At 42.4% G+C, this 52903-nt stretch overlaps 1 protein-coding gene and 1 pseudogene across 1 annotated transcript; both read right to left on the bottom strand.

Moving 5' to 3' along the window:
- Positions 1–9304: 9304 nt before the first annotated feature.
- Positions 9305–9959, bottom strand: LOC119801647 (annotated as a pseudogene).
- Positions 9960–21763: 11804 nt separating this feature from the next.
- Positions 21764–48631, bottom strand: LOC119801645 (carboxylesterase 1F-like). The gene is made up of 14 exons (XM_038312245.1): positions 48517–48631; positions 44269–44473; positions 43799–43943; positions 41542–41675; positions 39246–39399; positions 37206–37310; positions 36464–36568; positions 31778–31816; positions 28953–29093; positions 28402–28482; positions 28068–28215; positions 23402–23533; positions 22364–22436; positions 21764–22127 (listed from the first exon to the last, which is right to left on the bottom strand). Exons 1-14 carry the CDS (start codon positions 48566–48568, stop codon positions 21956–21958), a joined length of 1686 nt encoding a protein of 561 aa, XP_038168173.1. The 5' UTR covers positions 48569–48631; the 3' UTR covers positions 21764–21955.
- Between the last annotated feature and the right edge of the window lie 4272 nt (positions 48632–52903).

Here is a 52903-nt window from a genome sequence, read left to right as displayed (position 1 = left end):
GTGTCCAACTATTTAGCAGTGCACACATACACTCACTAACGATGCCGCCTTGCCAATGCTGGCTGGCCTTTAAAACCTGGCAAATATCCTTGGCATCCAGGTTAGGAAATGCTATCTCAAGTTTGTTAAGGAAACAAAAATCATAGGAATGGATTATGTTCGATACACGTTAAATTTTAGCCTCATTTGAGATTCAAGCAAAGAGAAGAAGCCACATCTAAAACTTGCCTGCTACTGGCCACAGCTTCTGATGTAGTTCTTTCTTTCTTTGTTTCTTTGTTTGTTTGTTTCTTTCTTTTTCAAGTAAAACAAACTTTATTCAATGGATTGTCACTGGGTATATCAAACACACTACAGAATGGGCCCTATACCCAGGATGAGTTGACCAGCAGAAAACAGAGTCCATGTGATTGTGTGTACTTTTTAGAAAGAGTTTGTTTTATATATTTTTCTTTTCTTTTTTCATTACTTTTATTGAGCTCTACATTTTTCTCTACTCCCCTCCATACCTCTCCCCTCCCTTTCAACCCTCTCCCAAGGTCCCCATGCTCCCAATTTACTCAGGAGATCTTGTCTTTTTCTACTTCCCATGTAGATTAGATCTATGTATCTCTCCCCTAGGGTCCTCATTGTTGTCTAGGTTCTCTGGGATTGTGATTTGTGGGCTGGTTTTCTTTGCTTTATGTTTAAAAAACACTTATGAGTGAGTACATGTGATAATTGTTTTTCTGGGTCTGGGTTACCTCACTCAAAATGATATTTTCTAGCTCCATTCATTTGCCTGGAAAATTCAAGATATCATTATTTTTTCTGTTGTGTAGTACTCCACTGTGTAAATGTACCACATTTTTCTTTATCAGCTCTTCGGTCGAAGGGCATTAAGGTTGTTTCCAGGTTCTAGCTATGACAAACAATGCAGCTATGATCATAGTTGAGCACATGTCTTTGGGGTATGATTGAGCATCCTTTGGATATATACCCAAAAGTGGTATTACTGGGACTTGAGGAAGGTTGTTTCCTAATTTTCTGAGAAATTGCCACATTGATATCCAAAGAGGATGTACCAGTTTATACTCCCACCAGCAGTGCAAGAGTGTTCCCTTTACCCCACAACCTCTCCAGCATAAGTTGTCATCAGTGTTTTTGATCTTGGCCATTCTTACAGGTGTAAGATGGAATCTCAGAGTTGTTTTGATTTGCATTTCTCTGATGACTAAGGATGTTGAACATTTTCTTAACTGTCTTTCAGCTATTTTAGATTCCTCTGTTGAGAGCTCTCTGTTTAGGTCTGTACTCCATTTTTTTATTGGATTATTTGTTCTTTTGATGACCAATTTCTTGAGTTCTTTGTATATTTTGGAGACCAGCCCTCTGTCTGATATGGGGTTAGTGAAGATTTTTTCATTTTGTAGGCTGTCGTTTTGTCTTGTTGACCGTGTCCTTTGATTGACATAAGCTTTTCAGTTTCAGGAGGTACCATTTATCAATCAGTGTCTGTGCTGTTGGGGTTATATTTAGTAAGTGGTCTTTTGTGCCATTGCGTTCAAGTATACTTCTGTGTGGCCTCCTACAAATGGAGTTGAGTTTTGTGCATGGTGATAGACATGGGTGTATTTTCATTTGTCTAAATGTTGATATCCAGTTATGCCAGCACCACTTGTTAAATATGCTTTCTTTTTCCCATTTGATATTTTTTTTTGTTTTTGGGGGTTATTTTTTGTCAAAAATCAGGTGTTCGAAGGTGTGTGGATTAATATCCAAGTCTTCAGTTCGGTTCCATTGATCCTCTTGTCTGTTTTTATGCCAATACCAGGCTGTTTTTAGTACTGTAGCTCTGTAGTAGAGTTTGAAGTCAGGGATTGTTATGCCTCCAGAAGTCCTTTTATTGTACAGGATTGTTTTGGCTATCCTGTGGTTTTTGCTTTTCCATATTAAGTTGAGTACTGTTCTTTCAAGGTCAGTGAAGAATTTTGCTGAGATTTTGATAAGCATTGCATTGAATCTGTAGATTGCTTTTTGGTAAGATTGCCATTTTTACTATGTTAAGTCTACCTACCCAAAAGAATGGGAGATCTTTCTACTTCCTGGTGTCTTCTTCAATTTCTTTCCTCAAAGATTTAAAGTTCTTGTCATACAAGTCTTCCACTTGTTTGGTTAGAGTTACTCCGAGATATTTTATTCTGTTTGTGGCTATTGTGAAGGGTGATAGTTCTCTGATTTTCTCAGCCCTTTTATCATCAGAGTACAGGAGGGCTACTGATTTTTTTTGAGTTAATCTTGTACCTGCTACATTACTGAAAGTGTTTATGAGTTGTAGAAGTTTCTTGTTAGAATTTTTGGGGTTGCTTATGTAAACTATCATTTATCAGCAGATAGTGAGAGTTTGGCTTCTTCCTTTCCGATTTGTATCCCCTTGATCTGATCTCCTTTTGGTGTCTTATTGCTCTAGCTAAGAACTCAAGAACTATATTGAATAGATATGGAGAGAGTGGGCAACCTTGTCTTATTCCTGATTTCAGTAGGATTGCTGGGAGTTTCTCTCCATTTAGTTTGATGTTGGCTGTTGGTTTGCTGTATATTGCTTTTAATATGTTTAAGTATGTTCCTAGTATCCCTGGTCTCTCCAATACCTTTATGATGAAGAGATGTTATGTTTTGTCAAAAGCTTTTGTGGAATCTAATGAGATCATATAGTTTTTATTTTTGTTTGTTTATATGGTGGATTATGTTGACAGATTTTTGTATGTTGAACCATCCTTGAATCTCTGGGATGAAGCCAACTTAGTCATGGTGGATGATGGTTCTAATGTGTTCTTGGATTCGCTTTGTCAGTATTTTTTTGAGTATTTTTTGCATCAATGTTCATGAGTGAGATTGGTCTGTAATTCTCTTTCTTAGTAATGTATTTCTGTGGTTTGGATATCAGGGTAATTGTAGCCTCATAAAAAGAGTTTGGTATGTTCCTTCTTTTTCTCTTGTGTGGAATAATTTGAGGAGTATTAGAATTAGTTCTTCTTTGAAAATCTTGTAGAATTCTGAGCTGAAACCCTATGGTCCTGGGCTTTTTTTTTTTTTTTTTTTTGGTTGGGAGACTTTTGGTGACTGTTTCTATTTCTTCAGCAGTTATAGGTCTGTTTAATTTGCTCATCTTGTCTTGGTTTAATTTTGGTAGGTTATATTTATCCAGAAAGTTGTTCATTTCCTTTAAGTTTTCCAGTTTTGTGGAGTACAGGTTGTCAAAATATGACCTGATGATTCTCTGTATTTCCTCCATGTCTGTTGTTATGTCTCACTTTTCATTTCTGATTTTGTTAATTTGGGTATTTTCTCACTGCCTTTTGGTTAGTTTGGATAAAGGTATGTCTATTTTGTTGATTTTCTCAAAGAACCAACTCTTTGTCTCATTGATTCTTTGTATTGTTTTCTTTGTTTCTATTTTTGTTGATTTCAGCTCTCAATTTGATTATTTCCTGCTGTCTAGCTCTCTTAGGTGAGTTTGCTTCTTTTGTTCTAAAGTTTTCAAACATTCTGTTAATTCACTATTGAGGGATTTTTCCGTCTTCTTTATGTAGGCATTTAGTGCTATTAACTTTCCTCTTAAGACTGCTTTCATTTTGTCCTATAAATCTGGGTATATTGTGTGGTCATTTTCATTGAATTTTAGGAAGTCTTTAATTTTTCCCTTTATTTCTTCCTTGACCCATTGATGCTTCAGATGAGCATTATTTAATTTCCATGTGTTCGTGGGCTTTCTGGAATTAGTTTGGCTTTGAATTCCAATTTTAAGCCATGGTAATCTGATAAGATACATGGGGTTATTCCAATTTTTTGTATATGTTCAGGTTTGTTTTGTTACTGAGTATGTGGTCAATTTTTGAGAGATTTCCTAAGGTGCTAAGAAGAAGATATATTCTTTTATGTTTGGATGGAATGTTCTATAGATGTCTGTTAATTCCATTTGAGTTATAACAACTGTTAGTTCCCTTATTTCTCTGTTAATTTTTTGTTTGACTGACCTGTCCCATGATAAGAGTGTAATGAAGTCTCCCACTATTAGTGTGTGGGACTTAATGTATGATTTAAGCTTTAGAAGTGTTTCTTTTACCTATGAAGGTCCACTTGTATTTGGGGCATAGATGTTCAGTATTGAGAATTTCTCTTGATGGATTTTTTTCTGTGACTAATATGAAATGTCCTTCTTTGTCTCTTTTGATTGATTTTAGTTTGAAGTCTTCTTTGTTAGATATTAGGATAGCTACACTTGCTTTTTTCTTAGGTCCATTTGATTGGAATATTTTCCCAACCCTTTACTCTGAGATGATATCTGTCTTTGAATTTGAGGTGTGTTTCTTGTATGCAGAAGAAGGATGGATTCTGTTTTCATATGCAATCTGTTAGCTTGTGTCTTTTTATAGCTGAGTTGAATCCATTTATATTAAGGGATATTTATGACCAGTTATTGCTATCTCCTGTTAATTTAGTTTTCATTGTTGGTGATGTTAATTTGTGCATTCTTTCCTTCTTTGGGATTTGCTGCTATGAGATCATCAATTGTCTGTGTCTTTGTTAGTGTAGCCAACTTCCTTGGGTTGGAGTTTTTCTTCTAGTACTTTGTATAGGGCTGGGTTTGTGGCTAGGTATTGGTTAAATCTGGTTTTGTCATGAAATATCTTGTTTTGTCATTCTACGATTATTGAAAGTTACTGGGTATAGTAGTCTGGGCTGGCATCCATTGTCTCTTAATGTCTGCATAACGCTTGACCATGACCTTCTGGCTTTCATTATCTCCTAAGAAAAGTCAGGTGTAATTCTGATAGGTCTACCTTTATGTTACTTGGCCTTTTTCCTTTGCAGCTCTTAATATTCTTTCTTTATTCTGTATATTTAGTGTTTTGATTATTATGTGGCAATGGAACTTTTTTTGGATCCAGTCTATTTGGTGTTCTGTAAGCTTCTTGTATCTTCATAGGCATGTCTTTCTTTAGGTTAGGAAAGTTTTCTTCTATGGTTTTGTTAAATATGTTTTCTGTGCTTTTGAGTTGAACTTCTTCTCCTTCTTCTATACCTATTATTCTTAGATTTGGCCTTTTCATGGTCTCCCATATTTCCAGGATATTTAAGATTAAGCTATTGTTAGATTTAATGTTTTCTTTGACTGATGAGTCTGTTCCCTCTATTTTATCTTCAGCACTTGAGATTCTCTCTTCCATTTCTTATATTCTGCTGTTCATGCTTGCTTTTGTGGTTCCTGATTGTTTTCTCATGATTTTGTTTCTATAATTCCCTTGGCTTGTGTTTTCTTTATTGTCTCTATTTCAGTTTTAAAGTCTTGAATAGTTTCTTTCATATGTTTGATTTCTTTTTCTTGGTTTTTTAAAAGAGATTTGCTGATGTCTTCCTTTTTTGTTTTTTCCTCCATTTCTTTGACGGAATTTCTCATTTCCTCTTTAAGGGTCTCAAACATTCTCCTGAAGTTATCTTTTCCTCTAATAGGTGTGTTTAGGGCTGTTGGTTATTCTGTTGATTAATCTTTTAGGGGTCAGTGAATCCAAGGCTCAGATGGTTGTTCCTCATGGTACAATCAGTGCCACAATTCTAGTTACCCCTTTGGTCAATCTGTGTTCTTGGAGGTTGCTCAGTACTCCTGGGCTTTGCTCCACTCCCTTGGAGTTTGCTTTCTCAGGCCTGCTCTTGCTAGGTTTTGACCTGTTTCTGTAAATCCTGGTCTGGATCTGCTCCTGCCGAGGTCCCTGGCTTGGAGTTGGTCCTGCAAAGGTCTCTGGCTCTGGTGTGCTCCCTCGGAGTTCCCAGGCTCCGGTGCACCCAGGCCATCTTAGGATCTGGCTTAGGCTTACTCCCTCAGAGGTCCCAGATTCAGGCTCAGCCCCACAGAGGTTTCTGGTTCCTGCCTATTACCTTTATGTACCAGACCAATGCCCAGACCCAGAGAGGTCCTGGCTCAAGCTTACTCCCTCTGAGGTCCCAGACTCATGCCTGGACCTGCAGAGATATCTGGTTCCTGCCTACTCCCTTGGTGGTCCCAGATTCATGCCCAGACCTCCAGGGGACTTGGCTTGGGCCTAATTCCTCAGAAGTCCTAGGCTCATGCCCAGATCCACAGGGGTCCTGGCTTAGGTCTGCTTCCTTGAAGGTCCCAGATTTATGTCCAGACTCTCAGAGGTCTCTGTCTCTGGTTCACTCGCTCAGCAATTGCTCCCTTGAACCTGTTCCTGTGGAATTCCCTGTCTTGGGTCTGCTCTGGCCCAGGTTGCTGGCTCAGTCCTGGTTTGCCAATGACCCTGAAGTGGATCTGCTCCTGCTCTGTGGAGTTTGCTTCCTCAGGCCCACTCTGGCTTGGGTAGCTGGTTTAGTCCCACTCCTGTGGAATTTGTTGCCTCAGGTCTGCTCCAGCCCCCATTCTTGATTTCTCTTGACTTTGTAGAAGTGGTCAGTGAATCTCAATCTACAAAACCATGCACCAGACCTTAGAGCTGCCCAAATAATGCCAGCATGTCTGGAAGGACTCATCTCTTTTGGTTTATGAGTCAGCAGTCACTTAAGATTATTCCCCTTAAATTTTTCTATGTGGAAAGCAAAATTCTAAGAGGTGACCTGAAGTTCTAAGAAGCTGACAGGACATGGCAGCATAGATGTCTCTAGAGGCTTCAAACAACCCCCACAGCCAGTCCATTCCCATTAATTTCAATGATTGTAGGAACTGGGCATGTTAAACCAGGGTTTATACAAAAGCAAGCCAAAACCACTGACCTATTCCCCAGCATTTGTTGGTCTGTGACTACTTAGGGGTGGGCTGTGGTGGAGAACCCTGCATTGGCTTTGCCTCCACCACTTATTTTTGTTAATCATTTTTAGGAAGGGGTTAAACCAAGGGTGGTTCCAGATGAGGAACTAGTTCATACACCTCGCTGTATGGCTCACCACGCACAGATAAGGCAGCTTCCAATGTACTCTGGACACACACTGAAGTTTTTAAACCATATGTGTGTTTATTTTAATGTCATCCAGGCTCTATTCTGTGAGAGTTGTCAGAATCTGAATGAGATCCCTGTGTGAAGCCTTAGCCACACTCAATAATAAAAAGCTTGTAGATAAAGTAAAGAATATTGTTGTATCTCTCAGGCTACCAGGCCAGCAACTGACTACTCCACCTTGGACCAGAGCTCCCCTAGCCATTGACTTTGGAACTCTATTATGGATGCTTACAGTCAAGAATTTAATAGTCTTATTTTGGCTGCCTTTAAGCTTCTGTGTTCCAGCAACCAACAGCAATATGTGCCTTCTAGCATAGCTTTGCTCCTTGGTTAATTTTATCTTTTTACCCCCCCCATGTAAATATTAATGCTTTTTCTTTTCCTCTCAGGCGATCCCCATTTCTAAATACCACTTACATTGCTAGTTTTGTTTAAATGCATTAAATGTTTTTACTTTAAGAAATTTATTCAAAAGGAGGCTTTTATACACATTCATAAGTGGAGACATCTTAATATATGCAATAAATTCAAGATAAGCATCCATAATGCTTCACTGTATTTTATGAGGGCAAAATAATAGCAAAATAAAGAGATACTGTGATATATGATACACCATCTGGTTTATAATAGTGTATAATGAAAACTAAGTCACTCAGTGTGTAAACTGATGAATGAGCATTACCCAGTAACCACAGACAGTATCTTCTTTGATCTCCAATCTTCATCCTCGGAACTTCAGAAGGTTTCCATGCCGACTTTGACCTCCTGGCGTCAATATATACTTTTTTTTTTTTTTTTTTGGCTAGGAAAACAGAAGGACACATTTGCTATCCACCTAGCAGTTGAAAAGTCAAATTGAAGGCACAGTGGTAAAAAAGGAAACAACTTTATATTCCTCAGTGTCTAACACAAATGGGAAAAGGGAAGACACATGGGGGAGGGGTAAGGGCTTGGATGCTTCAGGAACCAAGTCCCGAACACAACCCTGCAAGGGGAGTTCAAAGATCACCCAAAGGGGCGATTCCGACTTAGTTCTGATTGTTCTCTAAAATTCGGATCCGAATTGCCACGCCTTGGTTTCCAATAGCCAGAAATCTTAATTTATATGTGTGCTACGCCCACGGCTGTCACGCCTGTGTAGCAGAAAAATGCCGCTAAGGTGGAATGACGCTGAAGGGTTGGGGTCTGCGCTCCCAGGAGCTGAGTCCCAGGCGGTTCCCTGGCAATCAGCCACAGTCGTGATTCCGGATCAGCAAACTCGCCCTCGCTAGCCCTGGCGCCCTATTGAGCTTTCTGTTCTTTGTTTCTGTATTCTGTGTAGTTCTTTTATCTTGCCAGCAGATCAAGATGTTCCAGGACATTACCCATAATAACCAAACTACTGAGGTATATTGGACTCTGGCTCGCTCTCTGGGGGAACTTATGGATACCCTAGAACAAAAAGAGCTCATGATGGGAGAGGCTAGCCAGAATGAGAAACCCCCAGGTTCATCTTAGATAAGAAAAAAAGGCAGGCTTTTCTTGACATTAAGAAACCAATTATTCACTATCGGAGCAAGCCTTGGGAGTAAAACCCTAAAGAATGGTGTTTTGGGTTACTATGAGAACAGATATGATTTAGGGCTATGAGAAAGCAGTTGGTTAGTGGTGTGAGACGGATTTCAAAGAAGAGCTCTGCCCACCTGGCCCTAACCACAAGACATACTGGAAACAATCAATTGTCCGTAATCATTTTTCTCATGTAAGGCTTTTGATTATTGCCTGTAATCAATTTTTCTCATGTAAAGCTTTTGATTATTGCCTGTAATCATTCTTCTCATGTTAAGCTTTTTGTTTGCCAACTTCCTTCTGTAATCCTATAAAACTGATGCTTGGATTTTAGTAAATTTGCAGCAGCATATTCAACCTTATTGAGTGTGTCTGTCATTTCCTCGCCGATTCCTGATTTCTCCTAGCCTTCACCCCTGTTCTCCAGCAGTCGGTGGTCTCCACGAGAGGCGGTCCGTGGCAAATGTGAAGCCTCTTGATTCTTAGAGGGCAGCTGGGTTTTCTTGGAAACATTAAATGAACTAAATCTAGCAGTTTTCATGCAGCCTTTCGTGCTCTGCTGGAGAGGTCCAAGCCATCTCCCCTGATATTACACTACCACTTTTCCTGCTACAGTTTGCCATTGCAGCAGAGGCTTCCAGGATGAGGCACTTAGCTTTACTCTACACCCAGGACTGGATGCCAGAGCTCCAGAGAACAACTCAACCTACAGGAAGTGGAAGGCTCAGCTGAGCTACGCAGGGGCAGGAACTGGAGCGTGCAGGTTAAATGGTTGACTGCTCCGGCAGGAAGCCCGCGGGGTTTGGAAGGTATTTTTATCTGACTCAGAAGTCAGGGCTGCCTCTCAGAGAAATTCCAGATGCTCCCCAGCAGCAGACAGTGATTTGTTGATCCAGTCCAGAACCCCTGTTAGGTGGCAGGCATTCTTGGTAGCTAGCACCAAGTGACTGACTATAGGAACAGGGCAGTTACCTATGCATCCAGGAGCTTGGGGTCCAGAGGAGGTTACAGACTTCACAACATGGTCTACTTGGGCTCATCTGCTTAGCCATCACAATAATATCGCTCACACTGAAGTCTTCATCTTGGCCCCAGAACCCACTGTCATGGCAACAAGTATTTCTTTCAGAGTGTAACAAATCTTAATGCAGTGGGATATGAGATCCAAGGCATCTTCAATCCAGTCTTCATTCTCCACAATGGCCTCGATGTGGGTGTTGGCGCTGACAACACCATCCAGCTAACTCTGAGGGCTTAGACTGGGTCTACCAATAGGTCCCAACTGGCCTTGAAATCATAGCACTGTAGCAGGTATTGAGGACAGCACTAGCACTGCATGCAACCTACCACCAAGGCAGTAAACAAAGCCTGGAAGATGGTGGCCAGCACACTTATGGTGACAATCACCACAGTCTCCATACTTCCAGGGGCTCCAAAATTCAGTCCGGTCACATCCTCTGAGCAGGTGGAAGCTCAACTGGGGCTCCAGAGTGCCCCCAAGGTGAAGTCCAAGTGCTGTCCCATTGACCAGCAGCAGGGCATGCTGGGAGCTCGGGCTCACATATGTTTTTTGTAAGGAAATCATTGGAGCTGAAAAGAGGAGGGCTTCACAGCAGCCTCTCTTTAGGATGTAGCTACCACATGAACAGGATCCATCTTTAAAAGATCAGGATAATGATTAAGTAGATTAAGAAGAGAGCTGTCCTATAGCTGTGTTAAAACACCATGATGAAAAGCAACTTGGGGAAGAAAGGGTTTATTTCATCGAACACTTTGTGGTCCATCATGAAGAAAAGTAAGGGCAAGAGCTCAAGGCAGGATCCTGGAGGCAGGACTTGAAGCAGAGACCATGGAATAAAGCTGTTTGTTGGCGCTGGGTGGTGGTGGCGCATACCTTTAATCCTAGCACTCGGGAGGCAGAGGCAGGCGGATCTCTGAGTTCGAGGCCAGCCTGGTCTACAAGAGCTAGTTCCAGGACAGGCTCTAGAAACTACAGGGAAACCCTGTCTCGAGAAAACAAAAACAAACAAACAAACAAAAGCTGTTTGTTGGCTTGCCTTCTATGGCTTGCTCAGCCTGCTTTCTCAGTGGGCTGGCCTTTCTACATCAATCATTAATCAAGACTGATTACAGGTTAATTTGACAGAGAAAATTTTTCAGTTGAGAATTCCTCTTCCCAGATGTGTTGGGGTTTGTGTCAAGTTGATAAAACCTCATCAGCACAGGAGGCAAAAGCAATTTTGTTAAGGACACCATCCAGGGTGTCTTAGCAGACAATGTCTAGTGGCATCTACACCAATACTCCTGTTGATGCTTGAGGTTAAGAGATTTTGCAGGGCCATCCTACCTCAGAGAGGAAAGAAAGATGGCTCTTTCTTGGGAGGATTGACAGGGTAGTTCTTCAGCAGAACAAAAAAAAATATTAATGGTCTTGCAGTCCAGCACAGACAAAATTTCCACCTGCTGTTTGCCTCCTCCCTCCCTTTGAAATATGTGTGTATGCACATATGTGTATGCGTGTGCATACATATGTGTGTATGCTTTTGTGTGTGTGTATGTGTGTGCATGCATAGGTGTGTATGATGCATGTATGTGTGTTTTACTGGGAATACATTCCAGGGTCACATGCATTTTAGTCAAGTGCTTGACCCCTACCAGTCTCATAAAGACAATTTAGAGCCAATTCTTATCACTCTATCTAGAAGACTTCAGATTGGGGTACCTGCCATGTACATAATGCTAGCTCAGTGTTGAAGGTACAGCACAGAACATGATCACTCAGTGTCTGTCTGTTCCTAACCTGTTCTGGACCTTCTTTGGGTCTTCAACTACAGGGATTCTCTGAGGCCATAGACACAGGCTAGCAGGTCTGGCAGTAGAGAGATGTTCTTGTCTTGCAGAGAAATGCAGATGTCATCTGAGATTCCTACAAAGAAGACAAAGCTACACTTACACACAGACTCCTTCCAAGAGATAGGTCAGCTGTCATCTAAGCATTCTAATTCCTCTTAGGAAAAGAGAACAGAGAACTTAAGCTGTGTGACTCTCTTTTCATCTCTGTGTTTGCTTCTATAAAATCTGTTGTCATTCAAAAATGTATTAGAGACAAATATAATACCCTGAAGTGTCAGGAGCATTCATAATGAGCTTATTATGTGGGCCACGATGCAATTACAGTATATAGCAATTGATAATTCAGATGTCAACCCACCAGAGAAATTATTCTCAGATGGAGGAATCCTTACTGACAAAGCCTGTAGGGCCACTGACTCTGAGAACCGTTGCTCTCCTCTATAAGACAACTGGAACAGGAACATTTTAGGAGACAATTAATGGGAATTGGGAACTCTGGATTTTTTTAAAGATACACCTGAAACCTGTTAATACTGGACTATAAAGTCTGTAAAAGAGGCACACCTGTCTGTAATTTTAGTAGGAAACTTAATAAATGAGGTAATGAGCTACTAGTACATTACGTCATCAAATGCCATTAGACAAATTTAAGAGGGATAAATGAGCAGAAATGAGACAGGGTTTTTTGTTTGTTTTTGTTTTTTGTTTTTTGTTTTGCTATGCAGGCAATTCCAAGTCTCTCCTTAGTCCTTGGAGAACAGCAGCCTTAGAAGCAGTGCTTGCCATTAGCTGTTGAGTACTAGAGGCTCAAAGATTTTCCTGTGGGGGGAAGATTTAGTCTACCTGTCTTGGCAGGATGAGAAGATCCACCCTAGTGTAGCATCCACGAAGCTGAAGAGGTAAGGCAGCTTCTTGCTGTGTGGTTGGCTTTGCTGTACCCGAAGGCAAGGCTTGAGGCAGAAGGTCTTTTGTAACCATGCATCTTCTTAGAGGAACTATAGGATGCTGCAGGAGCTGGAATGTCTCTGTGTTGGAAGCTCTTTTGTTAAATGCCATATTCTCAGATCTGTAAAGGCACTTGAGAATTGGGTACCATTACTTGTTAGTTATATTTAAACTAGATATATAAGTTAAATTTAGACATGTACTTTACTCAATTAGTTACAGCTTACCAATGCTAGTAAATGTAAGAAGATGAAAAGAAATACTTTAATAAGTCAAAGAATATTAGCACATGTGGGTACTCTTACCCAAGATGGTGGTGAGGTCAAAATGAAGGTTACCCACATGTTTGTATTTTTCCACAGTGGTTGTAATCTGGAGTTATAAGTTTTACAGATCTTAAAACATGCACACATACACACAGAAAAATAAGACAAGCATACTGTGGAAATAAACACTCATACTCACACAGACATAAGACAAGCATACTGTGGCCACATTATTTCAACAGACAGACAAGTAAAACGTTTTAGGAACCTGTGTCAGTTGACCATCTTAAAAATCCCAGTGTATTTGATTTGCATCTCTCTGATGACTAAGGATGTTGAACAGTTTTTTTAAGTGTCTTTCAGCCATTTTATATTTTTCTGTTGAGAATTCTTTGTTTAGGTCTGTACTCCATTTTTTATTGAATTATTTGTTCTTTTGATAACCAAGTTTTTGAGTTCTTTGTATATTTTGGAGATCAGACCTCTGTCTGATGTGGGGTTGGTGAATATCTTTTCCCATTTTGTAGGCTGTCGTTTTGTCTTGTTGACCATGTCCTTTACACCTGTAAGACTGGCCAAGATCAAAAACACTGATGACAACTTATGCTGGAGAGGTTGTGGGGGAAAGGGAACACTCCTGCATTGCTGGTGGGAATGCAAGATGATATATCCCCTTTGGATGTCCGTATGGCGATTTCTCAGAAAATTAGGAAACAACCTTCCTCAAGACCCAGTAATACCACTTTTGGGTATAGACCCAAAGGATGCTCAATTATGCCACAACGACATGTGCTCAGCTGTGTTCATAGAAGCTTTGTTTGTCATAGCCAGAACCTGGAAACAACCTAAATGCTCCTCCACCAAAGAATGGATAAGGAAAATGTGAAACATTTACACAATGGAGTAAAAAATAACAACAGCTTGAATTTTGCAGGCAAATGGATGGAGCTAGAAAACATCATTTTGAGTGAGGTAACACAGATACAAAAGACAATTATCACATGTACTCACTCATAAGTGGTTTTTAAACATAAAGCAAAGAAAACCAGCCTATAAATCACAATCCCAGAGAACCTAGACAACAATGAGGACCCTAAGAGAGACATACATAGATCTAATCTACATGGGAAGTAGAAAAAGACAAGATCTCCTGAGTAAATTGGGAACATGGGGACCATGGGAGAGGGCTGGAGTCGAGGGGAGAGGTAGGGAAGGGAGCAGAGAAAAATGTAGAACTCAGTAAAAATAAAAAATAATAAACAATCCCAGTGTAGGTAGGAGGCAGAAGCCAGGGAAGCACACAGGTTGATTCCATTAAGGACAGGATCAACAGAAGCAGAGGACAGAAAACCTACAGGGCTTTAGAGTGAAAGGAAGGGCAAGACTGTAGAGAGCAGTGAGAGATGCACAGCTAGCGAAGTAGGGAGGGGAGTGAGGGGAGGAGCACTGCAGCTTTTGGAGTTTTGTTTGTTTTTAAGTTAGGTGTTAGCCCCAATTTAAAAGGATTTTTGTAAAAGGTACCCCAAGCGTGTTAGGAGATCAGGCGTTGAATTGCAAGAGCCCATTTTTTTTTTTTTACAAGTGTATGCCAAATGTAGGCACTCAAGCTTCTCATGTTTGTGGACAGAGAGAACTGATGATGCTTTAAATGTTAGACTCTACAAAACAGTATGCAGTATGTACAGATCCAGGGCAAGCCCCAAATAAATCCCAGCGACAATATTCACACATCTGCAAAATGTGCTTCTAAAAATCATAAGGAAGCAGGACACTGAATAGACTGGGAAGCTTTAAAGAGAGAGAGAGTAATGCTAGAGGAACAAGGAACTCAGGTTTTTAACACACACTGCATAACCTTTGTAACAAAACCAGCATGGTCCTGGCATGAAAACAAATATCCAAACCAGCAGAATGTAATGGAGAACCCAGAAACAAATCCATGCGTCTACAACTGATTGGCTAATTTATAGAAAAGACACCATTTTCAATAGGTGGGGCTAAGGGAACTTGAAGATGATTTGAAGATTAATACTAGACACCAACCTCTTCCCTGCATGAAAATCAACTTAAAATTACAGCGGGGAGTGGAATGCCTGAAATTTTTAATCACAGGAAGGAAACAGGATAAACAATTCAAGACTTGGTACAAAGACTTCTTGATTGGCACTCCAATAACTGGGTAAATAGCAGCAAGAATCAGAGCATAGGATTATTTCCAAGGGCTCTGTCCAGCAAAGGAGAGAACTAACACAGCAACGAGGTCACTAAGAATACTGGAAAATTGTTGCCAGACATTTACCTGACAAAGGACAAAGAATCTGAATTGTGATGGTTAATGCTGATTGTCAAACTAATTGGTTGGACTGAATAAACCCCAGGAGATGAATAGAACATATCTTGCTGAGCCTGTGCCACGGGACCCCCCAAACAAGACCACCACAGAGCAGGTATCCAATGCAAACACACTGGGATTTATTGTTTATAAGTTAGCTAACTGGGACCATAATCCAACACACCTACACAGTCAGGGAAAACGGCCAAGGGCTTCAGAGTAACGGGCTTTTAAAGGAAAAAAAAAACTGCAAGCAGGGTGGCACAAGCCTTGGTGTTTGGGGATTGGGCAAAAGTATTCAACTTTTGAATTCTTTGGTTGGGGTATACGGGAATTTTAAAACTGTCAAAACAGTAGTTAATCAGGTACCTACAAGGGCATTTGAAGCAAGCAGATGTTGTTTGGACACCCTAGTGGGCTTCCAAGGCAGACACAGCTTCTTGGGAATGTTTATGACTTTGCTGGGCTGCATTCACCACCACCCCCGACCCCAGTTAGGTCCTGTCTAAAACAAAGTTCTTTCTCAAAATGGAGTTTGTTCTGCTCCTTCAGTCTCTGGGTGTTTCTCTGAAAGAACTTTCAAAGAGGACTATGAGGGACTCACACTTCCTAAGTGTAGGTGTCAGTATCCCACAGGCTGGGACCCCAGGTGAAATACATCAAGAAGAATGAGCTAAGTATCAGGGGTCCTGTCTGTGATCCTGACCACCAGGGTGTGTGCTGCTCTCCTGGACCCTCCCATCTATACAATAACGGACTGAGATGCAGAAGCCATTAACAAAAATAAGTGTTCTTTCTCCTAAGCTACTTTGATGAATGTATTTTTCAGCTGTATGAGTTACCTCTGTTTCAAAGAGCAAAGTACCCACAACTGTAATCACCACAGTGCCCCCTGCCTGCCATACCTTCTCATAACAACCTGCATAAGTCTACATAAGCCCTAGCTACCTATGTAAGTCTGCGTAAGGGTAACTACCTGCATAAATCTACATAAGGATAGCTGCATGGATAAGTCTATATAAGCCATAGATACCTACATAAGTCTGCATAAGAACAGCCACCTACAGATGCCTCCAATTCCCGTCATTGGTTCTCAATCTTCCTAATTCTGTGACCCTTAGACATAGTTCCTCATGTTGTGGTGACTTCTAACCATAAATTTATTTTATTGCTACTTCATAACTGCATTTTTCTACTGTTAATGAAGCCTAGCATTTGTGAATCTTATATGCAGAATATCTGATATGTGATCCCCAAGGGGGTGCGACCCACAGGTTGAGAACTGCTGCCCTGGAAGCTCAGGCCTTTGCGGATGATAGCCTTTATCTTACTTTGTTTCTCGCTTTCCAAAGAAATCTTTTCCCGGCGACTTGTCCTGCTGTTACTGGGATTTTTGAATTCCATAAAATGTGGAATGTTTTTTTTTTCCATAGTGTTTGTGAAGTAGAATAAGCAGAAGACTAGGACTGAACCCAACATCTAAGCACTTTTTCAGCTACTATGTTAGTTTGTGTTTAAGGGGACACATTCACATCTTCATTTCTCAACCAATTCCTATGATTCCTCAAACTCTTACAAGAATGGAGTAGGCCTGCCACAGGAAGGGGAAGCAGCCATCTTCCGATTCATTTGCTCCCCACACCCCCGCAAGAACAGCGAAACTATTAACTGTTAAAAAGTAGTTAACATGCCCTGCCCATTACCATTAGGACCGGGCAGGTGATGAACACCCAAAAGCCTGCCTGGGGCCACCTGCCCTGGGTGAGCAGAAGAAACCACAGGAGCCATCACCGTGAGCAAACATGTGCTGGGTATGGGAGAGAGGGGTAGAGCGGTTCATGTGCTGTGGAGAGAGAAGACAGGGAGGAACAAGTGCTGTAGGAATCTGGCAGAGCCACTGTATCTAGGTGAAACACCGGAGGGAGTAGCTGGTTTCTAGACGTACTTTGAAGAGTCATTGTGGAAAACAGTGACTGTTTTCTGTGATTTGTAGAATTGTTTTTCTGAGCGAGCGTTACAACCTTTGCATGACTTTGGTCCCAAGATGACTGTGGTCACACCTGAAGCTCTTGGATTATTGTGCACTGCAAACGGTTGACAATAAGGACTGAAGAAGCAGGGGCGTGTAATGCTTTCCTTTTAGAGAGACATATGAATTAGAATAGAGACTTTGGTATACTTTACCTGGAAAGCAACTTTTGTGATAATCAAAAAATATGGCTGTTCTAGGTTCCGTTCATCAGAGGCCTGCTTGTCACCGGCGACCATGGTGTTGTCCAGGACCGAGCTACAGGTCCATGGCCCTGCGGTAGCTGCAGTCTGTGTTGATGTCTGTGTTACCCTCAAAGGCCGTGAAGATGTCAGGGGTCTGGGCCACCAGATGTGACCACATGGTGAATAAGGTCCATGCCACCACAGAGACCATGCCAATATGAGTGGCCTGTGTTGATACCAGAGGCCATGGTTTTGTCTGTGTCTGATCTGCTGCAGAGGGCCATGTTTGGGTCTGTGGCCCCACTATAGCTAGGGTCTGTGTTGATGTCCACGGTTCCTGTTACCACTCAAGGCTGTGCAGATGCCCAGGGTCTGGGCTGGCAGCTGAGGCCATGTTGGTGCCTGAGGGTCATACTGCCACCAGGACCATACAGATTGGCGTGGCCTGTGCTGTGGACATCCAAGTTCAAGCTGTGGCCAGGGGAATGTCTGGATCCATGGTCCTACATAGCCAGGGTCTGAGGAGAGTTGTCCCCTCCACCAGAGAGCTGACCTCGCCACTCACAGGCCCTGGGATAGTGACCCTGATAACCCCAGCATGGGAGGGCTGAATCTCCATGACTTGACTTGATATGCAGGATATTCAAGAGGAGTCTCAGTGAGGATCCAGTATAGATGGTATATCAGAAGCCAGAGAGAGGCCTTGAACCTGGCCAACAACAGATTACACAGTGAACATTCGCAAGTAAAGCTGCTTGGACAAACGTGTCTACTGCATGACACACAGCTGCTCCCAGTGCCACTAAGATGAAGGAAGAGACAATGGAGAGGCGGGAAAGACAGAGGCATGAAGTGGGTTTTTTTTTTTTTTAGCTGTTTTTTGTTTGTTTTTAAGTTGTATTTTTATTTCTTATTGCTATTTTATTTTTTATGATCTCTTTTTAAGTTTTCCTTTGGAAGGTCACTACAAAGGTGAAGAGCCACTGAAAGGCTTGGTCATCCCTGAGTACTACACCACAACTACAGTCTGCAGTGACATTTTCCTTCCCTCTCATCCGTGAGACTGTCTTCTATGTTCTCTCTTTTCCCCTTTATGCCTCTTAGAAAACCTGCAGCCTCTACACCTGGCACCTGACCTGAAGGGTCCTAAATTTATTTACTCTTGTAATCAAATTTGGCTTCAATCTCCCTTAGGTAATCAATCCAAAGGGCTACCTACTAGCACCTTATATCCTAATATTTTGGGACCTTTACAAATACTGTGAGTGATCTGCGAAAATGGAAATTCCCCATTTCTCATTTCTCTTTTCTCAGCTCCACTGTTTATTTTTGTCTAGTCTTCCCCACCACACACCGTGTAAATGTCCTGTCTTTCAATTTACCAAGGACGGATCTGTAAGTTTGTTGCAAACTGGGTCGCGTAGCCAGACACAGCAGGAGCTGGAGGAAGCAAAGGAGCGGCCAGTTGTATCAGACACACATCCTACCCTCGCTGCTCTTCACAGCCTGGAGCATCTCTCAGCTCGCTCCCCAAGCTATGGTGCTGAAAAACTGAACATAAAAATTTACCAAAGACATTAAAGAAAACCTTTAAGCAGGACCATAAATTTCAAGAATCCTGGGATGTGATGAAGAACTGAACCTATCAATCTATTGAACAGAGGAGCCTGAGATTAAACTGAAGGCATAGAAAATCTATCAGATGAAATTATAGCAAAGAAGTCCCCAAACCTTGGTGGTGGTTTGAAGGAGTTAGTGCTGGAGGCATTGAGAGTCAGCTTACAGATGTGAGCAGAGATACGTACCTCCACAACACACGATAACTGCATTGCTGCTGACTACTACCGAAGAACACTAAGTCACAAGAGAAAGATGCCAGTGTTCTCACAAGCCCTGCAGGTAACTTCAGACCTCTCAAGCGACCATTTAAGCCAGAAAGATGTGTGCAATTGCCACTGTTTTCATTGCCAACATCAAATAATCACCTGACAGAAGCGGATCAAGGTTGGAATGGTTTCTTTCCGTTCACTGTCTGCAGGTGTAACATCCCAGAACATAAATCATTGCGTTTATGACCGCAACAGCTACGCCCTGCTCAGAAAACAGTGTTTCACGTCCCTCCTTCCCATTATCTGTCCTTGTAGTCTCTCTGCCTCTTGTTTGCTGATGTCCCTTGAGACTCTGAAGAAGCCCCGTTTAGGAAAAACCATTTAGCCGGGCAGGGTGGCACACACCCTTAATCCCAACACTCAGGAGGCAGAGGGACGTGGATCTCTGTGAGTGTGAGGCCAACCTGGCCTACAAGAGCTGGTTCCCGGACAGCCAGGGCTGTTACACAGAGAAAACCTGTCTTGAAAAAAAAAAGCAAACCAAAACAAAACAGAACAAAAAAAGAGAGAGAGAACAGTCAATTATTCTCAGAATCTTGAAGAGCCACAAAAAAAAAAATCTACATTTAACAAAATAAGGTCTTTTGATCAGGGCTGAAAATAACATTTCTCCAAGGGTATAAACATTGATATTAAGAAGGCAGTTCGATTCCACCTCCATTTAGCACAACAAGAGTAAGTTCCCCTGCCAGGGCCAGTGACTTCCCAGCCATAGGCTTTAATCAGGTACACAGTACCAGGTATGAAATCTCTCCTACGGAGCAGGCCTCAAACTGAAACAGGGAGAGGGTGTTTACTTCTGCTTCACCTTTGTGCTAGTGGGCACATCTTTCCTGGAAGATCAGTATTGCAGCACACAATGGCCACCCATAGATGTTTCCATTCGTGGTTGCTTTCCCCCAAGATACCCGCAATAGCACTGTTTTTGGCGATATGAAAGTTAACCAGTACGGAAGAAGCTTCCAGTCGAGTTTGTTTCGTTTATCTAGGCCCTACAGCCAAGGTGTGTGGGATCTTCACACATAGGTTCACTAGCTCATTCTAGTAGGCAGCCCAAAGAAATCTCAGCAGCGTCCAATGATTTGGAGGCCTCTAGAGCTGCACTAAGAATCAAACCAAGGAGAAATTACCCCTTACCTGTAACTGAGATTTTTATCATGGGTTCTAGGATTCACATTATCCATCCACGCAAGGTGTTTCTATTTAAGTTCTGTTTTTAAATTATACCATTTAAGTTTAGATTAGTAGATTTCTAAGTGACTTCTGCCTATGTCCTTAGGCATGGTAACCCTTATTTACAACCTCTCTTTTCTTATTGTCTTCTTCAACCTTTGGCTTTAGATATGCCCTGTGCAGCTGCCCTTCAAGATCACTCCTACTTGAAGTATTGTACCTAGGAGTGCTTTCTTTCTTTCTTTCTTTCTTTCTTTCTTTCTTTCTTTCTTTCTTTCTTTCTTTCTCTTTTGGTGTTACTTTTTTAATTTTATTTTTTTAAAAAAGAAAGTAAATTATCTTTTTTCAATTTACATACAAATCCCAGTTCCTACTCCCTCCCCTCCTCCCATTTCCTCCACCTTCTCCTCCCCCAACCCCTAACCACTTTGCAGAGAGGGTACGGGGCATTGCTTTGGGGAAGGTTCTAGGCTGAGCATGTATCCATGCACAGAGAATGGGTTCCCAAAAAATCAGTACAAGCAGTAGGGTAAATCCTGGTGTCGGTGCCAGTGGACCTGGAGTCTGCCCCAGTCATACAACTGTCACCCACATTCAGAGAGTCCAATTTGGTCCTATGCTGGCTCCTTCCCTGTCCGGCTGGAGTTGGTGAGCTCCCATTAGCACTGGTAAACTGTTTCAGTGGGTGTCCCCATCATGGTTTTGACCTCTTAGCTCATATTCTCACTCCTCCTACTCTTCAACTGGACTTTGGGAGCTCAGCCCAGTGCTCTGCTGCAGGGCTCTGCCTCTGTTTCCATCCGTTGCTGGATGAAGGTTCTAAGGTGACATTTGAGATAGTCATCAATGTGACTACAGGGAAAGGCCAGTTAGGTCACCCTCTCTAGGGGTGTTTTCTACTGTCCTGTTTCAGCCTTACGTTCAGGAAGGCACTGTGTCCCTGATTATTGTACCTGGAGATTCCGTAGTGATTGGTCCATCACTAGCAGAAATGGTTCTTAAGCTACAGTAGGGCCGTTACCAGGGCCCCGGAGGAAATAATGCTTGATGAGTTTTCTCCAGGAGTTCAGGGATTTCATTCATCAAGAGAACATGTCTGAGCAAGGCTGCAAGCCACACAACTGGAGATGAACTTCTAAGGCCTTAAACGTGCATCTGATTCCCCCCCCCCACCCCATGAGGCGCTGGCAGTGTACATAGAGAAGTTTGCAGTTAGTATAAATTCCTTCTTCAATATGAAGCTCCTGTGTCTTCCAGCCTCTGATATTAGTTCCCAATTCACCTTTGGAACTCTAGTAAGATTTAGCATCTTTTTTTTTTCATGTTGGATGACATCTCCCAGCTGGAGGTGAAAAGCAAGCCCAAATCCACAGCCTCTTTTGCCTGCAACAGCATGTTTCTTTTCTTTTTGCTTTCAAGGTAACTATTTTTGTGGTTCCTCTTGTGGGATATCTTTTCAAGTTTTCATAAGTTCTCTCTCTTTTTCTCCCCCTCCCTCTGCCTGCTGTGTGGTACATACTTTCATCTTAAACCCCAAAACACATATACTTATTTGATCTTAAAAAGAACATTTATTCTCCAAGTTGAGGCCAAAAGTATAAAACATCTCCCATCCCTGGCTTCTGTCTATCCCTATGACAAAATTCTTCAGGATCCTTCGAGATCCATCTTTGATTAACAAACACTTTTACTAGAGGAACTATATCTTGACTTTTCTGATACAAGGCTGGCAGAGCCTTGCACTCACAGCTCACTGTGGTCTGGTTGGGGTTTTTTCTTGGTCAGGCTCTCAGTCCAGAAAGCCACTTCCTCCCCTTTCAGTCTCTGGGCTTGCTGAGTAGTAGCACCAATCTTCAGGTAGCCTTCCTTGTGATCATACGCTGGCCAGTGGGGCAGCCCTTCGCCATTAGGGTTCCTAGGAACAGAACCAAATAGAATTCCTCAAAGCTACTCTGTGATTCCCTGCATTTTTTATGGGATAGATAGTGATTCCTGGATTACCCGTTCCCAACCATCACGAGAGATGAAGAGAACCAATGCAAGAGCGATGGTTTGGAGTGACTGGATTTGAGTTTGCCACTAAACTTTAGAAACTGTCCTTCTTCCCACTGAGTCCCACCACCCCAGTCCCATTTTCACCACCAGCCTCACCCATTCCGAGCAAAGTTAGCCCAGAATTTCATCACCATCCTGCTGAGACGAATCTCCTCCTCAGAGGCACCACCTGTGAGGAATAAAAACAGAGAGAGGGGTTTAAAAGCCTGTCACGACTAAAAGAATAGCTCTTGAGCCCACCAGCAGCAGAACTCAGGGTTTCGAAAGGCAGAACTGTGGATCTTAGTCCATACCTAAAGTCTACAAAATCCTGGTTCACCGATGTAGGCCTTCAGACTGAGGAGGATGACTGGTCTAGGATTTTTCAGTGAAATGCAGCCCATCCATATGAGCTGTCTTTATTTTCCATGTTCATCTGTTCTCCCTCACTCAGGGTAGAAAGATCACACCCTGGTTTCCTCTACCCCGTAATATTGTTGGCTCATAGGTCTTTTCTTAGTCTTGTAAACTTGTGAGGGTTGAGAAATATGCAAATGTCCTAAGGACTCTCTTAACTGGGAGATTTCCAGAGATGCCCATATGTTATGAGGTAGGTTAGGGGCCACATGCAATTTTTGAAAGAAGGTTTAAGAAGATTTTTCTCAAATATTAACTGTGTCATAGCTTGATATTGTATTATTAACTATAGTTTTAATAAAAATACACGTGTTGCAAGTATCTGCAGAGATTGGTGGGCATACCAATACACGTGAATTTGATACACAGTTAGCACCAAGTCTGACCTCACCTCCAGTCAGTCATGTTTTGATATGTTATTTTGAGTATAAAATCAAGAAGTGGCCTTCTTGTTATCAAGTGGCCTACTATGTATGATACACAACATCTTTTTATATTGTCAATCATCAGGAGTGTGAGAACAGCTATGCTGGGGGCACATTAAATATATCCTCCTTAATGTATGTTAGACTAGGAGAAATACTGCCGACATTCATGTATATCTCACCTCCCTCCCTCCCCCAGTATACTGAATTAAGAAATTAGGATCAAGACTGGAGAAACTTGTTTAAGGCTGACAAACCAAGACTGGAGTCCAGACCTCTTGATTCTACCCTCATACTGGCTATGAGCCGTTACCTCTTAAAATGGGGGCACCCAATACAGAGTAGACTTCATCTCCATGATCTCCGACTACGTTCTTGGGTCTCGCGTGTGATGAGAAGCTTGGATGGTACTGAAACTCATACATGTAGGTTGGAGCTCCAGTATCTGTGAAGAAATGGAGTCATAACAGCTCATGTTATATGACATACTCCCGGATGGAATCAAGGCTCCTCATACCTTTGAAGGAAATACCTAGTCATAAGCATATCAGAAAAACAACTTTGGGAAATCAACTTGATTTGCTTACATTTGCAAGTTAATAGAAATAAAAATGGTGTTTGAGTCTCATGTTAATGCAATTAAAATGAATGTATACAATGAACCTGGTAAATACACTATGTAAGTGTTAACGATAACAGGCTAGCTTGGTGTTTTGTGGGAGTTCTAATAGCAGGAGCAGGTGTGTCTTTGACTCTTCAGCTGCTCTTTGTACCTTTTCCTCCCATTGGTTTGCCTTGTCCTGCCTCATCATGAGGGCTTCTCTCCTGTCTTATTGTATCTTGTTTTGTCCTGTTTGGTTGCTATCTCTTGGAGGCCCTGCTCTTTTCTGAAGGGAAATGGAGGGGGAGTGGATCTTGGGGAGATGGAAGATGTGGGGGGATCTGAGAGGTCTAGAGGGAGGGGAACTGTGGTCAGGATGCAATATATGAGAGAAGAATCTATTTTCAATAAAGAAGAAGCAGCAAATAAAAGCAGAAAGGACAGAAAGACTTCCACCATGGAGACCCATCAAGCCGCAAGGGAGGGCGGTCAGATAGGGAGAAACAAATCAAGGAGTTGTGTAACAGCAGCAGCAAATCGTAAGGAGAAAGCAATATTGTCTTTCCATATTTATACTTTTATCCAATATAAATAGATTATACACTTCTAAGAAAGGCATAGAGTTTTCTCACTTTTAAAGTCTTATATGTTTTGAAAGTGTAGGATCAGGAGGAGATACTATATACACATAAAAACTAACAGAGAAAAGAAGTAGCTATGGTTATATGAAATGATAAAGTTCAAGCCAAAACTGTGAAAGTAGAGAAATAAAGTCATTGTATGTTGAATTAATTGGTCAATTCATCAAGAGGGAATGACACTTGTAAATATATATATATATATATATACATATATATATATATATATATCCAACATCAGAACGTCTAAATATATAGAACATAGATCAAATGATCTTAGGGCAATAAAGATTGCATACAAGAACAGAATGAGACTTCCCCATTATCTGTTCTTGTAGTCTCTCTGCCTCTTGTTTGCCGATGTCCCTTTAGACTCTGAAGAAGCCCCGTCACCTAGCTTCTCTGGGGTTGTGAATTGTAGTCTTGTTATCCTTTGCTTTACATTTAATACACACTTATGAGTAAGTACACACTCTGTCTTTCTGAGTCTGGGTTACCTCACTCAAGTTCCATCCATTTGCCTGCAAATTTCATGTGGTCATTGATTTTTGCTGCTGAGTAGTACTCCATTGTGTAAATGTACATTTTCTTTATCCATTCTTCAATTGAAGCGCATCTAGGTTATTTCCAAGTTCTGGCTATTATGAATTATGCTAGCAGAAAATTCCAAAAGCTATAATATGGGCCTTCCAGGCAAGATGTGCTCGATGGTGCAATAGTGCTTGTAGGGCTGTTTAGCTGTCTGATTGGACTGGAGGCTTGTTCCACAAGAGAGGGAATTCATTTCTGCCACTATTAATCTGGTCAAAACAACACAGATGAGGAAATCAGGGAACTTTAGGGAGAACTTATTACTGGTTTTTATCCTCATTTTTTTTCTAAGTAGGATTGTTGTCAAGTTGTCTTCCAGATGCTTATATTCATCGAGTAGTGCTAGTGTGGTCCATATCCACACTATTCCCCCCCATACCCCTACAATCCCAAGGCTCCGGAAACACAAGTAAAGGCGGGTAGGAAGGCAGTAAGTACTGGTGGCTGAGGAAGCATACTATGAAATGTTGTCTTCTGGACATGACTTGCTTTGCATCACGACTCATTGAGACTATGGTTGCTTCCACCAGACCTGCTAAAATAACCAGTCAGCTAAGGAAAGTTAAGATCAGGAGAAATAGTCTCCCCCAGAAAAGAGACACCCCCAGCTGGTTCTCCAATACCACATGGTCAGCCTTGAAATCATGTCTGTAAAGTGATACTATATGTTACTTATAATTAATTTTAGTAATATGTTTTTAAACAATTAAAGAAAAAAAACATGAATTTGAGAATCACAACAAACATTTAAAAAAAAGAATTAGAATGCTAGTTGGTGATGGTGCATGCCTTTAATCCTAGCACTTGGGACGTAGAGGCAGGTGGATTTCAGTGAGCTTGAGGTCAGCCTGGTCTACAGAGTGAGTTTCAGGACAGCCAGGACTGTTTCAAAGAGAACCTTTGTCTCAAAAAACAAGCAAACAGAAAATTGGATAAATAAATAAAATAAAATAAAAAGGATTTAGAAACTATTTATCTCAAATTCTTACCGAATTTCTTCAAAAGTCAGAGAATATATGGCCCCACATCCATGAGGACAGAATCACAAAAGATGTAAAAATCAAACAAGAATATTACAAGAAAATAGAGCTGCACCAATGTTATTTATAAACACAGACAGAAAACTAATCAACAGAATACCAACAAACCAAATCCAACTGTTAGACTTGTGGTTTAAATAGGGAAAAGGGGCATAGTAAGGCATTCCTGGAGAGAATGACCCTACAAATAAAAGCACTGAGATTACCGAGGAATTGAGATATAATAAATAAATAGAATCATATTACAAAATAAAAATAATAAAAAAATCAGTAGCATTAATATGCCCCCAAAGGAAGCTCTAAAACATAAACCAGGAGGACAGTTTCATTTGTACTAGCTTCAAAAACCATAATTTCCATAGAAAGAAATTAAAATAGTTTCACTTTTCCTATGCAAAAAATCTATAAGAAATAAATGAAATAAATTCGTTAGAATTAAATGAAAATAATTCATGTTCGTGGCTTAGAAGAATTATAACTGTCAAAATGCCTGCATTGCCCGAAGCCCCCTACCAGTTCACTTTAGTACCCAATGAAATAACTCCAATATAATTTCTCATGTAGCTAGAAAAAAAAATAGAACCATTTCAAATTATTTGGAACCAAACAACACACAGAGAGGCACAGACACAGACACACAAACACACACGCCCATACACACATACACCTGCATCAAGAAAGAAAGTTATTGGTCAAACAAAACAAAACACCAATCCACTACCTGACTTCAAATTAAAAGCTCCACAGGAGTTCTCCAGCTGATAGTGCTATTTTGAAATGTGAGGACTTTCAAGGGGGGGGTCACCCTGCAGACTAGGCTGCTGGGGGTGGATCCTTGGGATTCTCTTTCCTGCCTACTTCCTGCATCTCTCTTCCTCTTTGCTCCTTATGTGCCATGAGGTGATCTAGTTTGCTCCCCAGAATGATGCTCAGCCTCACACCAGGGATACAGCAGTGGAGTCGGCTCACAGTGCAATTAAACAATACAAGTAAGTCTGCCCTCTCTGGCAACGGTTCACATCAGGAATTTTGTCACAATGATAACAACCCGAGTAAGAACTCCCATGCTGTGCCGCGCACCATGCCCCCGTGTCTGCGTTCGGTGTGCTGGTACCCAGTTCCCAAGATTCAGGCAAAGGGCAGGAGGTTAAAATACACAAACACACACAGACAGACAGACAGACAGCGACACAGGTCATCCTTGAATTCCCCAAGAATGCCCCCTTTATTGTGTTCAGGGGCAGATTATATAGAGATAGCCATGCCCCAGCCAAACCCACCAGAAACCACTCTCCTGCTATCAGGAACTCCTGAAGGTCTCGTGCTCAGAGCAGCTGTAGGCAATCAGATCAGAGATTACAAGAAATTCAGGATCTGGGGGTCTCACTGCTCCCAACAATGCTGCATACCTTCTACCAAATTCCTCCTGCCCTCTCTGCCCTGAGCAAACCTCCTCACTTAACTAATACGGTCTCATGCCTCTATTGTGTAGTTATGTAGTTTAGAAACAACTTGAGAATGTGACATTTGTCTCTATTCCGTGAATCAGCAGTTGCGCTTGAGTCTTGCTGGTACCCCTGTCAGGGCAGGGAAGCCTGAGTTCTACCTCCAGCACTGCTTACTCTTCGCTCCAAAGCTTACTCTGGTCACTATAAACTACTCTACCCATGTGTGTGACAGGTCAAAGCACAAACCCTTCTACTAACAAGTGAATATTGGTGGGTAAATACCCTCCCTTCCTGTTCTGCAGGGATAATCCTGAGTCCTGACATATGATTCTTCCCAAAAATCCCACAGCTCCAGCTGCCCACAGTGGGCCCGTGCTGACAGTGCTTCATTGATTGCCCTTCATCTCTCTCCTGCGACAGCCCTCACCCCCCTCGTGCTGTTTCCTGGTATCAACTACCAAATTAACTACTTGCATTTACGCCTCTTCCTCAGAGCCTGTCATCTGGAAAGCAAAACTGAACAGAAGCTTCACTGAATAAGACTTTGCACACTGACCACGAGAAGTTCCCACGTCTGTCTGCCCTAGGAAGTAGTGTACAGGTTAGGGACCAAAGCAGGAGAATCTTCATCTCTCTCTCCTCTCCAACTTCTGTGACTCACCTCTGTGACCACGGGACACAGTCACTGATGGGACACCAAATGTCACATCTCCAATGAACTCCAAGATTCCGTCTCTAATTTTGTCTGGCTCATTGCTACCTCTTACATACCTCTCAAAGGCAACTGGAACTGCGTCCTCATGTATTCCCTGGAATGGATGACAAAGGCGATCAGCAGCCTGTCCAACTAATTGAGGCTACATTGAGTCTGACCTTCCTATGACCTGTGCAAATCCTTCCTGGGGTGATGCCACACGAGACATTGAACTGCTCCTAAATTTGAGCCAATCCCTCAAAACTCCTTAGCCAACGGCCACAAATCTCTATGTGCTTACCAGATGGGGGGAGAATTTCTGCAGGATTGCTATGGCCATCTTCTTGTCCCATTTTACATCAGTTTGTGGAAATCCCATCATCTGTTACGAAAAGAAGAAAAGGTTAAGCCGTTGTGAGTCCTGAACCAGGAAAACCATCCACTGCGAGTGGTTGTGGAGATCTAGAGCACCTGAGGGTAAAAGCACAGGATGGAGGCATCTGTGCCACACGCTGATTCTCCTGGATTCCCAGCTCCTCCTCCACTTTCCGCTGGACCTTGGTTAATCAGGTTATGCAACGCTTATGCCGACAGACTCCCACCCAGCCCAAGAATTTTGGAATTCATTGAGAAAAGACAAGAAATAATTGATATTGAGTTCTCAAGCCTGGGCATCTTAGTTAAGACACGACAGAGACTGTTTGCTTGGATAGATATACTATAGCAATGGAAACAGCTGCCCAGATACAAGGCAAAGCTTAAATACAAAATTCCTAGGAAGTACAGAGTGGAGGCATGATAGCGGGTGGGTGGAGGAACATCTGTCTAAGGGGTCTGTTTAAGCTCACTCACTGTTGGCATAAGCCAGCCAAACTCTTGCTTGTTGATTCCCACAATATAGGGCACAGTGTTGAAATGCTTCTCGGCCAGGATCTCTTCTGGTGCCTTTGGCAGCACCACTCCATCAATCACAGTTGGTATAAAAGGGTTGCTCTGGGGAAGAGAGGAGCATAGTGTGAAAGATCACCCACATCTCCCCCTGCTCTGCCTGTCTAAGGGGGCAGCTGGAACATAGACCCCATGACTGCGAGCAGTGGCCACAGAAATCAGTGTCCTTAAAAGGTCTGTGAGCCACAAAGACCAAAGTTCGGCATTTGTGAGTGACGAGGTTAATGGAAACAGCAAAGTGAAGGGGGAGCATTTTCATTAAATATGCATTGTATATGAAATACTTCATACAGTCCTAAGTATACACACACACACACACACACACACACACACACACACACACACACACACTTCAATCATGCATATTCTCTAGAATTTATTTTCACTATTCCTAGTAGTTAGGTCTATAACGTTTCCCTGAATGCTGATTTAGTGAATCCTGGGGCTTTGTTGCAGTGGAATTCTAGATTGGAAACTACTGGTCACAATATTGTCATCATCCTTATATATGGGTTCCAGCTTAAAGACACATTATCTAACATTGCTTTCTCAAAGATAATTAGTATATCTAAGATTTATTTATAATATAATAAAACACCATCTGAGCAGGCTTACTACTTTCTCAACCCCGGGTAATGAGACACTAACTTTTTTCAGCTGCAGTTTCATAGCTGTGCTGCAGCTTATTGTTATCATGTGGATGCTGACTATGTGGGAGCCACAAGTTTAGATGCTTTGCTATCTTTTCCACAATTTTATCATGTACTTAGGTATCACATGACCATTTCCCCAAATGGCCGAACTAGAAACAGGCAGATCTCTTCTCCATTGTTTAGGTGTACTGTGTTGTTGATCCAACACTGACTTCATGGGCAAGAACATCATATCCCAATGGAAAATGCCATGAACCAAGAAGAGAAATGTTGCCATTTGGGGCTAAATTCGGGACTGTCCAATTTCTAGCTTGAAGGAATGAATGTCCTGAAGCAAGGTTAGAGAGAAGGGCAGTCACAGAGTGACACACCTACACATCCTATTTCCAGTAAATTTTTTTTTTGGTTTTTTGAGACAGGGTTTCTCTGCAGCTTTTTTAGAGTCTGTCCTGGAACTAGCTCTTGTAGACCAGGCTGGCCTCGAACTCACAGAGATCCGCCTGCCTCTGCCTCCCGAGTGCTGGGATTAAAGGCGTGCGCCACCACCGCCCAGCAATAATTCAGTGGAGGTGCTGTACTTTAGGTCTTACCTGTCCCTAAAGACCAATGTGTTATAGGCTTGGTCTCCAGCCTGTACTACCAGTGAGAGGTGGTGGATCCTTTAGGAAGTGGAGTCAAGTAGGGGTTCAGGTAAGGAGAGTGTCCTCTTAAAGTAGATTGTAATGTCCCTCCCAGTCTCTTTCCTATGTACCTCTTCCTTTCCTCTAACTCTGTCCCATTTTCCACTTTCTTCTTTACCTTAACTCTGATTGCAACTAGACATACGATAGTTTGCTAATTTATTTTGTCACACCTTGCCCTAAGAGGATGGAATTCTTTGAGAAGGACAGACATTTTTCTGCTTCACTGCTGTGTCCATCCCCCAATCCATAACCTGACATATAGTTGCCACAAGTTATTATGGGCCATGATGCAAATACATCTTATAGAAACTAATAAATCAGATGTTAACCAGATGAAGCATTCTCCAAAGAAGGAGAATCCCGTTCAGGTAATGTTAACAGGACCACTGACTCTGGAAATTGTTGCTCTTGTTTGTAATTTCACATGATCATAAATACCTGTAGTATATCCCCAATACTGGCACTAATTTCATGTATATGTAATCTCATGATTGCATCTCAATCGTACGGGTTCATTTATTTATAGATGATCAAGAAGATCACTTCTCATTAAGCTATATAATTTTAATACATAGAAAATACATTAGGATATGCTTTATAGCTAAGTCTATTATCCCACCAGACTGTAAGACATTTAAAAGTTTGCTTTGTTCCTTGAATTTAAACCAAAATAAAAAGCAACGATTTCTCCCTAGTTTAAGGGGTACCATAGGATCTGATGGAAGGACTGGAGAACTTGGCTGTAATTCAGCACAGCTAATGTCATTAGACCCTGGCTGCTGATGGGAACTGAGAAGATGGGGAGAACTAGAGTTTTCTGGCTAGAAGAAAGAGGGTGTGGCATCTTGACCTGACATAGCTTGTGATTCTTCTCAGAGCTTGTACTCTTCACCAATGGCTTCCATGACCTTTAGTTAGGCAACTTAGCCATCTGGCCATGCAGGCTCTTTTTTTTTCTTTTTTCTTTTTTTGGTTTTTCGAGACAGGGTTTCTCTGCAGCTTTTTTAGAGCCTGTCCTGGAACTAGCTCTTGTAGACCAGGCTGGCCTCGAACTCACAGAGATCTGCCTGCCTCTGCCTTCCGAGTGCTGGGATTAAAGGCGTGCGCCACCACCGCCCGGCCGTGCAGGCTCTTTTAATAGGTCATTTTAGAATGTGAATTGTAATTGAGAAGATACATGGTTTCTGATTGGGAGCACTAAACCAGCAGTCAGAGGAATAGTGCCAACCCTGTCTTTGGTCCTCTTGGCCTTGTTAACCCAATTTTTTTTTTGTTGTTGTTGCTCTAGGTCTCAACAATACATACACATAAGAGAGAGCTGTGATTTCACAAACAAAAACTCTTTCAATCACAACCTAACACTGTTAGACTTCAAACCTTAAAAAGACCTTACCTCTTTGGTGTCTCCCTGTAAATCGAGTTTAAACAGACTCTGTGGGAATAAAAAAGAGTTTGTGGTTAGAAGTCTTCCTGGAGTAAAGCTCATCTTCCACCTTGTGCTCCCCAGTCTCTTCTCAAGTAGGGTAATGGGAGCCTGCATGGCATCCTCTCGGTACAGGCACGCGGTGGAGCAGGATGAGGGAGGGCAGCGGTAGTACCCACAGTCAGAGTTGCTGAAGCTCTGAGACGATGCCTCCATCTGTACCGGTACCCTCCTTCAGCCCTCCCCCATCTCTCTCTCTGGTACAACAATGGACAATACAGATTTTCTGTTGAGAAAATGTGGGGACAAGGTGACTTCAGTGGCAGGGTGTTTTGACCTTGATGGGAACCTAGGCTGGAGGGATGATGGATAGACAGGATGAGTCCTCTACTCCTTTCCCTTTTGCTATTCTTACTTCATGAGTTCAGTAGGTGAGCTGGATCACCATTCCTCAGAACACAGGGGATAACTCAAAGATGGGTACCTGACATTAAATCTAAACCGACTTTAAATCTAAACCAGGGTTATCCCGGAGGAGTTTCTATGCATATAGGGTGTAAGTGTCAATTTTTTTTTATTGATTTTTACTGAACTCTACATTTTTCTGTGCTCTCCTCCGTGCCTCCCCCCTCTCCTTCAACCCTCTCCCGAGACCCCCATGCTCCCAATTTACTCAGGAGATCTTGTCTTTTTCTATTTCCCATGTACATTAGATCTATGTAAGTCTCTCTTATGGTCCTCATTGTTGTCTAGGTTCTCTGGGACTGTGATTTGTGGGCTGGTTTTCTTTGCTTTATAGCTAAAAACCAATTATGAGTGAATACATATGATAATTATCTTTCTGAGCAGGAATAAAATAACATACCTAAACATAATAAAGGCAATATAGAGCAAACCAACAGCCAACATCAAACTAAATGGAGAGGAATCTCCCAGCGATCCCACTGAAATTAGGAAGAAGACAAGGTTGTCCACTCTCTCATTATCTATTCAATATGGTTCTTGAGGTCCTAACTAGAGCAATAAGACACCAAAAGGAGATCAAGGAGATACAAATCAGAAAAGAAGTCACACTATCACTATTTGTTGATGATATGATAGTTTACATAAGTGACCCCAAAAATTCTACTAAGGAACTTCTACAACTCATAAACACTTTCAGTAATGTAGCAGGATACAAGATTAACTCAAAAAAATCAGTAGCCCTCCTGTAAACAGATAATAAAAGGGCTCAGAAAGAAATCAGAGAAACATCATCCTTCACAATAGCCACAAATAGCATAAAATATCTTGGAATAACTCTAACCAAACAAGTGGAAGACCTGTATGATAAGAACTTTAAATCTCTGAAGAAAGAAATTGAACACACCAGAAAGTGGAAAGATCTCTCATGATCTTGGGTAGGTAGAATTAACATATTAAAAATGGCAACCTTACCAAAAGCAATCTACAGATTCAATGCAATGCCCAACAAAATTCTTCACAGACTGCAAAAGAATGGTACTCTATTTCATATGGAAGAGAAAAAAAACCAGGATAGCCAAAACAATCCTGTACAATAAAAGAACTTCTGGAGGCATTACAATTCCTGACTTCAAACTGTACTACAAAGCTACAGTAATGAAAACAGCCTGCTACTGGCATAAAAACAGACAGGAGGACCAATGGAACCAAATCAAAGACCCAGATATTAATCCACACACCTTTAAGCACCTGATTTTTGACAAAGAAGCAAAAAAATAAAATAAAATGGGAAAAAGAAAGCATATTTAACAAATGGTACTGGCATAACTGGATATCAACGTGTAGAAGAATGAAAATAGACCCATATCTATCACCATGCAGAAAATTCAAGTCTTGTCTTTTTTGCTTCCCATATAGATTAGATCCATATATGTCTCTCTTAGGGTCCTCTTTGTTTTTAGGTTCTCTGGGGTCATGAATTGTAGGCTGCTTTTTAGTTTGCTTTATGTCTAAAAACCACTTATGAGTGAGTACATATGATATTTCAATATGTCATTTTTTCTCTGATGTAGTACTCCATTGTGTAAATGTACCAAATCTTCTTTATCCATTTTTTGGTCAAGGGGCATTTAGGTTGTTTCCAGGTTCTGACTATGACATATAATGCTTCTATGAACATAGTTGAGCACATGTCCTTGTGGTATGATTGAGCATCTTTTGGGAATATACCCAAAAGTGTTATTGCTAGTTCTTAAGGTAGGTTGTTTCCTAATTTTCTGAGAAATCACCATACTGATTTCCAAAGTGGCTGTACCAGTTCTCACTCAAATGAGCAATGCAGGAGTGTTCCCTTTACCCTACATCCTCTCCAGCATAAGCTGTCATCAATGTTTTTGATCTTGGCCATTCTTACATGTGTAAGATGGAATCTCAAAGTCATTTTGATTTGCATTTATCTGATGACTAAGGATTCTGAGCATTTCTTAAGTGTCTTTCAGACATTTTAGGTTCATCTGTTTAGAGTTCTGTTTATGTCTGTACTTAACTTTTTATTGGATTATTTGTTCTTTTGATGACCAATTTCTTGAGTTCTTTGTATATTTTGAAGATCAGCCCTCTGTCTTATTGACTGGGTCCTTTGCTTAACAGAAGCATCTCAGTTTCAGGAGATCCCATTTATTGTTTCTTTCAGTGTCTGTGATACTAGGGTTATATTTAGGAAGCGGTCTCCTGTGCCAATGTGTTCAAATGTACTTTCTACTTTCTCTTCTGTGAGGTTCAGTGTGATTGATTTTATGTTGAGATCTTTGATCAATTTAAACTTGAGTTTTGTGTTCAGTATTGTAGCTCTGTAGTAAAGTTTGAAGTCAGGGATTGTGATGCCTCCAGAAGTTCTTTTATTGTGCAGGATTATTTGACTATCCTGGGTTCTTTGCTTTTCCATATGAAGTTGAGTATTGATCTTTGAAGTCTGTGTAGAATTTTGCTGGTATTTTGATGGGCATTGCATTGAATCTGTAGATTGCTTTTGGTAAGATTGCCCTTTTACCACATTAATTCTACCTATCCAAGAGCATGCTTTCCATTTTCTGGTGTCTTCTTCAATTTCTTTCTTCAAAGACGTAAAGTTCTTGTCATACAGGTCTTCCATTTGTTTGGTTATACATTTTATGTTATTTGTGGCTGTTGAGAGGGTGATGTTTCTCTGATTTCTTTCTCATCTTCTTTATCATTATTGTATAGAAGTGCTACTGATTTTTGGGTTAATATTGTATACTGCCAATTTACTGAAAATGTTTATGAGTTGTAGAATTTCCTTGGAAGAGTTTTTTGGGGTCACTCATGTAAGCTATGATATCATAAGTAAATAGTGAGAGTTTGACTTCTTCTTTTTCTGATTTGTATCACCCTTGATCTCCTTTTCTTGTCTTATTGTTGTAGCTAGAAGCTTAAGTACTATATTGAACAGATAAGGAGAGAGTGTCATGTTCTTTTTTTTTTTTTTTTTTTTTTGGTTTTTCGAGACAGGGTTTCCCTGTAGTTTCTAGAGCCTGTCCTGGAGCTAGCTCTTGTAGACCAGGCTGGCCTTGAACTCACAGAGATCCACCTGCCTCTGCCTCCCGAGTGCTGGGATTAAAGGCATGCGCCACCACCGCCCGGCAAGTGTCATGTTCTTAATTTCAGTGGGATCGCTTTGAATTTCTCTCTATTTAGTTTGATGCTGGCTGTTGGCTTGCTCTATATTGCCTTTATTATGTTTAGGCATGTTTCTTGTATCCCTTATCTCTCTAAGACTTTTATCATGAAGGGATGTTGTATTTTGTTGAAAGCTTTTTCAGTATCTAATGAGAAGATCATATGTTTTTTTTTCAGTTTGTTTATATGATAGATTACATTGACAGATTTTCATATGTTGAATTATCCATCCCTGCATCTTTGGAATGAAGCCTCCTTGGCCATGATAGATAATTTTTGATGTGTTCTTGGGGTGAGTTTGACAATATTTTATTAAGTATTTTTGCACCAATGTTCATAAGGGAGATTGGTCTGTAATTATCTTTCTTAGTAATGTCTTTGTATGGTTTGGGTATCAGGGTAATTGTAGCCTTGTAAAAAGAGTTTGGCAATGTTCTTTCTGTTTTTATTGTGTGAAAAAAATTGAGGAGTATTGGTATTAGTTCTTCTTTGATATCTTGAAGAATTCTGTGCTGAAACCATCTAGTTTGAGGCTTTCTTTGGTTGGGAGACTTTTGATAACTGTTTCTATTTCTTTATCAGTTATAGGTCTATTTAATTTACTTATCTGGTCTTAATCTTCCAAGATAAACTGTGATATTTTTTGAAAACTTTTGCTTAATAACCCCATTCTCAAAATTCAAGATACTAATAAATTTTGGAAATATGGAATGCTTAATTTCTGAAAACACAACTGAAAGCAATGGCAAAATATTAAATTTAGAAAGAACTGAGATAATATTTTGAAAAATTTCACCTGATTGTTACTGGATTTTTTTATATAAAATCTTCTGATAATAAAAAAAAAGTACTTTAAATTGCTACTTGTGATCAGGTGGTTGACACTGCTCTCCAGACATGAAAAACTATGCCAAGTGGTTTGGGGCTAAAGAACAGCGGAATGAATGAATCCTAGAACCAAGCACCTGGAATTCAGACCATTGGAAACACACCCACCATTTTCTGCATGACCTCCAAGAGCTCATCCTCTGTCTTCTGGCGCAGGCAGTGAACAAGGACAGCAGATGTGGTGGTTTTGCACCCAGCCATGACAGCAATTTTCTGTAAGAGATATCAGGCAACCGAAGAGGTCAAGAGCAACATCAGTATCCAGCATTGGGGTAGACAGTGGGTTCTATCCTAAGCCCCACTTCTAAAGGCAGACAAGTGATCATGAAAAACTCTAGAGCAGCAGACTTGAGGTCTAAAGCCAAAAATTTGTTGCTTCTGTTGTTATTTTTAATGGTTGGCATGAATGCATCTGAGTCTGTTATCTTGACTTTTAAAATAGTCACAGTGTTGGAGAAGAGTATTTATCTTAGGGGAAGTCAGGTGCATTGGACAGAGGGCAAGGAATCTATGATTCCACTGCTTGTTTCCCATCCACTTCCTCCATTTGCTGGCCATTTGGCCCCTAGTTTCCAGTGCCTGTTACATAAGGAGAGCTTGTGTATGTGGCATGTTGCAGAGGGCACCGTGTCTTCCCATACAACACAAATAGACTTGCAGGACATCTAAATAACACGACCCAGCAGAAGAAACTTCAGAACCTGCAGAGTGTGGCTTAGATAGAGGCCTAGAAGTGATCTCTGTCCAACCATTCTTATTTCAGAAATCGCTTGAGCACATAGCTGAATCCTATAGCCAGAAAGACCCCTGAGGACTTCAGGAAAGAGTGTGGCGATTTTCTGGGACCTACCTCAGTGACTGTCCTGACATCTGTGGCAAACAAACCAGGAACAATAATCACACCACTCTCAGAAATGGCCCTGTGGAAGAGGTTCTTGGCCAAGGGAGACAACACCTGCCATGGAGAGAGGAAGAGGAGAGTTTAGGCTCATAGGAGGGCTCCACTAACTCATTTGCCCTCTGAATGCTCCCCTGCCCTGGTCAGTCTGTAGACGTGCCAGCCACCAATCTGCCTATTCTATCTCTGAGACTTTTCTCTGGCCTGAGAGTCCAGAGAAACTGAGTGGCGTAGAACCAGGATGCGGAGTAAGGACCAGCAGAGGAAGTGTGTGGCAAGTGCCTACGGCAATACAAGAACTACCTGAAAGGCACTGCAGCAGTTCCTAGGCACAGTTCTGTCTGAGAAATTCTTTCATTCTGAATTAATCCAGAAAAGAACCATGTAAGGATAAAAAGAGCTGAGGGTGTAGGTCAGCAGGAGAATTACCTATGGGCCCAGCTAACATGAACGACGGAAGGAAGAGAGGGAAGTACACACATGCTTACTGAATAGTCTCTTGTTTATATTGGGAACAAAAGTAAACACTTCAAGGCCCTAACATTTGTCAATTCATGACTTAACCATGGAACTTTGTGCAGTTATGAATGATAATGCTATATGTGTGTTTAGTGTTTGGGGGATATATTTATGCCATATTGCATTTAAAGGATAGTTTCATTGTAAAAACTGCATAAGACTACAAGAGTCAGAGAATGAGTAGAAGCATGATAAATAAATAATAGATAAATAGAGAGAGAGAGAGAGAGAGAGAGAGAGAGAGAGAGAGAGAGAGAGAGAGAATAGACATGACTTTGAGGAAACAACAAAAGATAGATATGAAAAGATACCTTCTGTGACCATATAAGATTCACAGGGCTATGGATGACACCCCCATCCCCTTAATATTCATTTGCAATTTTTCTTTTCTTTAATGTGCACGTGTGTGTGTGTGTGTGTGTGTAAAATGAAATGCAGTAACTATGCTGGTATTTTGCTCAATTCTGAGAGTTTTGTATAGCCCCCAGAACTTTCGATATCTTCTCCTTAACTTCCATTTTCCATATAAGTGATTTTTTTTTATTTCACAACTCAGTTTGGCTGTTTCCCACATATGCTACCCATTCTTGTCTGTCCCCCTTTCAAACATCCTTCCTTTCACTCACTGTCCACAAAAGAACTCACCCCTTCTGCCCCAGATTCTCCTGCTGCCCTGGTAGTTATGGACAAACTGTGAGACCATTTCAGAGAGGATCCTGCCTGTTGTGCACATCGAAGACCCCTGACATGCACATCTACCTCGGATCCAAACAACTGCTTCTTCCTATTTGCAGTTTATAATCAACCTGATTTCCCAGCAGAAGCAAGACAAGCCCCAGCCATGACTAAGGAGCCACTGGCTGTTGATAGCAGCTAAGAGAAGGGGAGTCAGTGTTCTGCAATAGTGTGGCCCCGGTGGGTAGACCACTCTCCAATGAAGGCCACACACCCAAGAGTATATGGACAACATCAACTATATTTAATGAATTCAAAAGAAAAAAAGGCACAAAGGTAAATGGGGAGGGAGGGTTCAGGTACATATGGCAGAAAATGGGAAAAGAATGAACAGCATCAAAATACATTGCAAGAAATTCTCAAATAACTAGTAACAGAAACACAACAAACCAAAGCCTTCTGTGCAAAATGAGACTCAACCTATTTCTTGAATAAACATGCTTTCAATACTTGGAAAAAATGTTTGATAAAGGGGAAAAGAACTCAACTAAGTGAAGAGGCTGTGGTTGTCACTGATCTGAGCTAGAGCTGGAGATATCTATGGCTCTGAGACACCAGGTTAAATTATGAGCTTCCTGGGAGCCAAATACAGTTAGTTTGTCAGCGGCTGACCATCAATATTGTGTCGTGAGTAAAATGGACACTGAGTGCAGGTTTTGGGTTTTGAAAGCAAATAGCTGGCCTATAAGAGCTACATCAGCAAGCCTGCACACAAGGCCTGGTTCTGGGGTCACTTACAAGAACGGAGACACTGAAACCTCCTGCTGACTCTCCAAAGATGGTCACAGAGTCTGGGTCCCCTCCAAAGTTGGCAATGTTGTCTTGAACCCAGCGCAGTGCAGCCACCTGGTCCAAATGACCCCAGTTCCCCCGGCTGTGTTCATCCCCTGTGCTGCAAGAGACAGAGAAAGTACACATTGTGTGGCAGGGATCTTAGGACCACAGATGCATTGGGGGTCCTTTGCAGTTTTCCAGGATTCGGTGAACTCATCATCCCTGACAAGAATCTTCCCCTGTGCAAGGCTCTCATTCACTATTCCAACAACTATGTACTAAAGGTTCAATATATATCTAAATCTGGTATGAGTGCTACAGCACATCTCAAAACAAAACAAAAAACATGGCAACACTCAGATCACAGGAAAGACTATACATTAACAGATAAAATGACAATATAATGTCAGCAATGGGGAAACGAAAATCAGGTAAAGAAGAAACAAAGGTAGGTCTGGGATATGCTTTAGACTCACAACGAGAGATGCTCTCTTTGAGGTGCTGGAATTTGATAGAGACCTAAGTAAAATGAGCACCAGGGCTTTGTAAATACCCAAAGAAGATTTTCAATTAAGATGAGCAGCGGGTGTGAAGGCCTTGGAGCTGTGGGAACAAAAATATGCATGCAGCTTTCGTGAGACGCAAGCAGAGCCACTGTTGTGAGCCTTGACAAGGCTTCTATGCCATTTGGAATTCATGGGGGTATTACATAAAGGCATGGCATGGCCCAAGCACTCACCGTTTTACCAATATTCTGGCCACCATATGCAGCAGCCTCCATGTAAAGTTGCAAGTTTGTTTAAAATATTGGTTCTAACATTAACCCATCCCTCAGAAACAGGACTTTGAAAGGCGGGGGAAAATGTGGATCCAGAGCAGCAGGATTCTGAGCATATTTTAAAGATAGAGTCATGAGGATCTCTTGCCTGAATGGAAAAATGTTGTGAGCCAAAAAAAGGAGAATCTGGGATGTATACAAGGCCTGTGCTGTGAGCAAATGAGTGCTTGGAGCAGTCAGCAGCTGTGTAGAGTTCTTGGGAAACGGATGAGGACCTTTGTTGAAGGAATGATCGGTGGGTGCCAAGGGCCAAGTTTCTCCCTGTTAAGTGGGAGAAGGCCATGCATGTCTACAGAAGACCAGGAGGCAGGTGAAAGGACTATGCAGGATTTAAAGGTGAATTGGGGATTACAGATAGTGTGGAAGAGTTGTTGGAAGCACTCAGGGTGTTTATAGAGAGGGAGAAGGAAGCACACGGTGCCTGAGGACAGAGAAAAGGGGCACAGAAGGAGTGGACTGGGCAGTGGGGAGGGGCGGGGCAAGGGAGCATCTCATTATTGCTATTATAGTCTTCGGAGCTATATAAGGCTGGAATGAGCATCGTTAAGGTTGCAGTTTGCTTCTAGGCCAATTTGGCTTCATGGCCAGCTGAAAACCTGTCTGCAGAACCACTCACTGAGATCCCTTCATGAACCCACCCCTTCCCTTCTTCCCTGTGCAGAAATGTCTGACTGTCAAGTGCTGTCCTGTGGTGCTGATTGCTGTCACAGAGGAATGCTGGGTGCTGATGAAATACAGGTGGCCATTTCAAAGGCGGCAACACGAAGCCTGGGCTTTGCGGAATCAATAGGACTTGGTTTCATAGAGTAGAAATCTAGGAAGATCCCAGTAGCAAGAGGAGTGTGGCTGAGGAACGTAAAGGTAGATAGGGCCCAGAAATGAAAGACTGAACCCCCAACATGGACAATTTCATCAAACGTCCCTGTGAAGGATACCATTACTAAAACTGGGTCCTCCCTCCTTTAATTCTGCAGATTTGATGGTTTGGATATGGTCTTTTCCACAAGAAAAGGGGGCTTCAGTACCTAACGTCCAGCTATATCCAGTGTGAGGATTTGTCGAGGGTAGGGTCTGTCATTGGGTACTTTATTTCTCGGGGATATGTGCACAAGGGAATCACGCTATATCCTGAGAAAGCGAGTTGTTCCCAAAAGAGCAAGACTGCCTTCCCACTTTCTCTGACTTGCCACGTAGCTGTCTCTTTATCCCACAGACTCAATTTCTATTCTTCCACCATGATGCATTGTAGCTTAGGGACCCCCGCCACACCAAAGTCTGATGATTCAGTCCTTGGTTTCCAGCCACCCAAACACTGAGTTAAACAAATCTGATGTCCTCGACATTGACAGATTTCAAATACACCGCTATAGAGCTGATCAATACAGAAGCCAATATGCAGAGTGGAGTGTCCACAAATCCTACCTGAAGAATCCCCAGATGCTCAGGCGGTACTGAATGGTTACCACTACCACATTTTCATGTGCAGAGAGGGCCAGTCCATCATAGGTGGACGCCCCACCCAATGTCAGTCCACCTCCGTGGATCCACACCATCACCTAGGTAGCAAGGAAAGAACCGTACTTGTCATAGGAAATAGAATTGGAAAGAGCTCAGAAGATTGGTTTGGTTTGCATGGCCTGGTCCTGATTCAGGGCGTCAGCAATCAAAATTCACCGGTGCCCAGCTGGGCTGCAGAAATACCATTATACGTCTTCCTCAACGTACCTGGCTAGAAGCCAGGATGTCACCTCGTCCAATGCTGCTATCTTTCTCTTTAGACCTCTGTGCCAAGTCTCCCCAGGGCTCCTCTAACTGAGACTTAGTCTTCTAGCTTCAATGCTGCTACCTTTCTCTTTAGTCTCCCCAGGGCTCCTCTAACTGAGAGCTTCGTTACGGGAACAAGAGGGAACAACGATGTCATCTTTTCCCCAGCATGCTGACATCCTGATACATGGTCCATTCAGGCAGCTTAGTATTCTAGCTTCATCTCTATGAACTGTAATGTGCCTATACGTTCATCTCCATGCCTCCAGTTGGTACCCTTTCCAGCACAATCCTCCCCATCTTGCCAACCCCATTTAACATCTTCCCTCTCCATCCAGTCCTCGGCCGTCTTACTATTAAGAGCACCTACTCCACACTAGGTTCTTTCATCTGGCTTGAGCCTGAGGAGGAGTGCAATAACTGTTCATTGAAGGCTTCAGGATTTAAGGAGCTCACATTTCAAAGAACTGGGAGAAAAGAAAGTTGAAACCTTATACCACACTGCTAATAAACAGGAAAGAGGAAGCAGCGATAATCTGAGCACAGTTCTAAATATGAAGATTATCCCATTTGATAAATAGCAAAACAGAGGCACCTCTGCGGGGATCCCACTGCTAATGAGAAGTGGAATTGGACTTGAGCAGCCATCTGGCCCGAGCTCACAGTTGATCTCCTAACCAATGCAGTCACAGGCACAGTTTGGTGATCTGGGCCAGGAGCCAGTCCTGCCATGATTCTAACTCGTGTCAGTGCTGCTGCATCCTCCACTAGGTCTCAGGCACAGCGCGGCAGCCACTATGGACCTGTTTACAACATTTGAGGGGAAAAAAAGAGGCTAGGAAGGCAAGTGATTCTTGCTCTTTAGAGAGTGGAAGCAGACCAAGAATCTATGTGTCTCTGGGGCCTGCATACATAGCTGGACAATCCCTTGCTTTCCAAGCTCCATGAGCTTCTGTTTCTCCTCCCCTTGGGGTCTCTACCACCTACATGAATAAATGGGTGGGGGTGAGATTTGTTCTTACCTCCTTGTGCAAATGTGTTTAGGGTCAAATACTATTTTGGTGACTGCTGCTTTCTCCTTCCCTTCTTTGTTCCATCCCAGGTGCTCCCAGGGGACTGGGTGGGTCCTCATACTCCATCTATCTCATTCTACTTCAAGGGTCCTGTCTTTACAGAGCTTCTTTGTAAGACTGTGTGTGGTCTGTCACGGGCAACCTGCCCTACCCCTGCTTCTTCTTAATGGGAAGTGCTGACTCACTAGGCAGTCAGCATGTGCCAAGGGCAACCAACAAGTGGTTGGCAAAGGGCATGAAAAGCGCCTATGAGATTGCCCCAGAGTTCTCCGTCCACACTGCCATCATGGGCCATGAGAGCTTTCACCTGGCAGTGAAAGTTGGCACAGGTAATGCAAGGAGAAAGGCAGCACACATCTCCCTTGCCAGCCCTTGCGTAGGGGCACAGGCTTGAAGATGGAGACCCACGCTCTTGTCCTGCCATTCCTTCTGGGTGCCTTCTCTTCCCTACCTGGCCCTCAGTTTCTCTACCTGTATAGGAAGACTTGGGCTGTTCGTTTTCTCTTAAGATTTCTTCTGGTACTAACACTGTTATAAATTGCGTCTTAACTTCTCTGGAGACCAGATTTTTTTTAAGCTAATAACTAAGAGTAATCATTTTGGAAAAACTTGTCTTTGTGTAAGAGAACGTGAAAACCTTCAGCTGTCCATTCCAGATGTATAGCAATCCCACTGAAATCAGAAAGAAACATTTACATTTTCTGTGGTGGAAGGAAGCTCTTGGTCCCTGACCCACTCCTGGCTTGTCTACCTGTGTATCTAGCGGCCTTAATCCCTTTCCAGTCGCACTGAAGACCTGAATAGTGTAGCACAAGGGACTAGACCAGCGGTTTCGTGCTTACCGGCAGCCTGCTGCTCCTCGTCAAGATGGCAGGAGTGTAAATATTCAGGTAGAGACAGTCTTCGGAAAACTCGAGGTGAATTTTCTCCTTTCTGTTGGTTAAGAGGTCATTGACTCTCTGCCCTTTCACTGCATCTTGGGAGCACCTGGAGGAGAGAGTGGACACCTGAAATTCCAACATATAGAAGCTGGAAATGCCACCGGGGTCCCCACCTTGCGCCAGAGTGTTTGAGCTTGTGAATGGAGCTGTTTTCACAGGACTGGAATCTGGCATAATTAATAAGAGGGGTTTTTATGGGAAAATGGTGGGAACCCACAGCCCCCCAACCCAATAGAGGAAGAAATATTTGGCATCTCTCCCCTTCCTGGAGGATTCCAGAAGGTGACTGGACCAGTGAATGACTCCCTCCTACATCACTCTATGACAGATGTCTCTGTTGAACAAAGCCCATGCCCTCCCCAGCGGCTTACATAGGAGGGTAGGAGGTGGCGTTCTTCACGAAGTTCCAGGGCTCTGCAGGCTGTGGTGGAGCAAACCTCAGGGATCCAAGAGGAGGCTTGGCAAAGGGGACTCCCAGGAAGACGGCCACAGGCTGTGCGAATCCTTCTAAGCTGACGTACTTCCCCAGGACTTTGCCATGAACAGTGTTCACCACGGGTGGTGAGGATGCATGCCCTGCGGAACATGGAGGAGAGAAAGAATACAATAGAGCGACGAGATCAGACTTGGATTCCATGTGGGTTTTCCCATTTTCTAGGCACTTGACCTTGAATAAGTCACCTAATTACTTCTGGGCTCATTTGTTTCTGACCTGAAATTAAGACGAAGAACATTTATTTCAGAGGGTTGATTCGAAAATCAAACTGGAGTGTGAGGTAGAACAGAATCCATGCAAAGTCACAGTGGAAAAAGAACTTCTAGGACCAACATAACTTTGGTTCCCTCTGAGAAACCTGTATCCATCAGGACCCTGGTGTAAGCTCTATGCTGGATCAGAGGAAGAACAAGTAGTTCCTCTCTCAGGAAGGTGGCCATAGTGGAAAACAGATGTATTGGACCTGATGCTGAAATAAGAAATGTGTACCCAAAGAAGGATTAGGCAGGTGCCAGAGAAGTTGGAAGAAATGAGGTCTTCTGAATGATGACATCATGAGATTCTGAGACATTCAGCAGGAGGAGGGATAGTTAAGAATGATGGCGAGCTGGGCGGTGGTGGCGCACGCTTTTAACCCCAGCACTCGGGAGGCAGAGGCAGGCAGATCTCTGTGAGTTTGAGGCCAACCTGGTCTACAAGAGCTAGTTCCAGGACGGGATCCAAACCTACAGAGAAACCCTGTCTCAAAAAATCAAAAAGAAAAAAAAGGATAGATATATGGAATGATAGAGTGATTACTCAGCAAGCAAAGTAAGAGTTCCACAAAGCATAGCATGGCCCCTGGCTGGTAAGGATGAATGGCCTGTTAATGCCCAGGTGGAGTCTATTGGGAGAAGATAATCTCAAGAGTCCAGGGTTTGGGAGAGTACACTGAATGCCTGACTAAATGACTAGATTTCACATGGTGGGCAAATACGTATCTGAAGTGTTTCTGGCACTGCGAACACAAAGATCTAAAGTCTGCTGGTCTGTCTGGGTAGGGTCCTCCAAGGTGACATTCTTGAACAGCAGATGGTCTTTTCTTATCTCCCTGCAGCTTCCTCTTCTGTCCTTGTACCCTCCGTGGGACCAGAGAACCACCCTGACCCTCCTTTAAGCATCAGGAGGACATCCATGCCCTTACAATTCCATTACCACCAAGTCTGGCATCTCCTTGTTGTGTAATAGCCTACCTGTCAAAACATCACTCTAACACCTAATTTCTACTTTTTGGTCCTAACTCTTCCCTTTTAGCTGCACAGAGTTTGTTAATTCCTCCCTCAACAGTTTTTGAGATAGAGAAAGAACATGAAGTTGGGTGGGTAGGAAGGTGGGAAAGAATAGAGAAGAGCTTGGAAAGGTAAAAAAAATATTATCAATACTGTATAAGTTTTAATATAATAATAAGGTGTGGTTAGAAAAACAACTTCCAGATTTTTTTGAAATAACCTTGACATCAGTAAGTCTTGGCATCATGTCTCATAGATACTATTTCCGTAAAGAATCAAGCTTACAAGATAGCACCTATGAGACATGATCTTAATAACCGGCTCCATACTATGGGCATTTGGTTGTTTTAATTTCTGTGGCTAATTATTATAAATACAAGCAAATTAAATTCTGGGGGACACACAACTGTTGTCATTTTACATAATGACATTTGATTAATGATGTCTGTTTTGCTCTAATAGCCTTAAATTATCAGACTGCAAACTCACCCTAAGTCTAAGAAGAGCTTTCTAGAGAACAGCGATTAACACTAGACCCTTTGGAGCAATCATGGTTACAAGTCCGGGGCCATACTTGATACCCTGTGAAGTCAATCGCATGCTTGTCTCCTTTTGTCATCGCTGTTAATAATTATTATCTTGTTTTACTTTCTACTTTTAGCACACTGCTCAAACAGACTTCCTGGGAAACCTGGATATGAGGTGATCCATAGATGGCAACACGGCATGTTGATTTTTCTTCTTCATTTATGTGGAGAGTTGTTTACTGTGCTCGGGCCCCATGTATACTCGGTAAGAAACTGCTATGGAGAGCTGTGGTGATGAGGGATGAGGACTTGCTTCCTGCCCTGATATGGCTGATATGGGGCAAAGGGAAGAAAGAAGGCTAAAGGTGATTTAGCAACACCAGCTCCCGGGGGGGGGGGGGGATTCAGTGGGAAGGGCCTGAGATATGGGGTGGGTTCACTGGGAAGGCCCTGAGATATCCTGGTAGGTGAATCAGGGCTCTTGAGGTACACTGATGACCACAAACCTTGGGAGTCTGGGGCAGGGGAATCACCTTAAGTTCTAGACCAGCATGGGCTCCATAGCCAATTAAAGAACAGCCTGAACCGCATAGTGAGGCAAAGATAAACAAGAAAGGATGGCAGTGCATGTGGTCATCTCAACACTGAGAGGTCAGAAAGGGCGCAAACTGTTCTGTCCACTTGAACTGAGAGTCTGCAGCATGTGTGTGTGTGTGAGAGAGAGAGAGAGAGAGAGAGAGAGAGAGAGAGAGAGAGAGAGGCCACCATAGAAGTATGAAGCAAGAGAAAGCGCCAAGATTACAAACAGAGCTCTAACTGAATAAGAACATGCACCAGAGTGGTGGTAGAAGAAGGGCATGAACCATGGAAACCCGAGGAGGAGGCGGAGAAGACAGGTTGAAAAGAGGGATGAGTGTTTCAGCGGCAAGAGGGCAAAATCTCATCACAAATGCTCAAGTATGGCTGAATTAGCTGTGAACTTTCACCCAGAATGCCCAGAGCAGTGTGGGCTGGCATGCAGGGGGCAGGGAAAACAAGACTACTACCAACGGCGGTTACGACTTACATAATCTAAATTGCACGCAGATGTGATAACTACTGTGTACCAGATGTGTATCCCTGTTTCTCTGAGTTATTCATAACAAGAGTCTTTCCAGGTTAACTATTGGTCTGCCCAGTGAACTTGAAAACACCCCGTGTGGAGTTCCTGAAGATGGAAAGAGTGGCGTTGCCAGGGTAACCAGCAGCCGTGCTCTGCTCTGTATCTGGGCCCTTCACTCTAGTTTACACTCGGTTCCAGGCCTCTCTCACTGTCACAAGTCCAGACAGGGTGAGGCTTTGGGGGAACTGAGTGTTGAGCACTGACTCTGGATTCAGGAGCTAGGAACAGCCCACGGCATGATTTTCCAGATGAACTTGGAAGAACACACATCCGTATGAGCCTCTTTTCTCAGCCGATAAAATGCCACAGATACATGTTAAAATCAATGCTATAGCCATACATTAACCATGAATTTAATGTGTGTGTGTGTGTATGTGTGTCTGTCTCTGTCTGTCTGTCTGTCTGATACTTATGAGGCCATCATGACCTACGGACACTGTCACTCTCAGGGTCTGTCCCCTATAGAGTCATGCTTGCTTTACCCGGATTTGATAGCATGGACCACTGTCCACCGGCCCTCATCACCCAGAACCTGGTACCAGACAATCAAGACAGTACTTCTCTCCAGCATTCCTTGAAACGCTAACAAAAGAGACATTTGCAGCAGGTCTCCAGCCTTGAGCCTCCTCACTGATCTGGCATTTCCTGAGCCCCTCACCCCCAGTTCTTCTACGCTGCTCCTCTTGGGAACAACGAATAACAAACTGTCTTTTCAATGGCTGTTGGGTCCTGGTGTGCTATTTTGACCATACCCCATATTTTCTATGAATATGTTATGTATTAATAGAAAATAAGCATGGAGGGCCACATATAGAGACATGAAGGGGAGCCTCTCCTTTAAGAACTTGAGAAATGAAGCCACTTAATCCCCTCCGCAGTCCGGCGAAATAAGGAAGCCTATTCTGCCTGATTGGAGTTGTGCTGATTCCGCTCCTGTTGGGATTGCTGTACCTGTAGAGTGCTGCTGAGTCTCAGGGTTTTTAGTCTCTCCTGATCTCAGCATGTCCTGTGCTGTGGGCTGGGCCACTTGAAGGCAAGCCCAAGTCAGGAGAGCGAATTCTCCCGGCAGAACCGAATCTGTCTGTCTTAGTTTTGCTCTATGCACACACAACGCTGCAAGGATTTTCAAAGGTGCCCCCACAAATTCGTATTTCAAAAGTACTCACCCCAAACCACGCAGGTTGCTAGTGACACCCAGCACAGAGCACGGAGACACATCGTGCAGGGACAAGCTCCTGCCAGGTCACTGGAGTTTCTGAATGTGGCCTGCAAGGAAGAGGAGTGAATGGTCCTGCCCACATGCTGGGAACCTGCCAGGGATTCTTGCCCACAAAGCTCAGTTGCACAATGCAGAACAGAAATCCTCTCCCTCTGCCAAAGGGCTCTCAAGGCTTTCCATGGGATCCCTGAGCCACCACCTCTCTTCCAATGTTTACCCAGCTTTATCTGAGCACTCGCCCACCCAGTGATAGCCCCCTTTATCTAAACAATCTAAAATCTCAGATTACAGATGGCCAACGACCGCAACCCACAGACAGCTTCTTACAAAAACATCTCTCCCCAGAACACTCTCACTTCAGGGGTCGATGAGTTCTCAAACTCAAAGACCTCTAGGCGGCATAAAGCTTTAGTGGGTAGATAGCCTATAACAGGCTGAAAAATTTTGGATGACCCTCAGAACCCCACAGTTGCTTATCAGGGAGATCAGAGCTCATCTCTCAGCCTTCCTTTCCTAGAGTTTTGGGCTCTTGTGCTTGGTATCAAAGTTAAGTTTCCTTGAGCCTCCTTAGAGAAGGCTAGATTAGTAGTGTCGTAGACTTACAAGAGGCCCTGTCGGAGGTCATATGCAACCAAGGTTGGGAACTCACTTGCTTCAGGGCTGAAATTTGGGGATAGAATGTCCTTACAGTAAATGAACTCCATTTCACCAAAATCCTTGGCTTTTAGCACCTATGCATCCTTTGATTCATGCATACTTTTACCAAACCCTATGAGAGGACAGGGAGAGACTGGCTAGTTGTGACAGCTCAGCACATGGGCATGCTCTCCGGGAGTGCACTGGGAGAGGATCCTTTACCAAGTGCTGAGAAAGGGAGGCTTCTGGGATCCCCTTCATAGGACCACCAGATGCCTTAGGGCACTGTTTAGTTGAATACAGCCTGGTATAGCTGGCTAAGCAATGGTCATAGCCTCACTGAAGGCAGCTGTGAGCATCCCTGGGTAGTAAGATGAAAATACAGACAGCATCCATTCTGGAGAAGAAAACACAAAAGATTATCATGTCGTTTAAAGACTTATTTTCTCTAACAGTTAAGCTGAGATTTCCCATGTGGCACAAAGATTCCAGTTCTATTAAGATTCCCTACAGTAATGAAAACAAAGAGCCATATAAAATGTCCTTAAAACGGCACTTATTTCTACTTAAAACAGTAGAAGGAAGCAGCCCAAATGTTCATGAGCTAAAGAATGAAAAAACTGGTAGTCTGTGTCCCTCACTGAATACTGTTTGTAAAAGCAACATGCTTTCCTGCAGCCAAAATTTGAAAATGTGTGCAACAGTACTTACTTTATTCCTGTCCCCTCTTCCATGTTCCCTGTGTCGTCTCTGGAAGACACCAATTTCCACGGCATGTGTGTTACTGTCACAATGCTCCCTGATTCTATTATTTCCACATAAATTTTATTATTCTGTCTTCTGTCTCTGTCTATGTCTCTCTCTCTTTCTTTCTCCCCTTCTTCCCCATCCCTCCCTCTTTCTCTCATCTAGTTTTACACAAATATCATAATACCACCTATATTAATAAATATTATTTGTAGTTTTCTCTTAATTTTTATTAACCTACATTAATTTTAAATAATAATGGATTTCATTATGATATTTTTATATCTGTGTAGGTATGTATGTTTGGAATGTATGTATAGTGAGGCTTCCCTAAGAATCTATATGCAGTCATTAAGAATCTATATGCCTCTGGGGAGGAAGAAAAAGTCATTTTCTTCATTGGCACAAGCTCCAGTGTTCCTATACATAAACCATTGCATATACTCCTGTAAATAAGTCTAGTTAAACACATTGGTAAATAAAAAAATTATAAAAAAAAATAGCCTTTTAAATGTATTAAGCCTTTTTTGCTTTATTTGCTCAAAAGAGGACTTTGATGCAGACAAGTAGGAGACATGGATTAAAACAACGTAAAATAAAAGGAAACTGATACGACCTGTCTGAAACTAAAATAGTGGCGGAAATAAAAATGAGACATGCTGCATCACACATCTGGTTTACAAATGTATGTTGAAAGAAACACTGATGGAAAACGGGAATTGGTGTTGACTCAGTAACATAAAAGCAGTGACCGCTTTGAGCAGCGCCGTGAACAGGTGACCGGGACTGGACTGGGACTAGTGACTTCATCTCCTCGAGCTTCAGAGAATTTCCGTCTTTTTTGTTTTGTTTTGTTTTTTTGCCTTTTTTTGTTTTTCCAGACTGGGTCTCTCCATGGAGCCTGGCTGTCCTGGAACTTGCTCTGTAGACCAGGCTGGCCTTGAACTTATAGAGACCGGCCTGCCTCTGCCTCCTGAGTGCTGGGACTAAAGATCTGCACCATTGCCTGACTCCAGAGAACTTCTTTTGTGCTGACAACCAGATCCTTGTAAATCAAGTACAAGCTTACACATTCAGTGTTTGATGCTATAGTATAGACAGGAGACTCTGTCTCCCTGGGGTCAATGGGGTTTGAAGAAAAATTTTGGTCTTTAGTAGAGTTCCAGGTGAGACTGTACTTCCACAAACATAAGTTACGTCCTGAGTGGCAGACACTATTGACTTTCATGCCAAACACACTAGGAGTCACCCTGTAACTGTTAAGGGAAGGACCTGCTTTTGAGAGGGAGAGGAATGATGGTATTCTGTATGGTCTCTTGGATCTAGATAAGGTGCTGGCAAACTTTGGGTAAATGGTAGAATTGACCAAATACTAATGTTGCCATACAACTTCCATGGCAACTACCTAACTCTTGTTATTATGCTGAAAGTATCCATACATGAGAAAATGAACATGGCTGTGTTTCAAAAAAACTTTATTTTTAAATATAAACAGTAGATAAGATTTATCTCATAGAGATAAATATTATGCAGTTAGCAGTCTTGTGTAATATACTATACACTACTTATATATTGACAATTTGATACATAAGTTCTGTATTTATATCATTTCTACCCATTCCTCTCATCTCTTCAACTTTTCTTGTGCCCTCCAATGATGCATCTTCTAAATACTTAGCTATAATATAGACATTTAAAAATACATTTTATTTGAACTACAGCTTAATAAAAATTTTAATGGAGTTGTGTATAATGTAATCATATTTTATAATATATTATTTGAATAGGAAGCATTATGTGTTCTACTTAGTGTTCCTATTGCTGTGATAAAACACCATGGTCCAAAGCAACTTGGGGAGGAAGGGATTTATTTCATTCTACAATTCTCAGGGTCTATCTTCCATTGCTAAGGGAAGCCAGGGCACGAACTCAAGGCTGGACTCTGGAAGTAGAGGTCAAAGAGAAATGTTGTTTATTTGCTTGTATCCCAGGACTTGCACAGACTGCTTTCTTATGCTAACTAGGACAGATGCCCAGAGTGGCACCATGCTCAGTGACCTGGGCCCACCCACATAAATTGTTAATAAAGGACATGTACTACAAACTTGCCTATAGGCAAATTCTATGGAAGGATTTTCTCAATTAGGAGTTCCTCTTTCCAAAGTACTTTTGCTTGTGTCAAGTTGACATAAAACTAGCCAGTACACACTGAGTTAGTATGCCTTGGTTCTAAGTTACATTTTTATTTATTTAATTTTCCACTCTTACCCGTCCTACCATTAACTTGACAGTATCCCCTGAGCACTCACAGTGTCGCAGACCCTGTGCTTGGTGTCCCGTATGTGAAACACCAGTCTTCAAAATAAACCTTGATCTATGCTAGCTAATCCTCACGCTCAGCTTAGCTGAGGAACTGAACCAAAGTCACACTTTCTGAGCTCTTGAGCTCCCTGTTTCTACTTGCTACTGTCAGCTTCTTACTCAGAAGGCGCTGCCTAGACAAGAGTTGCATGGCCTAGGTCTACTGGCATTTAACCAGCGTCATGAGATTAGGTGCTACAAAGGAGCAGGAATAACAACGGGAGTTGGGTTGTCTCCAGGCCAGTGCAGACAGGAGGCAGCTCAGGCTCCTCTGTACTTGTCTTTCTCTACAGCTAATCAGACCAGATGGCTCTGAGAGACTAAGGGACAAGATGGCCAGAGCCTGAGTTCCTGGTCTGTGTGTGGACAAGGAGAATCTGTGCTCTAGAGTTGCCTTTGGGCTTCCTGTGAGCAAGAACTAAATGTCTATTTTGAGCTATCATCCGTGTCTGGGTAGTCATCCCTGTAAACTATCCGGACAGACTCCAAACAATGAGCAGCCATTTCCACGGTGGCTTTATCACTTTGGTCTCTAGTCTCTCCCTTGAGCAGGTGTGCAAATGTTCACCATAGCTGCTTTTCTGGGATCT

This window comes from Arvicola amphibius, chromosome 15 (genome assembly GCF_903992535.2).
Source record: "Arvicola amphibius chromosome 15, mArvAmp1.2, whole genome shotgun sequence".
NCBI lineage: Eukaryota > Metazoa > Chordata > Mammalia > Rodentia > Cricetidae > Arvicola > Arvicola amphibius.
This window is presented reverse-complemented; position numbering and strand designations above follow the sequence as displayed.

What these genes read in the sequence shown, in the direction of transcription:
- LOC119801645 (XM_038312245.1), bottom strand. Translation starts at nt 48,568, where the DNA reads ATGTGTCTCCGTGCTCTGTGCTGGGTGTCACTAGCAACCTGCGTGGTT. An exon ending in GTTTCAGTGTCTCCGTTCTT is followed by an intron (nt 37,311 to 39,245) that starts GTAAGTGACCCC and finishes TCTCCATGGCAG; the next exon opens with GTGTTGTCTCCCTTGGCCAA. An exon ending in TGTGTCCCGTGGTCACAGAG is followed by an intron (nt 23,534 to 28,067) that starts GTGAGTCACAGA and finishes ATTTCTTCACAG; the next exon opens with ATACTGGAGCTCCAACCTAC.